This window comes from Pholcus phalangioides, unplaced genomic scaffold (assembly GCF_987345545.1).
Source record: "Pholcus phalangioides strain wild (caught in Gottingen) unplaced genomic scaffold, Ppha-v1.0 ptg000027l_1, whole genome shotgun sequence".
In the NCBI taxonomy this organism is placed as follows: domain Eukaryota; kingdom Metazoa; phylum Arthropoda; class Arachnida; order Araneae; family Pholcidae; genus Pholcus; species Pholcus phalangioides.
This window is the reverse complement of record NW_028301617.1, coordinates 11,970,902-12,031,849: the sequence shown is the minus strand read 5'-3', so window position 1 is coordinate 12,031,849 and position 60,948 is coordinate 11,970,902. Positions and strand designations below refer to the sequence as shown.

Genomic DNA, 60,948 nt, shown 5'->3' with positions numbered 1-60,948 from the left:
ATTAACTTCCTATTGCTGCACTGAATTGGGCTTCTTGTATTTATTGACTGGGAAAATTCAGATGGTCTAGAAAGCAGATTTGTGGACGTTTTCGACAACTGGCAGGATCTCAATACCTAATTTCTCTGTGACAGATTTTTGAGGTAGAAAATAAGTCAAGGCTGTAAAATTTCTCTTCAATAAAACTCAAGTCAAAAATATTTTGAGAAATACAAGTTAGCTCTGAAGCTGTCAAAATTACAGAAAGGAAACAAAAATCAAGGCATGACTCATACAGCTTTTCAAAACTGAAATTGAAATAATTGAACAGGACATTGATGAAACCACTGAAATCATTCCAGTTCTTAGGGGCCGTTCAAGTATTACGTAAGCAAATTTTTAGCCATTTTTGACCTCCCCCACCCCCCCCCCCCTCCCCCGTGTCAGCAAAAGTAACCAAAACTCTGACCCCTCCCCCTTGTCAGCAAAGTTTCGTCATCATCTCTGCCCCCCGATGCCTCAATGTTATTTGAAGGCTATGAACTCAAAATTTATCTTTAATAAATTGATTGCGACCCACCCTCTAAGCCATATAATGATAAATCGCATAAAGGCCCGCGGACCAAATATGGCTCTGCGGCTCTTACGAATCAGTGGTTAGGCCTTCTAGCGACAGATGGCGCTGAATTTTCCGGCTACTTTTATTCGGCTCGTACCACACACGCACAGCGTCATCTATTGCGTAAAACATCAAGTAATATTTTTGATCCTAGATTACTAAATTTACATCATGAACTTTGATAAAACAAAATGAATTATTGAGTAATAAATAAAAATCAGTATTTATTTATTTGATTAATAATAAAATATAAATATTCAATAAATTTTAACTATTAAAATGTTTTGAAAGTAAATTTCTTTGGTAATAATATTTTTAAAGTTTTAGTTATCCGTCTCTGTCAAGGGGAATGTAGCTGTCCAGTGAACGCTATGTGAGGGCAGTTTGCTGACACCCTAGACACTGTTTAACGCACCGCTTTTCACTTGATGTGGAAGTGTGGGTGCAATTTTTGGAGCCCTCTGGGTGTAAATATGTCATGGAGTAGTTGAGTTCCTCGTGATGTGAGCGTGCGAGGTTTATCTTGAATGTATTTATAAGTTCAGAGAGAAACTCGTTTACGTCACCCGGTTCATCGCTGACCAAAGCCGCTTGAAAGGTTTGCTCTTAATGCAGCTTTGTCGCTGACCTACTCGGACGCGAGCACAATGTAAAATTGCTGGTTTTTAATGAATTTTTTCGCATAGTGTTCATGTTCAAAACTTCATATCTTTTTTGAGCGGATGCCACAAAAACCGCTTATTGTCGAGATATTCTTTTTTAATTTTTAAAAAAATTTATTTGATTTTTGATTAATTTTTTTCCCAATTCATGTATGCAATGTTAAGTCAATGGAAGCAGCTTCTCTCTTCCACGAGAGGAAAATTCTAGAAACCATGAGAGAGAAATTCTCAGGAACGCGTCTTTACGGAGAAAAAAACATACAGGGAAAGAAAAATATTAGATACATTTAAAAGTGTTTAATAATTTTGGTTGAATTAAAAAAAAAATTTTGGTAATAACAGTTATTTATTATTAATTATTGCTAGTTATTTATTATTATCATTATTTTGAACTCGCCTACACCTGACCTTGTTTAAACAGTTATAATGTAGTGAAATTGATTCCCAAACAGTATGCCACGGAACCGGGGGTAAGGGGCAATAACAAGAGGAAGGGGTTTTCGTTCGTTTTTAACTGCATTAAAAAAAGTAATCGCGCTCTTTCCTAGTGTAGTCTTAACGCATGGGCCCACCCGAACACGACCTAGGGGTCCCACGCAGACGTGGCCCTCATGATAATGAGATATCGTTGGAGATTAAGCATGTGTAAATTGGTAAGCAATCACGGGGCCGCAACTAGGGGAGAGCAGTCATGTCTGGTGCCCTGGTCGCTGAACCAGGAGGGGTGCAAATTTCAACCTTTAACCTCTCTTTCAATTTTAAAAGGAGGCACTAAAATGCGTGCTTGCCCCAACTGACCAATCAATCTAGTTGCGGCACTGTGTAACCATTTCTAGTTAGGTAGGGAGGTCTCTCTCTTAAAAAATAAATTTGCCCGGGGGCATCAAGATGCTCTTAGGACGACTCTGCTCTTCCTTCCGAGTACGGCAGTGCCACGAGATATGCTAGGGAAGACGATTCCCGAATGGTGAGTCACATCATCTTGAGATTCCCCATTGCTATTTGTACCGCAAATATCACTCATTTCCTCAGTAGCTCGCTCAATCCCTCAGTAACTCAATCGCTCACTCCCTCGCTTTCTTACTCTCATCGAACTGTTGTCGGGGAATTTTCCGGCGGTGAATTTTCCTAGCGGTGAATTGTTGGCGGTGAATTTTCCGTAAACCATAATACCCGGCACTGCCCGGGTTTTCTTCAATGAGGCTTTTTGGATCACGTGATATCTCCCTCTTTGTTTGAGAAACATACAAACTGTGTCCAAGTTAACCAATATGGCGACTACCTGCGCGACTCAAGAAATAAACAAATCTAGATTTAATGAAACGTAAAAATGAATATTTTTTCTTTTTTTTTAAAAGGTCGCTAGGTATTTCGATCTCCCCCGAACTTCAAATTATCTATTTCTGCTTCAAAAAATGCTTAATTAAAGCTGTGGAATTTCTTCAATGTACTTTATGGGTCTATAATTAATTTTAAATCAACCTAAACTATATGAATTTATGCAGTTGAATATTAAAAGGCAATACAGACACATTTTCATTTTCGAGCTTGAGAAGATGTAAATAAAAAGTTGAAATCAATGTTATTGAAGGAATGTCCACCTCAAAAGTACGTCCGGCTAATTACTTCATATTTAATTTTCTGGGCTTCGTATCTCTAAACGTACTCAATATTTCAAAAATCGAGAATTCAATGCAATTTTTAAAATTATTGATGTGGCGGAAACCCCTAGTAAATTTCCGCATTTCTATAGTAAAATCGGCAATTTTTACACCGATATGCAAAAAGCCTCATTACTGGGAGCATTGAAAAAGTGGCAAACCATTATAAAGGCATAAACTATTATACATGTATATATGGGCAGCATTTAAGAAGTGACACCCTAGTGTATATGCGGTAAAGGCATATACACTAGGGTGGAGCGAATTTTTTTTTTTCGAAATTGCCATTGTAATAAAATTTAACATATGTCTTTATGTGAAGAAATGTCATTCCTAATTTTTTCCCCCAAAATTCAAACTTCTTGAGGTTCCTCATCGCCCCTAAAGTTTTACGCACGTGTGGAATTCTGTAACATGACACCGCAGAGGAGGCTTTCCTATTCCCCCGAACACGTGATTCATTCAGTGACCTCGTTGTTTTTCCATTGTGTTCAGTATTCATTTGCAACCCTTAACCCTTTGAAGGGCACGACATCGAAATATGAAAAATGTAAAAAATAACTTGATGTACCGATGCATATGGGTGTACGTATTACGTTTTTCAAAAAATTAAAAAAAAAAAATTTGAATTTTTATTTATATATGAGGTGGGATACCGTTTGTCCCACCGCGCACTTAGCGCTTATCAGCGCGGTGAAAATGCTTGGCAGGGAAAGCATTACTAAGGCACATTTACGATAGTGTCAGTCACTCACTTGGTCACTCATACTGTCAACTATTCAATTACTCACTCGGTCACTCATTTCTCTACGTAGCAGCGCTGGCTGCCTTAACATGTTAACAAAATAATAGAAAACTAAAATCGAGTGAAGTTTAAATAATGTTTTACTTATATTAAAATAAATGCCAAAATTAAATTCAGATCACGGTCTTAATTGTTGATTGCAAATATTTTTAACATGGAGTCGGATAGTGGCCGAATAGATAGTTAAGACCATCGAGTTATACTGGTGACTGCTAAAGTGGTTAACTCGGACGAAGAACTATGTGTGATTTTCAAGCAACAATCAAGTGGTAAATCAACTGGGAACACGGGGAGGAGGGGGGGGAGGCATATAGGGGCTCGTACCCCCTCCCTCACCATAAAAAAATTATTTTTTTAATGCACAAACTATTTTAGGAGAATAAAACCTGAAGGAAACTATAAAAGCTTAAAAGTACTTGTGAGAGTTCCGTGGAGGAGATACGAGAGACACTAGATACGATTTCTGGTACTGTCACCACCACCATCATCATGTCATACTCCCCCCACTTAGGTCTACCTCCGCTTACAGTTAACAAAATTGTTAAAAGAATACTGAAGTTATGAGGAAAGAGTACACATGCACACCTATTGAGTGTATTATCATTTACTTACAGTAAAACCTCTTTCGTGCGTCGCTGTGTCTTGGTCACATTCTTTCTTAGACGGTTTTGCTAGTACACCATTCTCGTTAGAGCGTCTCTCGCCGTCATTTTAAAGTCGTCCGTTCTAAAGTGCTTCAATTAAAGCCCGAAATACGCTTGCAAAAGGTTTTCATTTCGGACTTCCATTCAAAGCCCATTTTAATGAATAAATTAACTATAATGAAATTATTAGTTTCTCCATCAATATTGCACTTGCAAACGTAACGTCGAATGTTTTGAGTTATCCTGAGGAGAGACAGGGCAACAACTTTATAACTGGGTTGTTGAGCACAGAGTGTTTGCATAAAAAGTTAATTTTTTTTATTATAATAACTATACAAAACCCTGCTTAAAACATCAATGACATATCTGAGTACTGCAACCCTACGTCTTTTGAGGTAACGGAAGTAAGTTGCTCTCTGCGTCAGTCCGTGGTTGTGAGCGGTTCTATCTATCTAATATCTCAGTACTACACGTTATTTGGAAACCTTGTCTAAGAAGATGTATACCTCTAGGATCAACGATTCGTCGGTGAAATGCCATTGATTGCACGCAGTCGTATGTCAAACTTGCCGTAAGGGTGCTCTTTTTTTATGGCTACGAACAAGGCTCACGAATAAAAAAAGGTTGAACTCTGATTCAGAGCGTATATTTCAAAAATATAAAAAAATGTGTGATAATAATTTATAATTACAGTCATAATTATCATTAAAGCGATCTTCATAGAAAAAAAATGGCATTTTAGTAAAAATACGAGAAATATATGGTCACCCTACATACTACACTCCGTCGTAAGTAAGGATCATTTGGTTAAAAGGTGGGTACCTGAAAAAGAAAGAGGGCCCCAAAGAGATTTCAAACTCTACTCGGCACCCAACTTCAAAATTCCCAACCAACCTCCCGAACTCTTCAAGGAACTCTATTACGTCTGTCGCTTTTATACCTCTCAACAATGGCATCATCATCATCATCATCATACAGTCATTCTTACTCTCTTGAGAAACAAACAAATGTTGATTAATAGAAATTTTATTCTTTTTCATTTGCCAACAAAAGAGGCAGCAGCGACAGAAAACACTGAAATTCGATTCCTAACTCTCGCTTGAGGAGGCGTTGGCAATGACCATTGGCCTACATGAATAGGGTCGTAGTGGAAACATTTCGTTCAAATTTGAGGACCTCCCTTCCCCTAAATCAACGATTCTCAACCGGTGCTCCGCGGAGCCCTTGGGGCTCCATGTGCACTTTCCAGGGGTACATTTGTCGGACAAGGCGAGAGCCTGTAAAAATGCCTGCCAAACGGTGTTAGCCTACAAAATTGGATTAATCACATCGATCCTGATGCTGATTACGATCCTAATTCGTGAAGATGAGTAGAATTGCGAATTTAGTAGCATGCGTATCATGGGTCATATGTGAGATGAATATTGCTATTTGATAGTCGTAATTATCGTATTATGGTTTATGGGTTAGGAAGAGATCGTTTTAATACTTGTGATTTCAATATGAAGAATAAAAGTTCCAGAGTTGGCTTGATTGAGATTTCGTAGAAAAAAAAAGGGACATCTTCCAAAAAGTCACAGGATGGCCAGGTGAAAATACGGGATGTTCCGAGAAATACAAGACGTATGGTCATCCTTAATATAACAGCATAGTAGCATTAATTGAAAAATAATTTTAAAAGTGCAATAAATGTGGCGAAGGCCACTTTTGTGACAACCGTGGAAATGTTATTGAAAATATAAATCAGCGTTTTTTTCATCTTTTCAGGAAAAGTAAAATGTTTGAAACAATTCGACGGGAACCACCAAAATTCACAGCATATTATCAGTAGGGTAACCACATGTCCCGTATTTTACGGGACATTCTCGTGCTTTCACGTAAATTTAAATGTCCCAACTTCATTTATGCAATTTTCATGTTCATTGCAACGAAGCTAATTTGAATTTAAAAATTTTACTGAAACCGTAAATGAAGGTGATTTTTATAAATCGTAAAAAAAATAGTTTGATAATTACGACTATAATAATTATTAAATTCTCATCTCGCGTGTTTGCCCCATGCTCGGCATTTTTTCGGTTAATTACAGTTCAATTCACCGCGATTTCCGTTATCCCGTCATTTCTCACCCGTTTTCAGAAATTTTAACACAGTTTGTAACATGTAGATTACCTGAAGACGCATTAAATGGTCATGGTGCTTAAATTTATTTAGATATTAATATTTTAAGAGAATTCGATCCGGCAAAGTTAAGTATAGGAGAAAGAGCGGTTTGTTTGGGCTTACTTGTCAGCCCATAGGGTTGCCACAACGGCTCCAATTTTCGTGCCTGATGTCACCTCCTGTTATTCTTTCCACCATGGGACAGAAGCTTCCAGAAGGTTGCGCCCATTCAGACCGTGGAGCCACAAACCTGGTACTATGAAATAGAAATTTGTGGAATGTTCTTTTTCTCGAAGTTTCGACCGGAGATAAGGCCCGTTTACACGAGGCAAGTGCTTTAGTTGGTAACTTAATTTTAACTTACCGATTCTTCTTGAAAGTTCCTACACGATAAGTGGTAAGTAGACGCTCATTGGATAATTTTTACGGAGGTGAGCGCGAGTTACGGCATGCGCGCTTCAGTCTACTCAGATCCACGGAGAGAGAGAGAGACGCACACAACTCGCGGGATAATAATAGTAATAATTTTTTATTTATCTGGCATTCAGAGAGGTGCTTTTTTTAAAGCTCATAGCTTTCGTAACGATGGATAAAGATGATCAGGTAGAACTTACCAATACTGTGATAAGAGCCACATTATATGATATTTTTTTTAAAGAATATAAATTTACTAGCTGATACCCGGCGACGTAGCCCGCCCTGTAGAAAATTTACATATATATATAGCTTATATTAATTATTTCTTAATCAAAAAATTTCTGCATTAACATGAAGACCACTTCTCCTTTGGCACATCCAAGTTAGAATCGTTGCTTCAATGATGTAATTGTGCAATTTCTTCAAGCTGAGTCTGTTGCCATTGCAAAGTCTCGGTGTCCCCAAATTTCTTAAAAGCGTTATAGGTGCTCCGACTTTGAGGGCCAAGTTGTGTGGTGGCACACCCGGAATATCCAAAGAGTTCAGAAATTCTGCAGGATACAGAACTGTCTGCGATGTGTGCCTGTGACAGTGTCAACCGATTTATAAGATGTGGAGTCTCCCGGAATAAGTTTTAGGATTTTTTTCGTTGATCTTGTTCACACTGTCATTTTTCGATGACGGGATCGCTTTCTCACAAAGCCACTCATGGTTTTGGTGATTTTGTTGAATGTTTGGGAAGACTTTGTCTGCAAGTTCTTGAACTGAGTTTATATATATAAGAACTGGCAAAATCCATTTGGGAACGTAATCAGTCCAGTGCTTGGGTCTACGGGAATTCATCCATCGCCAAGTTTGATCAACTGATGTGAAAATGATAGCAGTGCTGAGTCATTTTGAAGTTGAACCCTCATGTTGGTAGATAATGATAATTTTTTAACTTCGTGCCAGAGTGTTGATGATTTTAGGCAAGCATTAAGTTCATCAGTTGGCGTTGATTGCCAACTCAAAAGGAAATCCGGCAAATTATTCATATTTTTAATTTTCTGGGCTTCGTATCTCCAAGTGAATTCAATATTTCAAAAATCGAGAATTCAATTTAATTTTTAAAATTATTGATATCCATGTAATAACATTGATTTCAACTTTTTATTTATATCTTCTCAAGCATGAAAATTAAGTTCTCCGTATTGTCTTTTGATATTTATTTGCATAAATTAATATAGTTTAGGATGTTTTTAAAATTAGTTATGGGCCCCGTAAAGTGCATCGAAAAAATTCCACAGCTTGAATTAAGCATTTTTGAAGCTGAAACAGGCAGAAATAGATAACTTGAAGTTCAGGGGGAGGGAATCGAAATACCTAACACCCATAAAAAAAGGGGGGGGGGGCTATTCATTTCTATGTTTCTTTAAATTTAGATTTGTTTATTTCATGAGTCGCGCAGGACGTCACCATATTGGTTAACTTAGACACGGTTTGCATGTCCCTCAAGGAAAGAGGGAGATATCGCATGATCCAAAAAGCCTCATTGAAGAAAACCCGAGCAGCGCCGGGTATTGTAGCTAGTTTATATATAAGATTAACTTTCACGTACCCAAGAGGGGAAAAAAGAATACACAACATATTATAAACTTATGTAAGTCATCGAGAAGAAATATAAGATTTCTCTATTTCTCGTCCAAGTTCTAAATATCGATTATATGATATTTTAATCGAAGTTAAAGAGGAGATAAATTATGAATTATGTAAGCCGAAAATATGGAAGAAGCTTCTTGGCGTTCGTAGGAAATTCTAAGGGTTAAAAATTAAATAATAAAAATTCATTAAACAAAAATTATTTCCAAATTTCCGAAATTATTTTTTTTTAATTTAATCTATAGAGATGCTATCGTTATCTTAAATATTTGATCATGTATTTTTACAATAGATGGCAGCAAATTCGTTCTGGACGAGAGAAATATATTCGAACCCCCCCCCCCCCCTCCAGTTTTTAATATATAAATCCTCCACACCCGATATATATTTTTGAATCTTCAATTTTTTTCAACTCCTGACATCACGTCGACAGAATATTCCATAGCTTTTTCGAACATCGAATAATTTTTAGCTTGTTTGTTAAGGTAGTTTTCATTTCTATAGTTCAACAAACATTCATGGCGTGATATTTTTCAACAAAATTGAAGGTTATGTCCTCTGGCCACCTCACCATCCAATATTTCCGCGGAATTCTAGCGAAACTCCAGGAGACGACGGAGCATGAACAGGTTCACGCTTGAGATGAAAATAAACCCCTCCGTGAGAGAGCAAAAAGACCCCTCCAAGAGCGGCAGGTCACGCCCACTGGCGCATGCTCATAGGTCTACTTAACCGGAAAAAATAGAACCGTTCGCATTCACTTACCAACTAAATCACTTGTGCACTTGCCAACTAAAGCCGTGTAAACGGCCCTTATCGTCTGAAGTTGCCAACTAAAGCACTTGCCTCGTGTAAACGGGCCTATATAAATAGTAGGAAGAATGAAGGATGCCAGATTCCAGAATAGATAGACTGGAAGAAAAGTCAGTTGTGATTTAACTTTGCGAGAAAGTTGTTAGCTCTCTGATTAGCTTGTAAATTGCTGTTCTGTAAATAAATCTGTGTTTGATTTGCACTCTCGATGTCTTGTGAAAAATTATCCGGAACAATTTGGTGTCAGAGGTGGGATAATTCAAGACTTGCTGAAGATAAGAAGGATGGACATGGACGAGATGCGAGAACAGCCGAACCAGTTGATGAATGTTATGGGCCAGTTGATGAATGTTATAAGGATTACCATAAAAAGAACAGGAGTGGCCAACATAACGGCCAGCTGCAGCGTCCCGAGTGTCACTCAGGCACATAAGCACTACCTCCTACCTATCGACTTATAGGAGGTAGTGATATAAGTCGCAACAGTAAAATGGCTCCATAAACTCGTAGCTTTGTATACGCTATAAGTAATATTGTTTAATACTGGGGTGTATCGACAGTTCCGCATATGGGGAATTTGAGGACGATTCCGCACAGTCTATTTCCGCACTTGCGAAAACAAAGGTCCTTCTTGTCTTTCTTTTTCAATTTTTCTTCCGTACCATATATGGACTGAAATTATAAGGGGGTTGTGTCCTCATGAAATCGTGCCACTGGAATCATCTTTGACTCGTGCTTTTTCAACTAATTTCTCATAATTTTAAAACAAATATTTAATTTAAGAACATTATTAACGTTTCTAAATCTGAAACATTTACTATATTAATCCGTACATGTACCCCTGAAACTGAAAATTTCACTGATATTTTAGGGGTTTTGATTTGTTTGCAAAATTTTTATAATAGGCTGACGTTATTTTTTGGCACGTGCAAACCAGTTGGTACCCCCGTCAGTTTGCCTACGATTTTGTTTTCGGCACTGCAATACTTGCTAGGCCTTTTCCGTCCCTCCACGAAAATTACTTTTGGCACGCGTAAATCCGTTGAGGGCGCTCCGTCTCTTCATGGGAAGCCCCTTCTCTTTACTTTTTATTGTTCCTCTTATTATCACGTATAGTTCTAATGAGAGAATTATTCCAAGTTAGGATCTCGTCTTAAATTCTCATCTCGATGCCATCTTCGAAACGATGTTCACATTTATGGAGTCAATTTCGAGACATTTTATGACAAACATTTTAATCATTAGATTACTATTTAACGACAAAATTTATTTCGTAATTCTATTGCTTGCCAAATACGTGTTCCGTATACAACTATGCAGCTAGCAGATTGTCTCCGACTGTCCATAACCGCACCAAAATAATCACTATAGGTTCAATTTACGTCATATCAATAAAACAAGGTACGCAAGAAGCGTTCCAAGTTTGGAAGTAGATCCAATCCGAATACGCTGCCACATTGGTTGACACTTCAGGTACTGCTTGATGACACTTTTCAGGACCGTATGAAATAATACCTACTTGAACGTATTCCATGGTCTTAGGATGAAATAAAAGCATGGGACCTCCTGAGTGTTCCTGAAAATAAATGGTTTTTTTTTTAATTTTCTTTAAAGGCAATAGGAATCGAGCGATATTTTGGGAACTATTCCAAACTAATGTATAATATGATTCTCATTTACAATAATTAATTATGTAATTAGGATGCGTTATAAACGAAAATAAAAACGTATCGTGTAAGATCATCGGAGTAATTACTCGCACGTCTTGTAACGAGATATTTGCAGGTGGAAAAAAAGATTTCCAGTAAGTTGTCACGTTATGGACATTCACATTGAGCATTTCATTCTATTACAAAATTTTTGCTAGAGATCGAAACCGAATCATGGGGTACATCGACAGAATACATTGTAAATTGATCGGACGGCATTCTGCTCAACATTTTCCTTTGTCGTGGTTTCATAGTCAATCCATTCTAATTCTCGGTTATTTGTTTTGATAATTTTTAGTAATGTTAACATCAAAGCTTTTGCTACGAAAAGGTCTGAATTTTGCTTATTTTTTTATGCTAATTACTTTGCTGTAAGTATTGCAAGAATAGATTATTTTTTTATGGTTTGACCATTTGTATGAAAATTGTCATAGATTGGTTAAAAGTTGTGGACTCTTTTTTTTTCGAGAAGTGAGGCACAGCCAACCGGGAAATAACTTGCGTAAAAGGGATGGGCATTTTTATTTCCAACATTATTTCTTCTTGCATTCATGATTGATTTTTGAGCGTCACGACATAGGATTTGAAATAAAAATATTTTCTAGACAAAATATCTGAAGATAATGTTGAATATCTCATTGGAAAACGAAGCGTCAAAGTTTTCAGTGATGGGAGTTTGATCTCGGTATAACGTCATCAGATGACTTATAAGAGAGCAAACACGAAGTACTAAAACTGCCTCGTCAAACACTGAAAATTTGTATAACTTGGGACCTATAGTCCGTTTCAGGTTAACTTTGCAGTGAAGGGGAAGCTACAAGGGAACCGCATCACACGTTGCTATGCAACGAAAGCCTTTCAACCAACGTATCAATGCGCGGTTGCGGTAAGGTATGTGGCTGATTCTCCCGAATCTCACTGAGAAAAATCTTTTTTTTTACGTATAACGTAATGCATATTAAAAAAAATTGCACAGTAAGTTAGTTATAACTAGATAGTGCTGGTCTAAAGCTGTCTTGCCTAGTCGTGCGCAACCGATGCTCCCAGTCTAAAAGACTGGCATTCCACTGAATCGTCCAACTCGGAGCATTTTTATTACACGTCATGTGATCCGTGATTGAATTGATTATGAATTAATTTCTACCAGAAATTGCGAAATTAATTCTCTCCTTGATTTATATGTTATTTTTTTAATTAATTCTAAAATTATTTGTTGAAAAAAATTAAAAATTATTGGTTTTTCAGTAATTCTGAAGTTCCATCAATTCTGGAATTGTTTCATTTATTGACTCAGAGTTTTCATCAATTTGTTCCGGAATTATTACTTTCATTTATTCTAGAATTATCAGTAAATCATATAAAGTGTATGTGTTACCGGCAAAGTATGAAATCCAGGCATTCTATAGAATGCCTAGGCATTCTATACAATGCCTGGTCGTTTCAGGCAAAGTATGAAATACCGGTTTTATTCTATACTTTGCCTAGGCATTCTATAGAATGACTAGTCATTCTATAGAATGCCTAAACACACTCCAGGCAAAGTATGAAATATCTTCTTCTAACAAATCTCTTTAGGGGCGGTATAAAATATTACATAAAATTAAAATTTCACAGAATTTTCGTCATTTTTTCCCCGGAAACGTTTCCCTTTCGCTCTCGTGAAAAAGGATCTGTTAAGGGGCAGTATAAAATATTAAAATTTCGTCGCATTAAAATTTCGCAGAATTTTCGTCATTTTTTCCCGGAAACGTTTCCCTTTCGCTCTCGTGATAAAGGATCTGTTAAGGGGCAGTATAAAATATTAAAATTTCGTCGCATTAAAATTTCGCAGAATTTCCGTCATTTTTTCCCGGAAACGTTTCCCTTTCGCTCTCGTGAAAAAGGATTTGTTGAGGGGCGGTATAAAATAATACAATTTCGTCGCATTAAAATTTCGCAGAATTTTCGTCATTTTTTCCCGGAAACGTTTCCCTTTCGCTCTCGTGATAAAGGATCTGTTAAGGGGCAGTATAAAATATTAAAATTTCGTCGCATTAAAATTTCGCAGAATTTCCGTCATTTTTTCCCGGAAACGTTTCCTTTTCGCTCTCGTGAAAAAGGATTTGTTGAGGGGCGGTATAAAATAATACAATTTCGTCGCATTAAAATTTCGCAGAATTTTCGTCATTTTTTCCCGGAAACGTTTCCCTTTCGCTCTCGTGATAAAGGATCTGTTAAGGGGCAGTATAAAATATTAAAATTTCGTCGCATTAAAATTTCGCAGAATTTTCGTCATTTTTTCCCGGAAACGTTTCCCTTTCGCTCTCGTGATAAATGATCTGTTAAGGGGCAGTATAAAATATTAAAATTTCGTCGCATTAAAATTTCGCAGAATTTCCGTCATTTTTTCCCGGAAACGTTTCCCTTTCGCTCTCGTGATAAAGGATCTGTTCAGGGGCAGTATAAAATAATACAATTTCGTCGCATTAAAATTTCGCAGAATTTTCGTCATTTTTTCCCGGAAACGTCTCCCTTTCGCTCTCGTGAAAAAGGATTTGTTGAGGGGCGGTATAAAATATTAAAATTTCGTCGCATTAAAATTTCGCAGAATTTTCGTCATTTTTTCCCGGAAACGTTTCCCTTTCGCTCTCGTGATAAAGGATCTGTTAAGGGGCAGTATAAAATATTAAAATTTCGTCGCATTAAAATTTCGCAGAATTTCCGTCATTTTTTCTCGGAAACGTTTCCCTTTCGCTCTCGTGAAAAAGGATTTGTTGAGGGGCGGTATAAAATAATACAATTTCGTCGCATTAAAATTTCGCAGAATTTTCGTCATTTTTTCCCGGAAACGTTTCCCTTTCGCTCTCGTGATAAAGGATCTGTTAAGGGGCAGTATAAAATATTAAAATTTCGTCGCATTAAAATTTCGCAGAATTTCCGTCATTTTTTCCCGGAAACGTTTCCTTTTCGCTCTCGTGAAAAAGGATTTGTTGAGGGGCGGTATAAAATAATACAATTTCGTCGCATTAAAATTTCGCAGAATTTTCGTCATTTTTTCCCGGAAACGTTTCCCTTTCGCTCTCGTGATAAAGGATCTGTTAAGGGGCAGTATAAAATATTAAAATTTCGTCGCATTAAAATTTCGCAGAATTTTCGTCATTTTTTCCCGGAAACGTTTCCCTTTCGCTCTCGTGATAAAGGATCTGTTAAGGGGCAGTATAAAATATTAAAATTTCGTCGCATTAAAATTTCGCAGAATTTTCGTCATTTTTTCCCGGAAACGTTTCCCTTTCGCTCTCGTGATAAAGGATCTGTTAAGGGGCAGTATAAAATATTAAAATTTCGTCGCATTAAAATTTCGCAGAATTTTCGTCATTTTTTCCCGGAAACGTTTCCCTTTCGCTCTCGTGAAAAAGGATTTGTTGAGGGGCGGTATAAAATAATACAATTTCGTCGCATTAAAATTTCGCAGAATTTTCGTCATTTTTTCCCGGAAACGTTTCCCTTTCGCTCTCGTGATAAAGGATCTGTTAAGGGGCAGTATAAAATATTAAAATTTCGTCGCATTAAAATTTCGCAGAATTTCCGTCATTTTTTCCCGGAAACGTTTCCTTTTCGCTCTCGTGAAAAAGGATTTGTTGAGGGGCGGTATAAAATAATACAATTTCGTCGCATTAAAATTTCGCAGAATTTTCGTCATTTTTTCCCGGAAACGTTTCCCTTTCGCTCTCGTGATAAAGGATCTGTTAAGGGGCAGTATAAAATATTAAAATTTCGTCGCATTAAAATTTCGCAGAATTTCCGTCATTTTTTCCCGGAAACGTTTCCCTTTCGCTCTCGTGATAAATGATCTGTTAAGGGGCAGTATAAAATATTAAAATTTCGTCGCATTAAAATTTCGCAGAATTTCCGTCATTTTTTCCCGGAAACGTTTCCCTTTCGCTCTCGTGAAAAAGGATTTGTTGAGGGGCGGTATAAAATAATACAATTTCGTCGCATTAAAATTTCGCAGAATTTTCGTCATTTTTTCCCGGAAACGTTTCCCTTTCGCTCTCGTGAAAAAGGATTTGTTGAGGGGCGGTATAAAATATTACAATTTCGTCGCATTAAAATTTCGCAGAATTTCCGTCATTTTTTCCCGGAAACGTTTCCCTTTCGCTGTCGTGAAAAAGGATTTGTTGAGGGATGGTATAAAATATTGCAATTTCTTCGAATTAAAATTTCCCAGAATTTTCGTCATTTTTTCCCGGAAACGTTTCCCTTTCGCTCTCGTGATAAAGGATCTGTTGAGGTTCGTAATTTTTTCCGTAAACATGCATTGGCCAGCGACGACTTCCATTCTTATTGGTGTATAATCGCACCATTTGATCCACGATGTCGACTCCGTTTTTAATTTCGTTATTGTAGGCAACTGTTTCTAAGTCTTTTTCGCGTTTTCGTTGATAGTTACATCAGTATGAAGTGAACTCAGAACTAGAACATTTTTAATCTTTTTTCTCTGATAAGATGTCAGCGTGATATCAGTTCCAGTTTTGAATACTATCGACGAGTATAGATCCTGTGTTCCGGTTTTTCAGTTGGAGGTACCTCACGACGGTCTTTTTGAAGGGTCCCAACCGAGCTTGTCCTTTTCAAAAATTCACATAATCTCAGTGATGTAAAATCTGTTGTTTTGTTTCGACGTTCTCCTAGATAAGGTTCGATTAATCGAATTACATGTTCATAGACAAGTTGGTTTGCTGGTCTGGTGTTATCTGCCCCAGTGTAATCGAAACTGATTTTCTGTCCATTCAGAATATATTTGGAATCAACGCAGGCAAGAAGCCAGAATTTTATCCCAAATTTATCTGGCTTACTTGGGATATACTGTGTAAATGGATATCTTGCTTTTGAGGGTAGAAGTTGTTCGTCCACAGTTAGATTGGGCCCTGGTTTGTAGCAAGTCGCACTGTATTCTATGAATGAAATCCATAGTGAACATGCAAGAGAAAATTGGTCAGTTTTTAATATTTCAGACCTTTCAGATTTCAGATCGAATCGCATGAATTTCAAAATTTCTTTGAAACGATATCTTGTCATTGTTTGGGGAAAAAATAGGGGACCCCAAATCTCGACGACCACAATGAATTCAGTAGGAAGTTTTTTGCACCTCTTGCATACATAATGGATATCGTTGCATCAAGTTCGAGCAAAGAAACTGACCAAGAAGTTTCATTGAGACGACGATGGCTTCAGCTTCTCTCTGTATATGTCGAATCATTTTTGTCGCAGAAAATAAGGCGTCACGAACCCAGAACACTTTCATTTATGTTTTTTGAGCGCATAAAATGTGGGGCCTTGATTTTCTCTCAATATATGTTGCGATCCTCGACATCCTAAAGTTGAGGAAGGTTCTATGATTTTCCATATGCTCCCATCTGCTGCAGTTTCTTAGATCGTTTCTGTGGCTTCAACGAGTTATAATGAGTCACACCACGGTCATTTTCTGCACACGAGAGCTAATTAGACCGGGACCTACAATTTATTGCCGATTCCGAACGGCACGCTTGTTTCTATGCTCATCGAGAGGTTGGTGCACCAACTCCTCAATGGGGGACTTCCTGCGGTCAAGTCGCCGTGTCTGTTGTACCCCTGTGTCAGGAAAGTTTTCTGACAAAGACGAACCGGGTATCGAACTCGCGACACCTCTAAACAGTCTTTGGTACTTTATACAAATACAACGCCACAACAGGCAAAATGCCCAACGAGGTGGCTGATAAAAAGATGCCCATAAAAATATGGTTGTCATATGTTTAAACAAGTATCTTATCGACCTGGGCTGCCACGCCCGAGAAATAATTTTATATTGATTTAAATCTTCGTCATCAGAACCGCTACTTTCTTCTCTACAGTTCGACATAGGGTAGATCTATGCTCTTCTGCACTTTCATCATAACTGCTTCCAGAGTTTCTCTCATCTAATCTTTGCATCTCCTGGCGTATTTCTTCAGTAAATATACGTTTTATCGTCATTCTAAACCAATGTTTCCCAAAGTGGGCAATATCGCCTCCTGGTGGGCGATAGAAGCCACGGGTATAACATAGGATCCTATGGGTTCGCTTGAGTTGGGGGGTGATGAGGGAAAAATTTACCTGAAGGAGGGGGCGATGGAACAAAAAGTTTGGGAAACTATGTTCTAAACTAACTGTTTGAAAAGATCACATGCACTCAAATTTTCTACGTCCCAGAATAAACAATTTAACGGATAATATGGCAAGAATGCTTGACAAAAACCAAAAATGACACACCTGCTGACGACACTTGCAGATAAGAATGAGAGGAAAAGAAAGGTCACACACAAGGTCAAATGCAAAAAAGACTTTCAGAAGGATTATAACCTACTTAGAAATCAATTGTGACGACGATAGTAGTATTTACCGCATAATGTGCTAGAATATAAGGAAGGGTCACTATGACCCCCTTCGGTCTTTCTATGCATATCCGCTCGTAGCTTCGTTGTTAAAAAAGATAACGAAAGGAACCTTTGGTATACAATAAGAACATGCTAATTCAGGAAAAGTCCAGAAATTCCAGGTGGTTCGGTTTATTCTTAGCAGAGATATGTAAGCTTAAACAGCGTGCAGGGTCAAAAAGACACCCGTTCCGTCTTTCTATTGTTAATATTTCATCATTGATAAATGGAACTCACAAATGCGGATTATGCGATATCATTTTGTCTTGAAGTAACCGAGATTTTTATCTACGGATTTATGAACAAAAAATATAATGTATAAAGTGCCCGTTAACTCATCTATTCGAGGGAAAGTGACCGTGGTATGTCTGTCACGGAAAACAAATTGGTATACGTAGGTTTACCATATTTTATCGGTGGAAATACGGGAGATAGAAATCCTAAGTAAAGAATCGCTTATTGTTAGGCCGACCATATTTGCTCGAAAAAAATACGTGAAATTGGGATTCGAAATACAGGAAAATGCGAGACAATGTCAATTATCGCTAAATGATGCCAAAAGTAAGCGAAGTCGTTAACTCGTGCTAAAATCACAGAAAATTCGCCAATCGCGAGAAATAAAGCGCCACTTCAAATTGCAGTGAATTAAAAAAAAACATGACAAATGTGTGAGATGAATATTCTTGTTTTTAGTCTCTTATTGAGGCTTTTTGAATCACGTGATATTTCCCTTTTTCTGGAGGGACATCGCAACTCATGAAAGACATAAATCAAAATTAAAGAAACGTAGAAATGAATTGTTTTTTTTTTCTTTTTGATGGGTGCTAGATATTTCGAAAATTTTCTTGAAGCTCAAGTTATCGATTTGCCTGCTTTTGCTTCAAAAAATGGTTGATTAAAGCTGCGGAATTTCTTCAGTGTAATTTATGGGCCCATAATTAATTTCAAAACATCCTAAACTATATAGATTGATGATATTGGATATTATAAAACAATACGGAGATATTAGTTCTCATTTTTGTTCTTGAGAAGATATAAATCAATGTTATTGCATGAATATCCAACTCAAAAGTAGGTCCGGCTAATTATTTTATATTTAATTTTCTGTGCTTCATATTTCTAAGCGAACTCAATTTTTCGAAAATCGAGAATTCAGTTCAATTTCTAAAATTATTGATGAGGCGGAAATCCCTACTGAATTTCCACATTTCTACGGTAAATTCAGCAATTTTAACATTGATTTCCATGGGAAAAACATGCTGTGCTTGTCCCTCAAAGTGATACTGATGATCATAAGCGTACGCAGAATTTTCTCGAGGGGGATTTGAGATTTTTTTACCTTCTGAGGGGGTTTTACCTTTTTCCCTGTAAAATAACACTATAATCTCGGCTCGGGGGGGGGGGGGTGGTTAGAACCCCAAACCCCCGTCGCCGTTTGAGTACGCCAATGCTGATGATGATTATGATGTCTATTCCAAAAGCCTCATTATCGTGATGTAATTTCTAAGCTGGAAAGATAATTTTAATCGCTGATTTGAAGAATAAAAAGTCAAGTTGACTTCGTTGAAAATATTTGAAAACTCAGGACATTTCTGCAAAAAAGTCGGGACAGCAAAAAAACAGAAAAAAACCGGGACTGTCCCGAGAAATACGGGATGTATGGTCACCCTGAAATAAATTTTATGTTATTGATATTTTTTTAAAAATGTCTTGTTTTTGTTATGTAAAAAAGAAACACGTCACAAATATGCAACATGAACGTTTATGTTTACAATTATAATTAATCGTACCGTGATTTGTAAGAAATTAAAATTCGGCGTAATTTATGGCGATGATTGGCGATGTTCCGTATTTTACCAGTATTTGAAATCCTGAGTTCCGGTATTTTCCTCGAAGAAATTTGGTTATCCTAAATGTGCAATAAAACTTGGTGACACGGTTTTTACAATCTACCAAAATTACGAGAATTCTTTGGATAGCAATGAAATCATTTACTTCAGCTTTGGGAGCTTACGTCAGTGGTGAAATAATTGACGTTATGCGTCTCATCAGGCCCCAAGCCAGACATTTCATTCCAAGGGGGGTCACTTTCATTTCGTGGGGAGGGACCAAAGTGATACAAAACTGGTTCCAAAATTTTTTACGTCGCGGGGCACTTTTCAGAATTGTTATCATTGAGCACTAATTTGGACAACATTTACAGGTTGGTACCATGTATAAAATGCAGTAATTGTGATAAATCTGGTGATTATGCATAATCGCCGGTTATTATGCACAATAATTTCATCCGTTTGATCGGTGATTATGCATAGTAATCGATATAAATCCGGCGATTATGCGTAATTACACGCATATGCGGTTTTGTTGCATTTATGCGGTTTTGTTTACAGTAACATATAAAAGGTATTCCACGAAAAACGTCCGAAAGCGATAAAATGTTGTTGTCCGTATCCGATTTGAAATTCCAAAAAGAAATTACCCGCTTAAATTCAGTTGTGATTTATTTTGAAGAATGAATTTTAATTTGACGATAATGTGACATTTTATATCGTCCATCCACAGATCCCTTGTCAAGAAAGCCAAAGGAAAAGTTTACAGAAAAAAAATTCAGAAAAATTATATGAAATTGTAATCATATAAATTGAATATTTTATACCGCCCCTATAAACAGATCCCTTCTCCAGAGAGCCAGACGTTAAGGTTTCCCGGAAAAATCGAAGAAAACTGTGTGAAAATTTAATTTGACGACACCGCCCCTCAAGGGATTCCTTCTCAAGAGAGCGAAAGGGAAATGTTTCCGGGAAAAAGTGACGAAAATTCTGTGAAATTTTAATTCGAAGAAATTGTAATATTTTATACCATCCCTCAACAGATCCTTTTTCAATAGAGCGAAAGGGAAACGTTTCCGGGAAAAAATGACGAAAGTTCTGTGAAATTTTAATATTTTATACCGCCCCTCAACAGATCCTTTTTCACGAGAGCGAAAGGGAAACGTTTCCGGGAAAAAATGACGAAAATTCTGGGAAATTTTAATTCGAAGAAATTGCAATATTTTATACCATCCCTCAACAGATCCTTTTTCAATAGAGCGAAAGGGAAACGTTTCCGGGAAAAAATGACGAAAATTCTGTGAAATTTTAATGCGAGGAAATTGTAATATTTTATACCGCCCCTCAACAGATCCTTTTTCACGAGAGCGAAAGGGAAACGTTTCCGGGAAAAAATGACGAAAATTCTGTGAAATTTTAATTCGAAGAAATTGTAATATTTCATACCGTCCCTCAACAGATCCTTTTTGAATAGAGCGAAAGGGAAACGTTTCCGTGAAAAAATGACGAAAATTCTGCGAAATTGTAATATTTTATACCGCCCCTCAACAGATCCTTTTTCACGAGAGCGAAAGGGAAACGTTTCCGGGAAAAAATGACGAAAATTCTGGGAAATTTTAATTCGAAGAAATTGCAATATTTTATACCATCCCTCAACAGATCCTTTTTCAATAGAGCGAAAGGGAAACGTTTCCGGGAAAAAATGACGAAAATTCTGTGAAATTTTAATGCGAGGAAATTGTAATATTTTATACCGCCCCTCAACAGATCCTTTTTCACGAGAGCGAAAGGGAAACGTTTCCGGGAAAAAATGACGAAAATTCTGTGAAATTTTAATTCGAAGAAATTGTAATATTTCATACCGTCCCTCAACAGATCCTTTTTGAATAGAGCGAAAGGGAAACGTTTCCGTGAAAAAATGACGAAAATTCTGCGAAATTGTAATATTTTATACCGCCCCTCAACAGATCCTTTTTCACGAGAGCGAAAGGGAAACGTTTCCGGGAAAAAATGACGAAAATTCTGTGAAATTTTAATTCGAAGAAATTTTAATATTTTATACTGCCCCTCAACAGATCCTTTTTCACGAGAGCGAAAGGGAAACGTTTCCGGGAAAAAATGACGAAAATTCTGTGAAATTTTAATTCGAAGAAATTGTAATATTTCATACCATCCCTCAACAGATCCTTTTTCAATAGAGCGAAAGGGAAACGTTTCCGTGAAAAAATGACGAAAATTCTGCGAAATTGTAATGTTTTATACCGCCCCTCAACAGATCCTTTTTCACGAGAGCGAAAGGGAAACGTTTCCGGGAAAAAAGGTTCGAAAATTCATAAAATTTTAATGCGACGAAATTGTAATATTTTATACCGCCCCTCAACAGATCCTTTTTCACGAGAGCGAAAGGGAAACGTTTCCGGGAAAAAATGACGAAAATTCTGTGAAATTTTAATTCGAAGAAATTTTAATATTTTATACTGCCCCTCAACAGATCCTTTTTCACGAGAGCGAAAGGGAAACGTTTCCGGGAAAAAATGACGAAAATTCTGTGAAATTTTAATTCGAAGAAATTGTAATATTTCATACCATCCCTCAACAGATCCTTTTTCAATAGAGCGAAAGGGAAACGTTTCCGTGAAAAAATGACGAAAATTCTGCGAAATTGTAATGTTTTATACCGCCCCTCAACAGATCCTTTTTCACGAGAGCGAAAGGGAAACGTTTCCGGGAAAAAAGGTTCGAAAATTCATAAAATTTTAATGCGACGAAATTGTAATATTTTATACCGCCCCTCAACAGATCCTTTTTCACGAGAGTGAAAGGGAAACGTTTCCGGGGAAAAAATGACGAAAATTCTGTGAAATTTTAATTTTATGTAATATTTTATACCGCCCCTAAAGAGATTTGTTAGAAGAAGATATTTCATACTTTGCCTGGAGTGTGTTTAGGCATTCTATAGAATGACTAGTCATTCTATAGAATGCCTAGGCAAAGTATAGAATAAAACCGGTATTTCATACTTTGCCTGAAACGACCAGGCATTGTATAGAATGCCTAGGCATTCTATAGAATGCCTGGATTTCATACTTTGCCGGTAACATATGTATCAAATATCCCACAACAATTTTTCAGGTACGTCAATAAATGATTTAGGGGGGGACAGTTGTCCCATTCTGAATAGATGGATAAGAGAGCAATTTAGGATGTGTACTGTTTTTCCCCCCAACTATTTTTGTTTTATATTAATGATTCCCCAGCTTTCCATGCTGGAGTATTGACACTTTTTTCCGACAATGCTGTTGTCCTCTGTAGACACAAAAACGCTAGCCATGCTGCCGACCATCTCCAACTGACGAAATCTTGAATTGGTGTGAGCAGTCCGACAAGGTGCTCAATAATGGGAAATGCCAGTTCACCTAACTCAGCAAATAAAAAAATAAAAAATCCCGTATACATAATTGGTAACCACTCTAAATTCGACCAGTGGAAAAAATTAAATATCTTTGATACTTCCTGAATAATATTCATGTCTTTCACACCCCCCCCCCCCCCAACATCAGATACGTGCGCAACAAAGCCAAAAGCATACCAGGGACAGTGAATGAAATTACTTTTCCGCTAGCAAAAGTACAAAAAATGAAATTTTACTGTACAAATCAATAATCAGACCCACACTAGTCTATGTCTCTCCAGTCTGGTCATATGCTTGCAAGTCTAACAATAAATCATTACAGTCAGATCGGAATAAAATTTTCAGAAAACTTACGAGCCGCTTGGTACATTAGGAACCAAAATATGCGAATCAGAATACGTACATATTACAGACATTGTGAATTACAGTGAGAGGACCAACACCGAGAACGTCGGTACGAACGGTGTACAGAAGACCAAAACAAAAATTCCACCCATCCTTGAGTAACCTATGTTCAGCTAATCGTACCAACAATAATGATGTTTCTCCGATAAGAGAGTCTTTTTCACAAGTGTAGAACTCTTATCCAAATCTCGTAAACATTTATTTTGGCGCATATTTTTGTCCACCTTGAACATTTTTGTATTTTTATCATGAATATTATAATTTATCTGGTGCAATTTCCGGAAATTTTCCCACGTGTTAATAATCTGGTTGTTTTTTTTTTTTTGCATTCTTGTAAACTTGCTAAGGCAATCTAACAACACATCTTACAAGGTTTTACTATGGCACAGTCTAGCCCAATTTTATTTTTTTAAATCTATTCCCAGCCATCTTTTTTTGACAAGTTATTTGTATAAAATGATTTTTGTTTGTATTGCTCTGAACGTTTTGCGACGTCTATGATATTAGCAGTAAGCAGATTTTTACATTTGTTGCTGTAGTCTACTCACATGGCAAGTATCATATTTCGGGAATCCTCCGGCGCAAATTTTTTGCGTTCTGTTCATGAACCCTTTCAATCCATCGCAACGTTCGGGTGGAATCACTGGAAGGTGAACGTATCGCAAAAAGTCTCTCGGGGCTGTATCTGAAAAACAAATGTTGAAAAAATGAATGTCGCACGTCCTGTAAAAAAAAAATTAAAGAAAGCTACACAGGAGATAGGGAGTGCGTTCAATCATCAATTAAGAAAAGAAATTAATCACAAACTTGATCAATTTCAGCCAGAATTTATTCATTTGAATTTGGATGAAAATCTTACGGTCGTATTCACCAACACACTTTAACCTGCGATTGCAGTTAAAACTCTGCAGTTCACTCTGTCGGTGAATACGGCCATTAATCTCATTAATCTATGAATCTTATTAATGCATATTTGGATACATTATGAAAAGCATCTGAAATTACGGTCGTTCAAAAAAAAAGTTTTACCATCATTGAATCGGCGACCATAACTAACTGCAGTAAGCCATGTTCCGCGCTCCGGCATAAAGTTTTTAGTACTTATCTTGACCGTTGTGATGAGGATTCCTTTGGACCGATAGTATTCAAAGTCGACGGGTGTGTAAAGCTCGATCAGTGCGAGGTCGTGATCACCTAATGTGTCGTTATAATCCGAATGAACAACGTAATTACCGGGATCAATTGTTAGCCACTCGATTTTGTCAGGTACATTTACTCCGCCGATGATCAAATTGAGATAGTGTTCTCCTGTAAAACTGACATTTTGTTTGAATGAAATCGTACAATCAGATCATATATACTGAGATAATACAGCATTAATTTCAAGAATTCAACATACTGATAGGTACGCCCCGTCTGACGTTTGCAGCTTCATTGAGACCATCCGGACAAGCATCTCGAATATAGCGTCATTGTGTAATTTCATCTGGTTGTATTGCAATTTCTTTGAATGGTTAGTAATTTGGAAGATTAGTTGTGTATTGAACATTTTCATCATACACACCTTTCAATTCTATTTCTTTGTTTCTTTTTGAATTGTTGTACATTTTCATTGAGCTATTGTTCGGACGTTATGGGATAGATCATGATGGCATTCAGTGTGCCATCATGCTACATGGGTCAAAATTTTCGTCCCGATGATCGAATCTGAAGCTGCAGAAATCAGACGCTGCGGACATGCCGCACATAAAGGCATGCAATATTCATCGTAAGCTGCGATTTTTACATGAACGCGCTCACAAACTGGCCATATGCCCTAAAGGTGTGCCATGTTTAACGGTCTACTGAGCTTTAAAAATGCTTCGATGCTCGAAAGAAAAAATACCAGTACTTTATATCATGAGGCTGATTTTTATACTCTGTTTAACCCTTTAAGCGGTTTTTAAAATTTTCCTGCTCTGCATTGGAAATATCAAGAACCTGAGATATTTCGGGATGACCGAAATAAAGCAGACCAGGTTTGACGAGGTATATCGGGTTTGCCGCTGTAAGGGTTAAGAAAATTAATGAGCAGCAAAAAAAACGTATTTTTCGCACCGAGCTGCAGAATGTGTAAGCTCAGCCCTACCTCAAGACGATTCACATTACGACAGTCAAATTCACGATTCGTTCTCAAAAATATAACAAAATATTCCATCTTAAGGCAACAGGCGAATCATCATTGCAAGAAAAAATAATGTTCCTTAAAGACGGGATAGACAGTTTTCGTGTTTTCAAAGTAAGGCTTGTAAAAACGTGGTGGCGATCCCTTTGGTTATGCGATTTAAGCGTTTTATTACAAATTCTAGCGTATCTCAACCCTTCGATGCAGCAATATGTCTGAAAAATCCGACGGACCACTCATTTACAACAACACTGTCGAGACCGTATGACCCGTATTTTACGGGACATTTTCGTATTCTCACATATTATTGACCGCTTTGTCTTCCTTTTCCAGTTTTTCAGCGAAGCTTATTGGAATTTGTAATCTTTACTACTACCACCGTGAATGAAGATAATTTTCACAATTTATAAATTTGTTATGGTAACTATGGTTATAACGGTCAGGACCGACCGCCCCCGTAAATGTAGGTGGCGCCCGAAATCAGCGCTCGAAAAGAGTGAGTTCGAGAGTGCATAAAGGGAAGAAGCGATCATGGCGTCCAGGTCGTGTTGTTGGCGCTGTTTCTTCCATGTTGTAATTAGTAGTGTGTGTAAATAAATTGTTTTTCTCCAAACAGCGTGTGACTACACATTGGCACCAAACGGAAAAATGTGACCTTTTTTTTTATTATTCAACCTCAATATACCTGCAATCGCCACGTGAAAGTTCCTTCACTGATGTTCGTTTTCACCCTGAAAATAATCCATCGCGTCCAACGCAAAAAGTCAAAAACGTTCAACCTGAACGGGTTCATCGATGCCTTTTATCACCGTTCAATGTGAATGTCCGGTGTGAGTTCAGCGTCTGAGCATCGTGGAAGCGGTTGCGAAAATCGCGGAAGTGTTTCGTAAACCACAGAAGCGTTTCGTGAAGTGCGAATGTGTTTCGACAATCGAGGAAAGTGTGAAAATGATTCGTAAATTGCGAAAGTGTTTACCTCGTTAAGTGTTTAGTATTAGTAAACGCTAAAGTGTTTTCTCAATTGCAAAGTGTTTCGTTTTATTCAATCACGATTTTTTTCGTTTCGATTGTGAAAATCGAAAGAAAGCCTACTTCACTAAAAAAGATGGCGTTTTGAAGAGAGGGGTTTAGTGATTTCTAATTGTGCCACTTGAAGGGTTAACGAGTTTGTGTTTTGAATTTAGTTGTTTTTCCATGTGAAGCAGCTATTTTCGCAAAATGGTCAGCGGGCCATGACAAAATGCTCCGAGGACCACATTCGACCCGCATGCCGTGGGTTGAAGACCCCCTGCCATAAGTTATTACTGGTATCGGTGATAACAATCGAAAAGAATATTTCACATATTCAATTAAAATTGATTTATCAAGATTGTCTTCGAACCACGTGTGCCGTCGTCGTGGACCAGAGGTGGACCATAATTTGAGAAACGCTAATTTATTCGATTCGATCCTGCGTGGAGGTTCAGAATATGTATTCGATCCTGCGTTTGAACTTCCGACAGCTCACATGTCTGAAGTTCAAACGCTTTTCTATTGAATTTATATACTTACTTCATTAAACAATGAGCAGCCGTCAACACGTGTTTGTCTGTGATTAACGCCCCAGTACATTCTCTATATTCAGCGTAGTTTTTCGGTGCTGTCTCCGGTACTTGATCCATTCGAAAGTAGACCTTGTGAGAAATGAAATTTGAACATTGAAAAATGTTATCGCCGTTACATAGTTCAAAATAATGTTCGTCAACCAACTCGACAGTTCATAGATATCAACGATGGAATACGTCACGTTTTCTATTCGCCATGTCATACATGACCCAACCTACCACAATTGCAGTGGCGTCGGAGCCGGGGGTGCTGTGGGTGCTCGAGCACCCACGGTAATTTGTGGCACGGGTCTGAGCACCCCCAGAATTGATTGAGAAATCGTAATTTCCAATATAACGCTCAAGACGAGCACCCACAGGTTCGAAACATTTCCGACACCCGTGTATATTGATCTCTCCTTGACAAAATTATCACTTCAATATAATAACTGACAGAAATTTTGATTCGCGAATTATTGTTAAACAAAACTAGGAATGAACAACACACTTACAGCATAAGGGAACATCCCTCGAGCAGCGGCAGCGGGTTGTCCACCGACGGTGTGATCAAGGGGACAAGGGCAAAACGGCCCTGCAATAGCAACGAAATGAATTCATGTACTGCTTCAACAAAGAAACATTTATCTGAGATTGAAACGAAAACTTTAATATTTCAGCTCGAATTTCACTTAACACAAAAAATTTGATTAAAATCAAGCTTTTAAAAGTGTTAGTTACATAAGACAACATGCTCTTACGTAGTTCCGGTGCGACGGGTTCGTTTCTCGACATGCGTGGTTTTCCAATGGACGAGCCCAGCGTAGGTACGTTCGGAGTCTCTTGAATCTAAGAAAATTAACGTATATTTACCATCCATCAACATAACACTTCACTAGAATAGACCGCGAGCAAACATACTTTACTCACAAAGACGACGCCATTTTCAATTTCTCACATGAGGGATTGATTACTAGATACGCAGCGGAGATGAATTTTGTGGGGATTAATTGATATACCTCTGCGGGGAATCCAACCACCGTCCCCTTGTCTTCCGCGGGCGAGTGCAGTAACCAATACAATACAGATGACTGATATTTTCTTCCTTTAAGGAAAATACACATACATCAGTGCAATCGATGTACCGTCTTTGTTTAGACGCCGATGCATCCGACCTGTTACAGTCGTCCCCTTGGACCATTCCATCGCCCACTTTGAGAAACACTGGCTTAGATACTAGGTGGGAAAACGTCGATTGTACATCCTTTAGATGTGAGCATCGACAAGACTCAGACTGTTTAAGGAATTTGTGGATCGAATGGAGAGTTCCGACGATAAAGAAACTACAAAAAAAGTGATGCCTTGAAGAAACCTGACATTGGCCTAGTGTGCTAATGGGTACATGCGGCGTGGAATTCTGTTTCCGCCGATCCTTCAAAAAGTGTTGCATCAGCAATGCGATGGACGGAACTGAAGATGATATCTTTTAAAGTGACAATGGCAGCCCAGATGTGGATGAAACGAAGATGCCGCGCCCCCTATGATAATCTGATGGATTACGACGAGCTTGGAAACTTAAACGGATTAAAAAGTTTGAATCATTTTCTATTGTAAAATTTCGTATAAGCTGTTGATTTTGCATAACAATATGAGAATTTTGTTTCTTCTCTGAAATGCACGGATTTTTGGGGGTCGGCTTATACGGTTTTCAATTTATTGCGGTTTTGGTGGTCCTCAAGTGGGGGGGGGGGGAGGGAGTCGGCTTACACACGAGTATATACGGTATGTTATTTTTAAAACAATTTTTCATCTTTTTTTTTTTAATATAAAGTAGCAGAAAGAATTATTTAATATCAAGTCATGTATGTACCTCCACACTTTCCATCTCTTTAATGCCATCGGTATCGCATACTGTTACTGTTATCCATCATTCGTTAAGCATTTTGTTACTGTTATCGATCATCTGTATTTATTACATGATTTGCTCACAGTTTGCGTCTTTTGCAAATGAGTAAATATTGCAATTTGAGCTCATATTCGTACCGTTCACTGTACGAAAAAGATTTAGTATCTTAAGGGGCAATGTAACAGAAACTCTTTTTAAATAATGTTTTATTCCTTGCTAACTTCTTCGTTCAATCACCACTCTTACGTTTCTTTGCTCAGTGATTTGCTCATTCTTTAATTCCTGTGCTCACTTTCTCACTAGCTTACGTGCTCACTTTCTCACTAGCTTACGTGCTCACTTTCTCACTAGCTTACGTGCTTACTTACTCACTTATTTGGTCAATCACCAATTCTATGATCACTTACTCAATGAATTGCTCATTCACTCACTTCCGTGCTCTTTAATTTCTCATTCACTCATGTTCCCTTACTCACTTAGTTGCTCATTCACTATTTCTGTTCTTTTTCTTGCTCACTGATTTGCTATACAATCATTCCTATGCTCATTCACTCAGTAACTTACTCACTGACTACTTCTGCGCTCATTTGATCAATCGCCACTCTCATGCTCACTTGCTCACTGATTTTCGTATTCACTCACTTCAGTGCTCACTGATAGAAAAGTTCACACAACAATAAATGGGAAACAAGTGTAAATGACAAAAAAAAAACTTCAACTTTTTAGTCAATTGTTTAAGCCACTAGCATTCAAACATCAAAACCAAAATATTCAGAAACACACTCATTTCGCAAATCTGTATATTGCTACCGCAGGGAGTCCCCCATCGAGGGGTTAGCGCACCAACCTCTCGATGAGTATAAAAGCAAGCATGCCGTTCGGAATCGGCAATAAATGGTAGGTCCCGGTCCAATAGCCCTCGTGTGCAGAAAAGAACCGTGTTGCGACAAAAATGGTCAAATGATCATTTGTAATAATAAACAGGAATTCAAAACACAGCACTCCTCAATCTTTTCAAAGCTGCATCTGGCAACAGTATTCCCACCGCTTTCTTCAACGACATTTCCAAAAACTTCAAAACAACAACAGTTTACTCCCATTCTTTAGGTATACCCGGTGATTTTTGACTACATTTTTGATTTTTTAATTTACTTTTTGACATTTTTTGTAATCTCTGTAAAATATTCCTTGTAATTTCTGTGTTCTTGTAAATTTCTATATATTTTTCTCATGTTTCATTTTGCTTATATATCTGAAGCTCTGTGTGTAATCTAAAGCTCCAATTGACACGTTTAAAAAGAAATACGATAAGCATGTTGGGGTAAATCGAGAATAAGACAACCATAAGTATTCTTTATGGGCATTGTATAGTATTTTATCATGTGTATATATTGTTTATAATTTTAGTTTTTAATTGGGTTGCTGTATTTTTGAAATATATGACATCCATATTTTTATGGGCATCTTTTTCTCAGCTACCTCGTTGGGCATTTTGCCTGTTGTGGCGTTGTATTTGTATTGTATATACTTTATATATACATTTTTTCCTTGTATCGTATTTCTTCAACATATTTTTTTTTCATTGTAATTTTTCCGTCCAACAAGTTTTTGAGAAGGCTAGCTTCGGAGAACAATGGTTGACATTTTTAATGCAGTCAGGCATAGCCACCCTTCAGAAACGCCAACTGTATACGAACGACGAACGCGCCGTTATATACGGAGAACGCAAAGGTTTCAATTATAACAAAAAACGTTTATTAATGAGATGAAGCAAAGGTACGACTGACTCGAGCCGATACAAAAGAACATCTGCCTCAAAAGGTGGGAAAAATAACATAGATAATAATTGTGTAAGCGGTGCCATCTAGTGGCGATACAGAGAAAAAGAATATGAAATACTACAGCTACACACAAACACCAACTTTTTCAAACCATGCATGGGGTTGCCCCTGATTATGACCCACTGTACAGGTTCTATTTCACTCCATTTTGTATTTCCTTTTTTCTTCAAATAGTTAGTTTACATTTAGTTTACATTTTTGAACGAACAAGTGAGCAGAACTAGCGCGTTTGTCACTCGAAAAGCTATTTTCGCTATTTCTTCAATCTATATCTTTATATCTCTTGATTATACACTGCTGGCCACCCAAACTGCAACACCAAAAAAGACAAGAGATATCGCAACAATATTTATTTTGTAGATAACATGTTGACCAAGCATCAAATGATTAAATTTATAGACTTCTGTGAAGTGTGGTTCCTGCCAAAATCAAATACAAATACAACGCCACAACAGGCAAAATGCCCAACGAGGTGGCTGATAAAAAGATGCCCATAAAAATATGGATGTCATATGTTTCAAAAATACAGCAACCCAATTAAAAATGCAATTAACACAAATAACAAACAATATATACACATGATAAAATATTATACAATGCCCATAAAGAATACTTATGGTTGTCTTATTCTAAGAATGGATAGCTTCTCGATTTACCCCAACATGTTTATCGTATTTCTTTTTAAACGTGTCAATTGTGTTACAATTTACTACCTCCGGGGGTAAGCTATTCCATTTATTAACAACCCTATTGGAGAAAAATTCCCTGCGACACCATAACCTTGCATTGTCCCTCACCAATCGATATTGGTGTCCCCTTGTAAAAGCAGTCGATTGGCGGTGTACTAAAAGTTCATGGTCCATCCTATCCATCCCATTGAAAATTTTGAACACTTCGATCATATCTCCTCGACACCTGCGTTCATCCAATGTAAACATATTCAAAAAATGATGTCTTTCTTCATAACTCAAGCCCTGTGTGCCAATAAGGACACGCGTAGCTCTTCTCTGCACCCCTTCAACCAAGTCTATGTTCCTCTGTAGGTATGGTCTCCAAAACTTTACAGCATACTCCAGTCCAGGACGAACTAAGCCTCGAAAAAGCGGAAGAATGACTTTAGGAGAACGCGAAGAGACCTTTTTGAAAATGAGACCAAGCATTCTATTCGATTTTTTGACAACCGCTGAACAATGTTCAGAAAACTTAAGTCGCTCGTCAATGAGAATTCCCAAATCGGTGACTCTAGTTGCATAAAGTGGTAAAAAATCAGTAGCCAGAGTAGCCGCCATTGTTGGAGATCACCGCTGCCACACGCCTCGGCATTGATTCAAAGAGACTTTGGATGTGTTCTTGGGGTACAGCAGACCAAGCAGCTTCCACGCGTTGCCAAAGTTGATCTGGTGTGGAAGCTGGGGATGTAATCTGGGTCAATCGTTGAGCAACCATGGACCACATGTTTTCTATTGGCGAAAGATCCGGAGAGCGAGCTGGCCAGGGAAGCAATTCAATCTGGCGATTGACGAAGAACCTTTGGACAATGCGTGCCACGCGCATTATCCTGTTGAAATATGGCTGTGGGCAAGCCCTGAAGGTAAGGAAGGACAACTGGCTCCAACACCTCGGAGATGTAGCGCTGGCTTTTTAAAGTACCGGCAATGCGTACTAGAGGAGTGCGAGAGTGATATCCAATACCACCCCATACCATAATACCCGGTGCAGGACCAGTGTGGCGGTGCATAACGCAGCTGTTCAGCATCCTCTCTCCACGGTGTCTCCAGACTCGAATCCGACCACCGTGGTGTTGCAGACAGAAGCGTGACTCGTCAGTAAAGACAATTTCATTCCATTGTGCCGTCCACATTTTTCTTTCATCGCACCATTGGCGGCGGAGACGTCTGTGGTTCTGCGTCAAGGGTAGACGAAGCAATGGACGTCTTGCGGACAGACCACTCTGCTGTAAACGGCGTCGAATGGTACGCGCAGACACTGGATGATGCGGTACAGACTGAATGTGCTGTGCTATGGTTCGTGATGTGGCTGAGCGATCCGTCACTGCCATACGCACAATACGCCTGTCATCACGTGAAGTGGTGCACTGAGGTGGATGCGATCGAATACGTCGGTCCGTCGTACCCTCCTTCATCCAACGATCACATATCCGCATTACAGTTGTTTGGTTTCGTCCAACACGATTACCGATTTCCCTGAAAGATAATCCACAATCTCGGTAGGCCACTATCCTTCCTCTGTCGAACTCGGATACTTGATCAAAAGATGATCGCTGTTTTCTACGAGGCATAATTGGTCGTTTTTTTGAAAAAACCACAAGAAAAACACAATTGCCGTACTTCAAACTGTCGAAATCTCCAAGCCTTAAATAGCGCTTTGAAGTGGCGCCACAGGCGCGCGTGATGTGCGTCTGCGCTGAAATTCTAATCATTTGCATATCTCACCTCCGCTAATGCATGTTGTAAATTTCATATTATTTGCATGCTTCCTTCAGGGTGTTGCATTTACGGTGGCCAGCAGTGTATATAAGGTAATGCAATAAGAGATACTAACCCCCGGCCCGGCAAACATAGTTCGCCATACGGGGTTCCCCGAAGGGAGCATTTATTTTCTCCACAAAAAAAAAAAAATCAACTTTACATCTTGGCCCAGGGAGCAACCATTAACAACTCGCGAGCAGCAATTTAGTGTCCCTGGGGTTTATAATAATTGCTTCACTTAAGTATTATATTTTACATTGTAATTATCACACTGTAGATACACATTCACATATCACACAATGAGTCCGACAATCATTTGATCTTTCAACATAAAAAAAAAGAGAAAAAGAAAGAAAGAAAAAAAAACCAAAAAAACACCTATACACACATCAGGTCAGCTGAAATACACGAAGCAAATCAGTCCGTCAATCAGCTAATTTTGCACAAGATCGAAGAACACTGTACTACAAGTTATATTTCAGTCGATTTTATGCATTGTAACCATGTATTAGATATTAACATATATTTTATGTGCACTGCTCCACACATGCTATCACGAACAAAAGTTTACATATTTTCGTAAAAAATCAGTATATGACATAAATTTAAAAAAAATTGTAGTACGTATTATTAAAATTTACAGTATAACTCAGCAACAAAAAAGATCAAAGTGAGAACTTTACATTGAAAAAATGGTATACGCTAATCCAGTCTAAATCAGAAAATCCTTTTCGTATTCATCAAATGCACTTATGTACAATGTTGTATTAACACCTTACAATTATTCAACTTTTCAATAATATCTATATATTTAAAACAAATATATCATATATATTATGTATTCATTTAAACCTTGTCATAAAATAGGACATTATTGGTGATGTATATAATATTCCACGCTTTTTTGCATGATGGATTTTAAGAAATTAGCTATTTTCTTATTTTTCACCAATGTTAAGATTTTTATGTTGTGATCGCTAAAATTGCATTCTTTTCTGTCTTTGTCCCATGCTTCACATCTATATACTATATGTTGAGCGTCGCTAGCCTCCTTCTTGCAGAAGACACATAATGAGTCTCGTCTGTGGAACCTTGAAGGCAATCGTTAAAGCGGGATTCGACTGTAATGCAATAAATATACAGTCGAATCCCGCTTTAACGAATGCCGTTATAGCGAAAATCTCGTTTCAACGAACATTTTTCTAATCCCCCAGATAAGTTTACGTATAGACATTTATAAACAACCTGGAATTCCTTCATAACGAAATTACGTTATAATGAAGAGATTTCTACGGTCTCTTGGATTTCTGTATAACGGGATTCGACTGTATAAATAAAACAACAAATAACGACAATTAATAATAAATGAAAACTTACATTTATGGCTGGCGATATGGAAATAAAGCACATGAAAACTTGGAATAAAGCTCCGAGCTCGAAATTTGCTGACGTTTGCACCATTTCTGACGCAAAATATAGGAAAATGCTGCGTCTTGAAGAGTAAGGACTCTACAGGAAGAGACACTAATTTCTTGGAAGAGCAAACGTGGTTAGGCGCTGACTGAAGAATCAATGATCAGTAACGCAATGTATACATACTAACGACAGTAACAATCATTGCCGTCATTTTCAACAGGTGCCTGAACGATTTCTTCACTCTGTAATTTTCTCTAAAAAACAGAAATATTTCTTAAATCATTCGAGAGAAAAAAAGCGCCATTGACAGAAGGAAATCTTAATCACCTATTCATTGCATTGTGCAGACACAAATATTTCCATCAAATGTCATAAGGTGAATGAAGTGGGGGGGAGGGGACAGAACAAAAGAAAGCAATTGCAAAGAGAGTAACAACATATACACTAGTGTAGGTGTGAAAATACGCAATTGCAATTTTAGTGACCCGCGCCGAATAGTGCCATGTAGTGAATATTTGCCACGACAATTCCTTATAGATACATTAAGATGAAAACGTAATTACTAGAGATCGGATTATATGTACTAAAAAGAGAGGCAAAATATTCTCTAAAGATATACAAATATGTTTATAGTTAAAATGCCAAAATATGCACTGAAAGTACCAAAATAAGCATTAAACGCTCCGGAGTATGCATTTAAAATCTTGAAAAAGTCAAAAATTTCGAAATATGTACAAAAAATGTCAAAATATGCATTAAAAAAATCGTCATGCAGAATAAAAAGCGGATGTGTTTTTAAAACAGTTATGTTATGTATCTGCGGCTTCCTTTTTTGACAGGTTAATATTAAGATGTCTTAACATACACTAGCTACATAAGAAATATCTTGGTTGGTGTGAAAGACAAAGGATCCAAACCTCTAACAGAATGCGAGCCACTTCATTGATTTGAAAACGTGTCGCGGGCCACTCAATTGAGTGATCTGGAGCAGCGCCGCAATTTACTCAAGTGATTTGTAAATGTATAGAAAAAAAACCTTTGTGTGTGTGTGTGTGTGTGTGTGTGTGTGTGTGTATATATATATATCAGAGAGTGAGACGTCATCTTCGGATCTGTAAATGTGTCTCGAGTCACTGAATTGATGAGCTACTTAAAAAATCTGAAAATATGTCACATATATTATTCATTCAAGTATATTCAGCTGCATCGTGGGGTCACTGAGTGATTGGAAAATAAGCCGTAAAGTTCATTTTTACGAAATTAGATTTGAGGTCGCGGGCCACGTCAGAAAACTTCGACGGCCACATTTGGCCCGCGGAATGTGAGTTGAGCATGTATGGTGCAAAAAGACGAATATTTAACAATTTATGTGTGTAGGGTGCAGCCAGTGGCGGATTACCGCACAGGCGCATGAGGCGCGCGCCTGGGGCCTCGGCAGAGCGGGGGGCCTCCAAATAGTTGTGTGCTTCATCCTACATATGAATTTACATGCGCATCAACAAATCTCTTGAACTAAGTACAGTATCTGCTCTCCCTTTTTTTTTCAACCGCAATTTTTTTTTATTTTTTATTTTTGTTATTTTTTGTATACTGTACGTATGAGTTATGGAAGAAAACGGGAACTGAAAGAAAAGAACAATTTACAAGACGCAGCTCTCAAGGGCCAGTTCTTCCCCGACAAAGAAAGAAGAGACATTGTAAAGCGATCATTCAGGGGATTAGGGGTTAAAAGCGGACGAGACATATGCGGACATGTCGGAAATCGGGACATATGCGGACATTTTATGTTTACCAATAATCAAACGTTACTGGCGAGTAATTCTGGCGAATTTTAAGGTACGTTCTCTGGTCGCGATCGGGTCAAAATCGGACATTTTATGTTTACCAATAATTTAACACTTATTGGCGAATGATTCTGGCGATTTTTCGAGCTACATTTTCTACATGTGTTTAATGGGGGGGGGGGGGAATAAGTTTGGAAAGTTTGAAGAAGAATCAATATATGTCGGCTGCCGACCCAATGGGAGATTGTACTATGAAGAAGAATAAATTGACTGAGAGCTGAGAGGATTAGAGTCAATTGTCGCCTTGTTTTCTTCTGAGAAACGTCGTTTTCTGACATTGCCTTCTGTACCTCCAAATACGACTCTTAGCCAGCCCATGGATAAAAAAGTAATTTTAAAACTTTGAGAAGGTTTAAATCAAAGGACTTTTAAGAAGGTGTTTTGCAATAATCTCTGCCTCAGAATTAACAATCGGTGACTTCTGCAAACATAATTTAATACACTAATACACTACATTCCTCATAATTTTTATTCATGAAGCTTGGCAAAAAGTGACTTACACAGGGGCGCCGTTATCAGACACGGGGCCATCTCAAAAATTTCGAGGCATCAAAAATGTTTAGGACACCATTAGCCCCGATTTTATACATTTTGTGGGGGGGGGGGGGGGAGATCATCAGCTATTATTTCAGAATATGCAGGAATGCTGAGAAATATTCTAACAAAAAATTTTAAATGCGCAATAAAATGTAAATAAAACAAATTAATGATAATTCAGTAGTTAAAGGTAGTTTCAAAGTGATGAGAGGAAACAATATTCCAGAAACTGATGAAAATTTTAGAATTGAGGAATTGAAAATAACTGTAAAAAATGGATCCAACACCAATGAAAATTCAGAATTAATTAGAAAAATAATAACAGAATTGATTTTTTTAGAATGAACGGAAGAAAAAATTCTAGAATTGATGAAAATTCGGAATTAATGCAAGAAATAATTTAAGAATTGATGGAAACCTCCAATAAGTTACCGTGAGTGCGGGGCCCGGTGCAACCGCACACCTCTAAGGGCGGCTCTAGACTTACAGAACCATGAATTCCGTTTGGGACGCATTATAACCAGATTGCTTTTCAGGCAGAAATTTCGAGTGCTTTGACACGTAGACTGCTCAACACTAATTTTATTGAAAAAAACTTTTTAGTGATTTCAGGGTAATTTTGAGTGCTGATTCTGAAAATTACATTTTTTTTCCAAACGCTCTAATTTTTAACATAAAGTGAAAACTAAATTTCAGTAGTACTGCATAAGCAGCACACAAATCGCATTTAAATCTGCGAGCGGAGTTTACATCACTAGAAAGCTTGAATCAATGGAATGAATAAATTTAATCATGAAAAGTAATCAATACATAAATTGCAAGATAAGTCAATACTGATGATACTTAGGGCCGGACTTGGGCAAGTGTGAAGGTTGGCCGCAACCGGGGCGTTAAATGTTAGGGGCCGCAAAAATGTGATGAAAGAAAATACTTTGATTGCATTTTAATTTAAAAACTTCGTTTTTAACAAAGCGAATGCATTTAAACCTCACTACAACGATACTCAATATAACGGTAAATTACTCTACAACGATATTTTTTCAAGCCTTGTTTGAAAATGCCTATACTCTAATGTTAAACTGTTACCTCTCGACATAACGATATATAATCCCTACATAATCTACAACGACATTTTTTCTTGGTCTGCAGAGTCGTTGTATCGAAGTTTCGCTGTAGCTTAAAATTTTATCTAAAACCTTTAAAATTCAGACATCGAACCCTATTCCTCTTGCCTAGGGTTTTCACAGAACCCCTTCCTCCAAGTAAAGTAAAGGATGGAGGTGGATCTAGTGCTCCGGACGATGGGTTGCTAAATTCTTCTTTTAAAATTTAAAAAATTACACAAGGCATACATAATGCATACTTGCCCGGACGAAAGAGTATGAAGTTGAGGTCCTGGGTAGGTAATCGGTTCAATTTCCCCGTCAGCTCTCCAACCTTTAAATGTCTGGAAGCAGCGGGCAATATCGTTTAAATTTATTGTCGAATAATTTTTTTCTCTGTGACCATGAAATAGTAGTTTGATGTTCATTCTGCCTATGTAAACCTGGCGTGCTCCAGGGTGTTCATGGTTACTCAGGGATTAGGAAACTCCGTTTTCGAGGGCCACATAATGCTTAAGCCCGTCCTTGATAATAAAATAATGCGTTTTTGTAAATCAATAAATGCACATCTTTAAAAACACTCCACTCAATTATCAGATTTCAATATGCAGGCAATGCACGTCACACGAAATTTGTGGTACATTTATGTTCAGAATAAAAGTAAAACAATATATGTATAATATACATTATACATATCGTGTATACATTTATATATCGTATAATATATGGAATGGAAATAATAGAATATATTTAGGATATCAGAATAGATCAATGCAGTAATGATATACTCTATAATGTTGCATTTTGTCCACTAAAATGAACACAAAATTATATTAAATTAATTCAAGGAGAAGCACTTGCATGATTTTCTGTTATGGGTTTTGAATGTCTTTCATAGGAGGCTTCGGTAGAGTAATCAGCCATCATACGCGAGGCTCGAGCTTGCCTTGATACTTCTGTTCCATTACTTTCATATCTTGATGAAACCGCGTCTCTTGTCATTAAAATGACTCAGATTGTCTGTGAAATTGGACCAAGTAACTAAGAAGAAAATGCGCCTTTGTGCTCATATTAACAGTCTGTTTTTCAAACGTTTGAAAATTTTTAAATTCAAATTACAAATTAATCGTATTTTACTGCAATTCTTCATCGTTCTCTGCTTTGTAATCATTCAAAAAATTCTCAACAACCGATACGAAACATGATCAAACTGAAGATTGACCGGATTGAACGGATATTGATTAATATCCATCGAAAACGCTGAAAATTTCGAATCTTTAAGAAATTTATGAATTTGAGAACCATCAAAAATCCCTGCCCACAGCTGTCTGATGATGTGATATACGTAAATTTTGCGCATAAAATTTCGAAATAATAAAATTTTCTATTCTTTTTCATTTCTTTTATTTCTTTTTTCATTTATTCGCAAAAATGAACAAAACTAACGATACATTTTTCCTTCAGGTTTCATTTTGAAGCGAAGTAATAAAGTACTTAATTAGAAGCTAATATTTCAGTAGTCTCTCTATATCTCCTTCAATAGTACTTCCCTCTGTGAGTAGTAACGGCGTTGTAGGTACATAATACAGTCGACTCTCGGTTTACGAAGTTAATTCGTTCCTGAGGTAGGTTGGCAAACCGAAACACATTTGCCCATAGGAATTAATGTAAAAATAGATTCATTCGTTTCTAAGACCCCGAAGATTCCTACAGTGTCAATTTTTACACTTTTTCACGCTCAAGTGAATAACTCAAAACCTATAATAATCATACTGACACTAAAAACACTTTTTTCCAGAGAAAATCCAGACTTTACGAGAAAACGGGCATATATGCTATACATGGGTAGAGCTGTACCCATGTCTAGTCTGATTAATTTCATCTATTAATCTCAATGTCAAAGCTCTCGAAATTTCTGCCTGCAAAGCAATCTGGCTACAATGCGTTCCAAACCGAATTCATGGTTTTATAAGTCACTTGCTGCCAAACTTCATCAATAAGTTCTATGAGCAATGTGGGACATTAAAATGATGTTTCTAGAAATCAGATAGTAGTAATTATATATGTATCAGAGGTTATTGCAAAACGTGTTTCAAAAATTTCTTTGATGATCACCGTCCCAAAATTTGAAATGACAAGCTGATCTATGAGCTGGATAAAAGGAGTCGAATTCGGAGGAATGCATTTGAAAAAATCGAAATGCGGCCGTAGACACTTCAATTTCTCTATTATCATTTCGAATTTAGTCAAATATTTTCCTGCTTGCGTGTTCGTAACCCGAATCTATTTTTGTTGTTGGTAATCCGAATCTACGCAAACCGAGACGTTCGTAAACCGAAGGTTGACTGTGTCAGCATTCTTGCTATTAGCGGGACTACGAAGACTTTGAATTACTGCCTTTGCAAAGTAGGTAGTAGAATTTCATTATATTTAACATGCGCATGGCCATCAACAGAAGTATTTTAGATGACTACTGAAAGTAGTATGATTCTATTTATCAATGACTTCATACCATGCCATAACGTTGCAAAAAATATTATCTTGGAGAAGCTTTCCAAAGTACAAAATTTGGGTGCAAAGTTGATGTAAGTGTTGTCACGGCGTCAGATAGGCCCAGCATAAAACCACTGTATATGCTGCAGAGTTTAATTTGTCGCGTCGAATATCGTGTAAAATAAATGTATTTAAACTCTTCTGTCAAACTTTTTTCTGTCTTTTCGAAAAAAATGGCTCTGACTTTTGCGTTCATGAGAAAATTAACTTGATGCGCAAAACGTGCGCGAATGGATATATAGTTTGGTCCTTCTATAAATAGTCAATAACATCCATAATTTTCGGACAGAACTCAGAAACGGAAGGCAACTGAACTCTTAATTCACGAGTTAGAATTCAAAAGCATTTTGCTCAGCAAAATCACGACCTATTTTCGCTTAACATTGTATATCTTCGAAATTTTGAGGAAAAATTATAAAAATCAAAATTTTCGTATTTATTCATCTACATCGGCTAATTTCACTTTTATCGCATTTATTCCGTAAATATGAAAATTACGCTTCCTTAATGATGCTATGAATGCAATAATATTGAGAATAAGTTACGAAAATAAATGAAAAAACACAAAAGTAAAAATCTGCCGCAAAAAATGGTGATTACAGACTGCATTGGAATGTTGAGAATATGTACTATCTCAAAACTAGAGTCATTTCGTCAAAACCAACACCAGTTTTGGAATCAGCAGCCCACTAAAACCTTTACCCTAAAACCGTTGAAGTTTCTTTGGTAAACCGATTTTTTTTTTTTGTCTTGAGTAGCGTTATAGAGGATATTTTAACACTTCTAACGAAATTAGACATTCCCTGTCTCTGCCCCAGTCTGACTTTCTCTCTCTCTCTCTGAGGGAATTCGTTTTTAGTTTATTCAAAGTTCTTTATGACTTTTTTTCAAAAACGTTATAAGCGGGATCCGAATTGGACAAAAACCGAGACTGTCATGTAAAACCAACAGATCTAGTGATTATCTAGATATCTAGAGATCTAGATATTAGTGAGTCTCTGTCAGAATACCGGGATTTACTATTATCCGCTAGGGAGGGGGGTTCAGATGTGGCAGTGATTCCAGTGCTGCCAAGGGGTAGTAGGGGATATAGGAGTATCCACCAATTCAATATAGGCCTGAAGGACATTTGCTCCTCACTTGGGGTCACGTTCTTGGAGCTTCCCGCATTTACCGATAGGTGGCTTCGTTCGGATGGGATCCATCTAAATAAGAGAGGGGTCTGGGAGGTTTACGATAGTCTTAGGTCAGGTTTTTTACTCCCAGACCACGTAGTCGGGAATGCGGGTTAGTTAATGATAATCACAACAGTACTGACGGGGAATTACCCACCTCTGACTTGGATGGCTTCTCGATTGACAACAAACCACCGGGCAAATTAAAATGTGTGTTAATAAATGCCAGGAGCTTGGGTAACAAGAAAGATTTTTTAGAAACTATGATAGTTGTGGAGGACTTGGATCTTATAGCCATTACAGAATCTTGGGCAAACGATGGGGATGAATCTTTCTTACACATCTCCGGATACGATACTTTTTTGAGAAATAGATCTGATAGGAAAGGGGGTGGAGTGTTGATATACGTGAAATCCTGTTTGAAGGCTAGAGAGTGTAACGTGCAGAGAAGTGATATTGAAACCATATGGGTTGAACTTGAGAACAAAAGACGTCATAAGCTTATTGTTGGGGTTTGTTACAATCCACCGAATAGGGATCAAAACTATATCGCCAAAATGCATGATGAAATTTCCTACATGTGTAAGCGAAAGAGGGTTCTCATACTAGGGGATTTCAATTACCCGGGTATTGATTGGGAGAACCTTTCATCTGGAAATCAGTATGAAAGAGACTTTCTTAAGTTGGTGCTCGAAAATTTTTTGTATCAGCATGTATCAGAAGCCACTAGGGGTACTGCTATTTTGGATTTAGTTCTTACTAGTTCTGAGGATCTAGTTGAACATGTTTCGGTGGGGGAAGAGTTTTCTTCCAGTGATCATCGTATCGTCAGATTTCTCTGTAACTTTTCCTCGGGTAAGGTTGATAACAAAAGACTGGTTCCTTGTTTTCGGAGAACTAACTTTGATGTTTTGCGAAGAAGGTTAGCGGAAGTTTTCAAAGACCGGTTGGAATCAGTAGGGGTGGTAAGTCAATGGGAAGAATTTAGTACGAAGCTGTCCTCTGTTTTGCACGACGTCATACCCTTTGTTCGAAAAAAGCGTGTTTGTACATCACACCCTCTATGGTTCACGGATAGCGTGCGGAACCTTTATCTTGAAAAGAAAAGAGCATTCAGAGAGTATAAAAGTGGACGAGGTGACCTATCATTGTTTACTGATAAAAGAAGACTGTTGAAGAAAGCGATAAGGGATAGTAAAAAGCAAGTTGAATCTAGGTTGGCAGATAACATTGGCTCTGACCCAAAATCATTTTTTCGATACGTCAATAATGGATGTAAGGGGACAGTTGGCCCCCTCTCGATAGGAGGCTCAAAAGTAGAGAGCAATGTAGGCATGTGTAGTGCTTTCAATGACTTTTTCGCGTCGGTTTTTAATGGAGATAATGATATTCGATATACGGGTGTTGCATGGGGTAATAAAACGCTCAACGATATTCAAGTGGAAGACGTGGAGGTCCTAAATCTTCTAAGAAATGTATGTGCAAGCAAGGCACCAGGACCAGATGATATCTATCCCAGGGTTCTCAGGGAATGTGCTAATGAATTGTTGGGGCCAGTCGCACAGATATACAGGAGTAGTGTTGCTGAGGGTATCGTCCCGAGAGATTGGAAACTGGCTAACGTTGTTCCGATATTTAAGAAGGGTAGTAGAGAAGTGGTGTCTAATTATCGTCCAGTGAGTTTGACGAGCTCCCTCTCGAAAATTTTGGAAATTATCATCAAAAGGCAGTTTGTGAAGTGGATAGACGAGAATAATGTATTGTCGGATAATCAGCATGGGTTCAGGAAGGGGAAGTCATGTGTAACTAACCTCCTTTGCTTCTATGATTACGTGACTAAGGCTTTGGGTAAGAGCAAAAATGTCGACGTTGTTTACCTTGATTTCCAGAAGGCATTCGATCGGGTCCAACATGGCAAACTCTTGAAGCGTTTACACGAGATTGGAATAGGGGGCAACTTGCTGAATTGGATAGAATCGTGGTTAAGAGATAGGTCGCAACGAGTTATGGTGAACGGGGAATTCTCTGGTTGGACAGACGTCACAAGTGGAGTTCCTCAGGGAAGTGTCCTTGGCCCCATACTTTTTTCACTTTTTATCGATAAACTCGATCAGGGTATCGATGGAATTACTAGCAAATTCGCAGATGATGTGAAGCTAATGGGGGTAATCGGGAATGAAAGCGATAGGGAGTTGCTCCAGACCAACTTAAACAAGATTGCAGCATGGGCAAATGAATGGAGCATGACGTTTAGCGTAGATAAGTGCATGGTCGCTCATTTTGGTTCGAACAACCCACGGTTCTCTTACGAGTTGAATGGTGTCACTATCCCGGATGCAACTAGAGTCACCGATTTGGAGAATTCTCATTGACGAGCGACTTAAGTTTTCTGAACATTGTTCAGCGGTTGTCAAAAAAGCGAATAGAATGCTTGGTCTCATTTTCAAAAAGGTCTCTTCGCGTTCTCCTAAAGTCATTCTTCCGCTTTTTCGAGGCTTAGTTCGTCCTGGACTGGAGTATGCTGTAAGGTTTTGGAGACCATACCTACAGAGGGACATAGACTTGGTTGAAGGGGTGCAGAGAAGAGCTACGCGTGTCCTTATTGGCACACAGGGCTTGAGTTATGAAGAAAGACTTCATTTTTTGAATATGTTTACATTGGATGAACGCAGGTGTCGAGGAGATATGATCGAAGTGTTCAAAATTTTCAATGGGATGGATAGGATGGACCATGAACTTTTAGTACACCGCCAATCGACTGCTTTTACAAGGGGACACCAGTATCGATTGGTGAGGGACAATGCAAGGTTATGGTGTCGCAGGGAATTTTTCTCCAATAGGGTTGTTAATAAATGGAATAGCTTACCCCCGGAGGTAGTAAATTGTAACACAATTGACACGTTTAAAAAGAAATACGATAAACATGTTGGGGTAAATCGAGAAGCTATCCATTCTTAGAATAAGACAACCATAAGTATTCTTTATGGGCATTGTATAATATTTTATCATGTGTATATATTGTTTGTAATTTGTGTTAATTGCATTTTTAATTGGGTTGCTGTATTTTTGAAACATATGACAACCATATTTTTATGGGCATCTTTTTATCAGCCACCTCGTTGGGCATTTTGCCTGTTGTGGCATTGTATTTGTATTTGTATTTGTATCTATCCACCCTATTTTGTAGGTTAACTATCATTCTCCTTCGACAAAGAAAAAGTTTACCCCCTCGCACTCATGAGAAAATCTTCCGTACACTACTGAATGTAATTCGCTGCACACACAATGTACTTAGAGTTCCCGTTTGAACTAGACTGGGACAGAAGGAGTCTTCTCCTGAACTGGGGTCTTCCGCGTACCTATAATAATTAGCTAAAATTTTTCGCAAGCATCTTTATAGTTAATTTACTGTGCCATCAAACAAAAAATATAGCATTCATATATCTGCAAACCATGTCAGTCTCCCTTATAAAGATGTCATGGGTCTTCGCAGTCCTAATCTGTAACGAATTAAGTTATTGAATTAATAACAAAGGGGGAGTTGAATTAATAAAAGGGATTAATAACAGGGGAGATTGTGTCTGAATAGGCAGGTCCAAAGAAGAGAAACTAGAAAAATAATTGTTTTAATGTAATTATTATACAGTATGTCATCAAATGGAAGTAAGTTCCTTATCGCCGTTAACTGCTCATGTTTCAAATGCCGCTACACAAGTAGAACGCGGATGGGGCTCCAGCTTTGTGAACCAGGATATAAACGTAGTATTTTCTTAACATTTTTTATTATATTTACCTTTAAATCAATATAGCCCCCCCCCCCACTCTCGAAAGTCGTTTTCTATCGTTTTCGGATAATCCGAGTCGGTGCTGTGGGTTCTGAGCACCCATGGTAATTTTTGGCATGCATCCGACACCTGCAGAATCGATCAGAAAGCAAATTTATTTGTTTAAAACAAAGATGAGTACCTACTGGTTCAAAACACTTCCGAAACTCTTGATCTTAGTCCTTGGTAATTTCACTTGGTGACCCCAGTAATTTTTCTCGAACGATTGAATATAAGCAAAGGGTGTCCGGCCTCCTCCTCCGGTCCACATTCCTCTGGAGCATTTGAAATAAATTTCTTAGTAAATGTAGTTATTCGTGCTCTTTACCCATTTTCGGACAAGTGTAACTAATGATTGTTCATCAATAAGAGCTGCAATGTGGATCAAGTTATCAAGCATAATCAAGAACAATAAAAAATCCTGGACCACAAAACGGGTAAGTTTATTTAAACGTGGGACGTATGGTCACGCTTATTTTTTTCTTCAATAAGGTGGAAACTAGCATGAATTACGCAAGTTCCATTAACTGAAGGTTGTACCTAGACCAGATACGTATTGAGCTCCCGAATGAGACAAAGAACATCTAGAGAGGAAAAATAAGAAAATAAGTCGTAAATTTTATGATACATTACTATATGTTGGGAGTAAATAATGGCTGAGACATTTTCTTGATTAAAGACGTAAAACTGGTAACGAGTGTTGAAAAGAAAATTGATTCCATAAGTAATATTGAAATACAACACATCATCCTTAAATTTGATTGTCATTATCTTGGCAATAAAAATCTTTTAATATTTATTTAAATAATAAATAGTATAACTAAAATTCAATGTCAATCATTTGAAATTACAAATAATTTTATTTTCAATTAAAAACCCCAATTTTATTTATGATTGTGTTGAATTTTAAGAAAATACATATTCAGCCGCCGAGTATTCGGTTATTCGCTCAAATCACTATTCGTCCCATCCTTAATAAGGCAGTAATATAATTTCAATTCTGAATGAATTAAGCATGAAGATCGCATGTATCTAATTGATATCTATCATTTCGATTCATTATGCTCAACTCAAAGATTTTTTAATGGACCACCTATTATATGCAAATGCATAAATATTATATAGTACAGTGGATCCCGCTTATAACGTTTTCCAAAAAACTGTCATGGAAAACTTTGTAAGCGAGAACCGCTTTAAATGGGAAATCTTAATGAGAATTACAGTCGATTCTGCTTATATAGTTTTCCCGCTTAGTACGACTTATTCTGGTGTTTCCAACTCACTAATTCGCTCTAAGATTTTCCATTTAAAACATTTCCCCGCCTACAATGTTTTTGTGACAGGTTTTTTGAAAAAAAAGGTTATAAGCGGGATCCACTGTACTTAGAGTTGAGACCACAGAAATAAGTCGTACTAAGCGGGAACGTTAAAAACGGGGTTGACTGTAATCGGAATAAGTGTGTGTGTGTGCACAGTTTTAGATCACTTCATTAGAATAAAAGCTTTTTTTAATGTTTCTGTCGAACTAGTTCACATGTTTTCTATATTATCATATTTCTATCCACGTGTGACATCTGTGAGTTGCCGTGATTTTTATTGATTAAATTTAGTTCAGTTGATGTAGTTATTTTTCTTTTCCCACGATATATCTTGCATGTACGATCAATCAATATCGTTTATGTATATGATCGTATAAGTGCTCATTAATTTATGTATGATTTTACTAATTTTCCCTCTTATGAAACAATCAACTTCCTTTGGTTTGACAATGCCGTAGTCCACGCACTGTGCTGACAATACTCAGGCGAGATTAGTTGTAGAGACCCTTCCTAGGATAGAAATCCCTCGGGATAAGGACTTATGATCACCTCCGCGCCGAGCCCGGTAATAATAATGACAATAGTTCTACTGAAGCTATATATTATTGTAGTGTTAGTTATGTCAGCGTTTTTTTTTTTTTTACGTGTAGCAATCCATCACTTGTCAGTGGTTCAAAGAGGACGGGGTTTTTTTAACTTGTTCTGGCGACTGGTAGACGACTCACGTCTTTCATTGTTCAAATTTCATCAGAAGTTTCTCTGCATGTCTTTATAATGTCCATCAAAGAGAAAATCGCCACTTAGCAGCTTGGTGGAAAAATTAGGGATAAACAGCCAACATCGCCGGCTCGGCAAAATTTGTCCGATTTTGACCCGGTTTCTTGTTGTATCCATTTTGTGGCCATTTAACAGGTTGGAGAAACAAATGGGAGATACAGCGCCAACATCGAGGGCGCGGCAAAATTTGTCCGATTTTGACCCTATTTCCATGTTGTCCGCATATGTCCCGTCCGATTTTGACTCGCTACCATTTTCAAACAGTATTTCCCTAAGGGCACAAGCAGGAGGAGGGATGAGAACAGCAGGTCCTAATGTCTGTCCGAAATGAAAATTGTAGTGAAGGCATAAACAGATGTCTCATTCCACAGTATTAAATGCTTTCATGGGCGCCGATAATACGACAGCTTTGGTGTAAGCTTTTGTATACAGTATAATGGATGGCAAGATGGCTATCGGCAAGCGGCGACATCGACAGGAAGAGACAGTCGTACTAATTAAAATGAATGTAGTAGAGCTCTTATTGTGATTTTGTCTCCCACTTGTTTGAATGAAATACTATAAGCTGGTTCAAACAACATATACATTTGCAATCTATGACTGGAACCATACGACCATATGACAAAAGAAAAGTGGGGTTTGAAATGAATGCTGAATGACATGCATTCTGAATCACGTGATTTTTCTGTTGCTCTTTTAACACTCCCTCCCCGGCTGAAAAAAATCAAGGGGGGTTTCTTTTCCTTCTTTCTAAAAAAAAGAGCTACATTTTTGGATTGGTCAAGGAGGCTTGGGTAGACAACATCTTTGTGTCAGACCGAAAAGTGTTTATTGTTAATGTAATTGTAATGTGTGTTATTGTAATGAAAAAAATTTTCATGCCGATCCTCAAGATTTCCTTTAGGATTTAGATTGCAGAATCTCCAAAAATAACGGTAAGCAAAACTAAAAATATATAAATTATCTGATAAATTTTTATTTGAGCATTTCAATTCAACTACAGTAGTCTCTCGAGAATTCGGTCGTGCTCTAATCCAGCACGTCCAGTAGTCCAGGATATTTAGGTGGTGTGGTGTCACTTTTCTCCTGATGCCCTAACCCCCTTAACACGTTCTAATATTTCTTAATTGCTGATCAAGTCCTGACTATGTCTTTGCACGAAATTTCATATATTATTTCAATGGGTTTCTTCAAAGTTAATCCAGCAATTTTGGTAAAATCTGGCACACCGTGGTGTAATACGTACCGGATTAGCGAGAGTCTACTGCAGGGGTCTTCAACCTTTGAGGCATAGCAGGCCATATTGAAACATTTTATAAAGTACGCGGGCCACAATGTTATACTGTGGCATTTTTCGTTATTAAACGAAACGGGGGGGGGGGCATAATATAGAAGATTTTTATTCACTCTGAATACAAATAATACAAAGGCAAAGGCCACAACAGGCAGAGTGCCCAACGAGGTGGCTGAAAGAAATAATAATAATAATTCATATAATAATAGTAAAAATAAAATAGAATAAACAAATAAAAAATAATAATTTCTAAAAAAATTTTTTTAAATAATTTCTTTCATTGACAATAATTTTAATTCATTCTGAAATAATTTCTTCCATTAAAAATATAATTCTTATATTTACTCCGATATAATTTCTTCCCTCTGTTCCCTCTATTGAAGAAATGTTTTTCTATTAAATATTATCAGTATCTTTATATCAAATCAAATATATTATATTTGAGATATTATCAAATCTTTATTAATCAGTAATATTAAATTACTAAAACTATGACGGATCTCCATTTTTGCCGTGTGGCTGAAGGAAGGCACCAGGACGGACATCTTAGATTACTAAAAATATGATGCAGAATTTTACTGTGATTTTTTTTTTTTTAATGGGAGTGTGATTATTTTTCATCTAGTACCAGAGAATATCATTATATTTCCTTATCTTATTTTTGTGTTTATGGTTTTGGTGATGCAAAAATAAAAAAAAAGTTATGATTTTTGATAATATTGTTCATTTTAGTGAACCATCTCGTTCTTATTAGGGCCAAAAGGGTGCAGTGGTGGATAAACGCAAATTTGTGGGTGGGGGCGGTGGTTGTGACCATGTGTTCAATTTTTCAGGACGGTTCTGATTTTTTTTGGAAAAAATTCTGAATTTTCCCCTTTTTTTAAGCAAATTTATTTTCTTGGTTTGTTATTCAGTCAAAAACGTAGAAAACATTTTTCTTTCCATTTAATTTTTCTGATCTTGGGGGGGGGGGGGGTGACAGCCCCTACCTTTAATCCGTCCCTGATAGGGGGGCCTCCAGATCAGGTTGCGCCTGGGGCCTCCCAAAATCATGATCCGCCACAGGGTGCAGCCAATAGAATTGAAAAAAAAACGATGTGGCAGCAAGCTAATATTCCTGGTTGCCCTGTGTAGGGAAAGTGACAGAATTATTTGTGTATTACCAGTTACAATAGTAATTATAATGTAATATAATCAACTCGAGAGAGAGGGAGTTTGATTTTGCTGCATTCATTTTCTCCTATTTCTTTATGCGAGAGAACAGAAATCAAGGAAATTAATTTAGAAAATGCTGGGACACACGATGGTGAAATGGATTTTCTCACGTTCGGGGAAACAAATGACACAATAATATGTATTTCATTTCTATGAATGTTGGGAAAAAACTTGATTGTGTTTCAATGGAATCTCTACACCTCGACGTTATAATTTCGACAAAACAATGAATTAAGAGTCCCGTGTCTCCGGAACAAATGAAGAAATGCATACGTTTCGCAGAAAAGATCACAGAATTATGTAACCTGTTGAAGTGACGTACGAAAGACACATGCGTTACGATTGCGTTGCTGATCCAAGGGAACGGACTCAAGTATTTGTTGTGAACCCTCCCAACTGGTGCTCCGCGGAGCCCTTGGGGCTCCTTGTGCACTCTCCAGTTGCTCCGCGGTCAAATTAAAAAAAAATAATTAAAAATATTTTCAAATAGTAAAAATAAATCAGTAACTTTGATGAATAATTAAGAAATGGGCCTACGGGGCTCCGCCATACAATTTTTCTACTAAAAATGGCTCCACGAATCAAAAAAGGTTGAAAACCGCTGCACTGGAGTATAGAAGGACCCGTGAAAATACTGGCTTAGGCGGGGAGCTGTACTCCAAGTAAGGGGCCATGTTCCCCAGGGGGCGTCCGCCAACCGGTTTTCTACCTAAAACCGGTCTCGAAAAATCAAGTGACGTCACCAGATTCATCACGTGACCACCTCCCTTTGAAATACAAAGTAAAATTACTGTTTTTTGATTAACCTTTTTACATAGTTGTAATCCATCAAACTTGATCATTTTTTTGTTTACCACAAATACAGCTGATAACCAAAATATTGGTTTTTTATTCATTTTGAAAGTTTTCTATTTTTGACAGTTTTTTTTTTCGACCCATGTACTAAGAAGTATCTACTATATCTACGTTTTTAAAATCATCAAAAAGGGAATTATCAGAAATATCTCTAATAATATTAACGTTTGATATCTAACGTTCAGTGGGAATTAATTATCTGGGATAAGTTGTGATTTCATCTTTGTCTTATAACTCGGCCCCACATTACTTGTTGAACACAGAACACGACCGATTTCCGCATGTGGAAGTGAAGCGTTTGCCCAGGGTCAGGGAGGTAGACTTAAACGTCTGTGGAAGGAGGGGGGGGGGGGCATGATGATGCATTAGATCATTCAGCTTCGAATTCGACGCTGCTCCCCCCCACTCCCATATCCGCCAGGGCCGTCTCAAGAGCATCGACAGTCTCATCTTGACCCCTCGGACCAAGTAATTTTTCTGAGGACCTACCAGGCAAATTCTCGAAAATTTCAACCAGATCTTATTTTTGCGAGGCCCTTTCTTCTCTTAAGTCCTCGGGTAAACCTACGCGTTAAGACGGCACTGATTTCCAGGGCCGCAACTGGATGCTTGGTCAGCCGGAGCAAGCACGCGTTTTAGCATTTTAGCCATCGTGATGTCGAAAGAGAGGTTTTAAAGGACTAAATTTTCGTCTCCACGCTCTCCCCCCTTTTCTCCTAGTTTTGGCCCTACACAGGGCCATCATAATTTAAACATACGTTCACTGATTTACTACGCATTTTGATCCAGGTCGCGAATTTCCCCCTCCCTCCCGGATGTCTGATTCGGGCCTTGACGGAACTGTTCAAACTTTTCGGCTCGCGGGCCACGTGCCAATGAAAACAGGGAAAATTAATCAGGCATTGATTAAAATTATGATGAATTAGAAAATAATTTGAAATTAAATTGATGTTGGAATAATTTCTGCATATAATTACAACAGCATCACAATCAATAGGGCATTATATAATAATATTTCGTATACGTTTTAACCAGGCGTGCACTTTCTCGCTCTGCGGGTTGGATATGCGTACCCTGCGCGGAACGCTCTTTGGGCCTTTAGATGGCCCGGTTCTTCTAGCATACTCGCACTCCTTGGGGTAAACAATTAATATTGGAGACAGAGCGGGAGTATGTTTGGGGGAAGGGGGGTTGGATATGAGAGACGCCAACAGGTTGCGGGTCACAAACTGATACAATTATTGTGTTGTAAGCACTGGGTACCTTCTTAACAACACTTTTTCGTGTGCCGGAGGGAATATCTTGTCAGCCCACTCTTGGGGGGGGGGGGGCTGAAAGTTTCTGGTTGTCACGTATATACAGGACTTGAGCCCTTACACAGGAGGGGGAAGTGTCGCGTTGCACTGTTTATTCATTATTTATTGTAGAGGGCTCGAACACCCTCAATCCCAGGTTCCAGTGCCTATCACCCGGCAACTGAAAGCGCTGTGTACCCTTTTCGGTTTAATCTTTTTTCTTTTTTTTTAAACCGAGCACAACTCCGATCTATCGCCATGGGCAATGTAAAGATTGAATATTTGTACAGTTTGTGGGCCTGTTGCTCTATGTGGTGAGACTTTTTAACGGGGAGATCGGCTGGCATTCGCGCATAGAAATCGGAAACCACAGAAAACTAACTTCAGATGACCGCAGCTGTGGTGGCGGTGGGGTTCGAACCCGGGACCGAAGTCCTGCGCGATTCCGTCATCATGACCATTCCAGCGGATCTTGGTTTAACCCAAAGCATTTTAAAGCGTATAGTTGTAAATATATTTTTTTTCGAAATTGCAAAGTGAGCCGGATAATATTATCGAATGTATCATATTGGCTTATTGGTCGAATTTTTTGTGCATATATATATATATTAAATTACAGTGAAACGTCGATATAACGACATTTTGCGGATGAAGAAAAACTATCTTTGTTTGAATAACTTGGCTTATACACACATACTAACAATCGAAAATAATGAGGCCCACATGGAGGCATGGGATTAAGATGGCCCTGGTTCCAAGGACAGTTCTGCTAGATTCTGAAAGTATAGTCACATTTTTTTCCCAACATATTTCACGTGAAAACTTCATTTCTTCGCGGCCCTCTCCGCCACTAGTTGCCCATGGCGATAGACAGATGTTGTGCTCGGTTTTAATTGCCGTTACTATTCTGGTACCAAACTGCGTGCCGCGCTCACTGAGGTGCCGTGACATATTCTGCGTATTGAATTATATACAATTATATTAAATCTATATACAGGGTGATTATAAAAAAACTATCCCGACATATGGGCCCCTAACTATCATACCATTCACAGAAACTGAATGAAATTTTGGCATAAGGTATTTTGATGTATGCGCTCAAGAATGATATGGAAAACAGCAGTGTCACTCTAACAGTTACGGTTACAGTGAGAAAATTTCGATATATAAATAAAGTTTAACGTTGAGACACTGCAACTTTGTGAGAGCTCCGACCCTTTTTGTGGGATTGACTTGACTTTATTATTCAGGATTTTCAGCATCTAAGGCTATTCCCTGTAGGGAAGATGACTCTTTCTGGTGAAACGCAAGAAGCGATAGGACTGACTAGGCTGACCATATTTCGTTGAGAGAAATACGTGACATTAAGATTCCAAATACATATATAAATTATATAAAATATTAATATATACAAATATAAGTGATAATTAATTAATAAATATATAAACCTATCGAAACAAGCTACACACACTAGACATGGTTATGGCGATACTGTCGTGATACCATCAAAAACAAAAAAACATTGGCAATATCTTGGATAATTTATCCTGCAGTTCGGTAGCAATAAAATGAAGTTACTTAATAATGCAATAAACCAACGGTTCTCAACCGGTGATTCGCGGAGCCATTGGGCTCCGCTGCCACTCGAGTATAATAAAATAAATCAATAAATTTGACAAACAAACAGAAAAAAGAGCCAATAAGAACATTAATTAATTAAGAACAAGCAGGTCACGTGTAAATGCAGGAATGGCACCAAATAATAATACGGAAAAGTTCAGAGAGAACTGTTTACTCACTTTTCTTGCCGAAAAGTTTGTGTCTCTCACCCGAACGGTCTATGTCGATGCCACTTTTGTTACGGTTGATTCTTTTTGTTACAGCGAGTGTTCAATAACCAAAAATATAGTATTCAGGAATGTAAGAGCAGAGAACTTTTTAGCGCGGCTATCTCCCGCTGACAAGAAACATAAAAGATTTTCTTTTTCAAACCGAGCACAACTCAGGTCTATCGCCAGATAGGCGGTATGGCATTAAATACTAAAACTGTAATGCAGTAATTGCTGTTGTTAAATAATGGAAAAACCACTGCCGACACTTTTTAGAAACTAAAGTGTGGTTTTTGAAATCATTTGTTTTTGATTGAAAAGTATTTGAAAATCCAGAAAAAATAATTATCTTATATCAGCGTGTCACTTACTCTCCATTGATGCGTGCCGTAAGGGGTTGTTCAAGTATTACGTAAGCAAATTTTTAGCCATTTTTGACCCCCTCCCCACCGTCAGCAAAGTTCTGCCCCCTCTGAATCCTAACGCATATTGGCGCAAATTCTTGTTAAAAAAATTGCAAATTGTTCGCCGAGTATTTGGCGATGGTTCGCCAAGTAATTGACTGTTTGAGTGAACAAATGAGTGATGAGTGACAAAGTGATTGGCCATACGCGCGAGTGATCAAATGGGTGACTGAGTAATTTATTGTATGAGTGAGCGATTGATTGACCGCACGAGTGACTGTATCTCTCTTAACGGGCACGTTACCTCTATTAACGGCCCACTTCCCAGATCATTTAAGTGACCCACGACGCATTTACATATCACTTAAGTGACTCGCGGCACTGTTCGAGATCACATAAGTAGCCAGCTGTACTTTTTCAAATCCATTAAGTGACCTGCAGTCCCCTAATGATTGAGCACTCTTGACTAAAGTGATCTGTAAATATTCCTGTGCCGGTCAAAAACAAGTGATCTGTGAATGTGCCGCGGATTTGAAATTGTGTCGCGGACTGCCTAAATGATGTTAAACTGCACTGCAGGTCACTTAGTTATTTGTAAATGTGCTTTGCGTCATTTAAGTGATCTGTAAATGTGCTTCGGGCCATTTTAGTGATCTATAAATGTGCTTCGGTTTATTTTAGTGATCTGTAAATGTACTACGTATCTCTTAAATGATCTGTAAATGTGCCGTGGGCCGTTAAGAGAGTTTCCACTGTACCAATATATAGCAGTTTCGATAAGTGGTCATATTTAAAAACGTATCATCCAGTGCAAAACACAAGTTTTTTGCTAGTTTTATAAAAGGTGGCCAGACGTCCCGGTTTTTAACTGATCACTGTCACGACTTCTGTTCGTGTTGGTTCTTGTCATAGCCTAATCCCGTGTTTCTTAACCTTTTTTGCCCGTGGCCCCTTTGAACCATATTTTTTTCTCGTGGCTCTCCTGTCTTACCCAGAGTTTTCAACTCTCATCTAGAAGCAAGATCCTTTATACGTAATGAAATGATTTTTTTCAGTGAATTTTATACTGTACGAAAATTTTGCAAAGAAAAGTGGCTTCCAGACCAGTAGCCTAGAATTTACTGATCTCCCCGCTAGTCCAAGTTCTATCAGGACCGTCTCAATATCATGGGGGCCCCCCTCCTTAGGCAAAGTGATGCTATGGTAGTCCCATACTTTAGCTGGAAATAAACAGCCTCCATATTTCCTACTTATTTTCAAAATTTATTGCACTACACAAAATATCATAAGGTAGGGTCACTTATGGGTATGAGGCCCCTCACAAGAGTGGGACTGACAGAGCTACAGCCTGGGGCCTAATATGGTTTTCATCATTTTTTTTTTTTCATACAATAAATTTCATATAGGGAAGGGGGTCTGAAATATTTAGCCGGGGACTTGAGGAAAAACCCCATCCTAGGGAACTTGTTGGTCACTCATACGGTAAATTATTCAATCACTATCAGTTAGATTACTCGTTCATTCAGTTACTCTGTCACTCATATGGTCAATCACTGATCTGTAAATGTTCTTTGCGTCATTCAAGTGATCTGTAAATGTGCTTTGCGTCATTTAAGTGATCTGTAAATGTGCTTCGGGTCATTTTAGTTATCTGTAAATGTACTGCGTACCTCTTAAATGATCATCCAGTGCAAAACACAAGTTTTTTGCTAGTTTTATAAAAGGTGGCCAGACGTCCCGGTTTTTAACTAATCACTGTCACGACATCTGTTTGTGTCGGTTCTTGTCATCGCCTAATCAAATCACGGCATGATGACCATATTTCGTTAGAAAAATATGGAAGACTAGAATTTTATAAAGAAAAATACGGAATATCACTGAGAATGTTGGCAAAAATTACAAACTGTGTTAAAATTTCTGAAAAAGGGACGAGTTGCTGATCCCTTGACTGATCTACAGCATCTTCACATATCACTTGATTATGTGTCCCGTGACACGTTTTCAAATCAATGAAGTGCCCCGATTCAAAAGGGTAGCATTGAGCTTCAGCGTAAGGACTTCATGACGTCATCATCGAACGAATGAGAGACGTAGAACGTGCAACGTCATCAGTTGTAGGAGGGGCGAACGAACGAGGAACGAATCATTGAAGAGATAAGTGACGTCATTCGTCAGAAGGGCCGTAAAACCGGATTTTTAATTTTCACTTTCAAAGTTTCAGTGACGTCATCAGATTCATCTCGTGGCATCTTCTAATGATAAAGCAACGCAAAACAACTGTTTATTGATGATTTCTTTACTGGAATAATTATTCTCTAAATATTATTTGTTTTGTGGAGCAGAAGCCTCAAATATCCTCCATTACCAGGACATTTTTTGAAATATTTGGAAAGAATATTCGATTTTTGACAGATGTTTTTCCGAGCTCATTCATGCAATGTTAAGTCAATGAGAAATTGCTTTTCTACATTATAGAATTGTCAGAAATGTCTCTTGCCCGAATCTTGCAAAAGGTATTGGCTTTTAAATGCAAATTGTTTCTTTAAAGTTATTCAGAAATCGATTCATTCACTTAAATAATGTGTTTTCTGAAAATATGTTAAATACACACGCAGAATCAATTTTATTGAAACCAATGTCCTCTTTATTCTCTCGGTGCTAGGGCTAACTGGAAACAATCAGCTTCTTCCCATTACGTGAATTTTTGCGCACGTTTAGGGGGATGATACAAACTGTGTTAAAATTTCTGAAAAAGTGGCGAAAAATGACGGGACACTGGAAATCGCGGTGAATTGAACTGTAATTAACCGAAAAAATGCTGAGCGTGTGGCAAACACGCGAGATGAGAATTTAATAATTATAGTCACGTAATTATCGAAATATTTTATGATTTATAAAAAATCACCTTCATTTACGATTTCAGTAAGCGTTTTAAATTCAAATAAGCTTCGTTGTAATAAACATTAAAATTGCATTAATGAAGTCGGGACATTGAACATTGAAGGACCGGACACACCCCGCTTCCCATCTAAAGGAGATATCAAAGCGTTCCCGAAAGATGGGTGCATCCGGAATTTTATTAAATATGTATATATATCTATATATATTTGTATAACAGAATAACAAGTCCAATTACAGGAGTATAAATCAACAAAATAATTATGATAAATCATGATCTAAGAATCGAAATCTAAATTGATATTATAGCGTCCTTGGGGCACGTCCAGACTCGATAATCAAATTCCGTTGGAAGCGGTCCGTCCGCGTTCGTTGGATGTCACTAGTCATGTAGGCCGTACAACGACGAATCGATGTCATGTTTGCGTCACATGTCATGGTCCAAGTGTCCAAGTCAGCCAATGTTCGGACACCCAGATGTTTTAGCTCATTCTAGGAACACATTCCTGTTCCATAAGCATCCTACGTCTTAATTCTCCTGGGCAATTAGGAGATTTCATCATTCCCGAAGCTACATCGGCTGGCTAGCTGGATTATGGGGTGCATTCAGTGGCGGATCATGATTTTGGGAGGCCCCAGGCGCAACCTGATCTGGAGGCCCCCTATCAGGGGCGGATTAAAGGTAGGGGCTGTCACCCCCCCCCCCCCCCCGAGAGCAGAAAAATTAAATGGAAAAAAAAAATATTTTCTACGTTTTTGACTGAATAACAAACCAAGAAAATAAATTTGCTTAAAAAAGGGGGAAAATTCAGAATTTTTTCCAAAAAAAATCAGAACCGTCCTGAAAAATTGAACACATTGTCACAACCACCGCCCCCACCCACAAATTTGCGTTTATCCACCACTGCACCCTTTTGGCCCTAATAAGAACGAGATGGTTCACTAAAATGAACAGTATTATGAAAATCATAACTTTTTTTTTATTTTTGCATCACCAAAACCATAAACACAAAAATAAGATAAGGAAATATAATGATATTCTCTGGTACTAGATGAAAAATAATCACACTCCCATTAAAAAAAAAAGTCACAGTAAAATTCTGCATCATATTTTTAGTAATCTAAGATGTCCGTCCTGGTGCCTTCAGCCACACGGCAAAAATGGAGATCCGTCATAGTTTTAGTAATTTAATATTACTGATTAATAAAGATTTGATAATATCTCAAATATAATATATTTGATTTGATATAAAGATACTGATAATATTTAATAGAAAAACATTTCTTCAATAGAGGGAAGAAATTATATCAGAGTAAATATAAGAATTATATTTTTAATGGAAGAAATTAGGTCAGAATGAATAAAATTTAATGAAAGAAATTATTTCATAATGAATTAAAATTATTGTCAATGAAAGAAATTATTTAAAAAAAATTTTTTAGAAATTATTATTTTTTATTTGTTTATTCTATTTTATTTTTACTATTATTATATGAATTATTATTATTATTTCTTTCAGCCACCTCGTTGGGCACTCTGCCTGTTGTGGCCTTTGCCTTTGTATTATTTGTATTCAGAGTGAATAAAAATCTTCTATATTATGCCCCCCCCCCGTTTCGTTTAATAACGAAAAATGCCACAGTATAACATTGTGGCCCGCGTACTTTATAAAATGTTTCAATATGGCCTGCTATGCCTCAAAGGTTGAAGACCCCTGCAGTAGACTCTCGCTAATCCGGTACGTATTACACCACGGTGTGCCAGATTTTACCAAAATTGCTGGATTAACTTTGAAGAAACCCATTGAAATAATATATGAAATTTCGTGCAAAGACATAGTCAGGACTTGATCAGCAATTAAGAAATATTAGAACGTGTTAAGGGGGTTAGGGCATCAGGAGAAAAGTGACACCACACCACCTAAATATCCTGGACTACTGGACGTGCTGGATTAGAGCACGACCGAATTCTCGAGAGACTACTGTAGTTGAATTGAAATGCTCAAATAAAAATTTATCAGATAATTTATATATTTTTAGTTTTGCTTACCGTTATTTTTGGAGATTCTGCAATCTAAATCCTAAAGGAAATCTTGAGGATCGGCATGAAAATTTTTTTCATTACAATAACACACATTACAATTACATTAACAATAAACACTTTTCGGTCTGACACAAAGATGTTGTCTACCCAAGCCTCCTTGACCAATCCAAAAATGTAGCTCTTTTTTTTAGAAAGAAGGAAAAGAAACCCCCCTTGATTTTTTTCAGCCGGGGAGGGAGTGTTAAAAGAGCAACAGAAAAATCACGTGATTCAGAATGCATGTCATTCAGCATTCATTTCAAACCCCACTTTTCTTTTGTCATATGGTCGTATGGTTCCAGTCATAGATTGCAAATGTATATGTTGTTTGAACCAGCTTATAGTATTTCATTCAAACAAGTGGGAGACAAAATCACAATAAGAGCTCTACTACATTCATTTTAATTAGTACGACTGTCTCTTCCTGTCGATGTCGCCGCTTGCCGATAGCCATCTTGCCATCCATTATACTGTATACAAAAGCTTACACCAAAGCTGTCGTATTATCGGCGCCCATGAAAGCATTTAATACTGTGGAATGAGACATCTGTTTATGCCTTCACTACAATTTTCATTTCGGACAGACATTAGGACCTGCTGTTCTCACCCCTCCTCCTGCTTGTGCCCTTAGGGAAATACTGTTTGAAAATGACCCTCCCTGAATGATCGCTTTACAATGTCTCTTCTTTCTTTGTCGGGGAAGAACTGGCCCTTGAGAACTGCGTCTTGTAAATTGTTCTTTTCTTTCAGTTCCCGTTTTTCTTCCATAACTCATACGTACAGTATACAAAAAATAACAAAAATAAAAAATAAAAAAAAATTGCGGTTGAAAAAAAAAGGGAGAGCAGATACTGTACTTAGTTCAAGAGATTTGTTGATGCGCATGTAAATTCATATGTAGGATGAAGCACACAACTATTTGGAGGCCCCCCGCTCTGCCGAGGCCCCAGGCGCGCGCCTCATGCGCCTGTGCGGTAATCCGCCACTGCCTCCTCCATAATTTAGCTGTCTTTAACATATATATTATTGTCGTAGGATCATGACAGTAAAAACGATTTCGTCGATAATATCTGATGTGAGAAAAACAAAAACTAGAAGAAAATGATGTCCGGCATATGGGAGGCTTCAGCTACTCTAAATAATTATTTCCCCTTGAAGGGAATTGTGTGTAATTTGTGTTTCCACCCTTGTATTTCTTGGAAATAGCTAGTTCCTATGCGTGTGGAGAAAATGAACTCTAAACAGACAAGTGCAAAACCCTTTTCCCGCCATTTTTAGAATGAATAAACAACTTACAATTGTAGTTGTCAATTAACAAAACTGGGCATCTCGTGAACGATGCCGAAGTATGCAGCATTCTATC

The 60,948-nt window shown here is 37.7% G+C and overlaps 1 protein-coding gene and 1 non-coding gene across 2 annotated transcripts; one reads left to right on the top strand and one right to left on the bottom strand.

Moving 5' to 3' along the window:
• Positions 1-928: 928 nt before the first annotated feature.
• On the top strand, positions 929-1,057 carry LOC149068445 (U4atac minor spliceosomal RNA). Its single transcript, XR_016195252.1, has one exon. It is a non-coding gene; the product is annotated as a U4atac minor spliceosomal RNA (small nuclear RNA).
• Positions 1,058-10,616: 9,559 nt separating this feature from the next.
• On the bottom strand, positions 10,617-34,750 carry LOC149068444 (brachyurin-like). Its single transcript, XM_089251774.1, has 7 exons — positions 34,542-34,750; positions 27,690-27,777; positions 27,444-27,523; positions 26,900-27,021; positions 24,214-24,500; positions 23,733-23,869; positions 10,617-10,974 (listed from the first exon to the last, which is right to left on the bottom strand). Exons 1-7 carry the CDS (start codon positions 34,623-34,625, stop codon positions 10,777-10,779), a joined length of 996 nt encoding a protein of 331 aa, XP_089107900.1. The 5' UTR covers positions 34,626-34,750; the 3' UTR covers positions 10,617-10,776.
• Between the last annotated feature and the right edge of the window lie 26,198 nt (positions 34,751-60,948).

Excerpts from the sequence above, each read along its gene's own strand:
- LOC149068444 (XM_089251774.1), bottom strand. The coding sequence starts at position 34,625 with ATGGTGCAAACGTCAGCAAATTTCGAGCTCGGAGCTTTATTCCAAGTT. Across the intron at positions 27,524-27,689 it reads ACCCGTCGCACCGGAACTAC|GGCCGTTTTGCCCTTGTCCC; the intron begins GTAAGAGCATGT and ends TTGCTATTGCAG. Across the intron at positions 23,870-24,213 it reads TGGTCGCCGATTCAATGATG|ATACAGCCCCGAGAGACTTT; the intron begins GTAAAACTTTTT and ends TTTGTTTTTCAG.